Source organism: Arachis ipaensis, chromosome B3, assembly GCF_059453495.1.
Source record: "Arachis ipaensis isolate K30076 ecotype BB chromosome B3, ASM5945349v1, whole genome shotgun sequence".
In the NCBI taxonomy this organism is placed as follows: Eukaryota; Viridiplantae; Streptophyta; class Magnoliopsida; order Fabales; family Fabaceae; genus Arachis; species Arachis ipaensis.
In genome coordinates, this window is record NC_142438.1 from 131,665,676 (window position 1) to 131,717,852 (window position 52,177).

The 52,177-nt window shown below is 33.8% G+C and overlaps 4 protein-coding genes and 1 pseudogene across 4 annotated transcripts; all 5 read left to right on the plus strand.

Moving 5' to 3' along the window:
• Positions 1-8,360: 8,360 nt before the first annotated feature.
• On the plus strand, positions 8,361-9,073 carry LOC148572476 (uncharacterized). Its single transcript, XM_088507530.1, has 2 exons — positions 8,361-8,642; positions 8,747-9,073. Exons 1-2 carry the CDS (start codon positions 8,361-8,363, stop codon positions 9,071-9,073), a joined length of 609 nt encoding a protein of 202 aa, XP_088363656.1.
• A 683-nt stretch (positions 9,074-9,756) lies between these two features.
• On the plus strand, positions 9,757-10,785 carry LOC148572477 (uncharacterized). The gene is made up of 2 exons (XM_088507531.1): positions 9,757-10,242; positions 10,330-10,785. The coding sequence occupies exons 1-2, from the start codon at positions 9,757-9,759 to the stop codon at positions 10,783-10,785; spliced, it is 942 nt and encodes a 313-aa protein (XP_088363657.1).
• Positions 10,786-16,017: 5,232 nt separating this feature from the next.
• On the plus strand, positions 16,018-17,259 carry LOC110270339 (putative disease resistance RPP13-like protein 1 pseudogene; annotated as a pseudogene).
• Positions 17,260-22,780: 5,521 nt separating this feature from the next.
• LOC107631047 (putative disease resistance RPP13-like protein 1) lies at positions 22,781-26,113 on the plus strand. Its single transcript, XM_021119419.2, has 4 exons — positions 22,781-24,790; positions 25,067-25,130; positions 25,280-25,367; positions 25,512-26,113. Exon 1 carries the CDS (start codon positions 22,796-22,798, stop codon positions 24,770-24,772), a length of 1,977 nt encoding a protein of 658 aa, XP_020975078.1. The 5' UTR covers positions 22,781-22,795; the 3' UTR covers positions 24,773-24,790; positions 25,067-25,130; positions 25,280-25,367; positions 25,512-26,113.
• Positions 26,114-27,617: 1,504 nt separating this feature from the next.
• Positions 27,618-39,537, plus strand: LOC107633634 (putative pectinesterase/pectinesterase inhibitor 40). The gene is made up of 5 exons (XM_088509674.1): positions 27,618-28,508; positions 29,173-29,333; positions 29,756-29,813; positions 38,680-38,831; positions 38,945-39,537. The coding sequence occupies exons 1-5, from the start codon at positions 27,838-27,840 to the stop codon at positions 39,097-39,099; spliced, it is 1,197 nt and encodes a 398-aa protein (XP_088365800.1). The 5' UTR covers positions 27,618-27,837; the 3' UTR covers positions 39,100-39,537.
• The last annotated feature ends 12,640 nt before the right edge of the window (positions 39,538-52,177 follow it).

Genomic DNA, 52,177 nt, shown 5'->3' on the forward strand with positions numbered 1-52,177 from the left:
AATTAGAATACGATCTCATTAACAAATTTCAAGAAAAAAATTTTGAAAAAGAACCTATTAATCAACTTTTATAAAAATATTATAACAAATTTAAAATGTCTTTAAAAAAATAATTCTATTAATCAAAATACATAAAAAATAATCGATATAAAACAAAATTATAAAAATATTTAGCAAAATTAAGATAGAAAAAATAAAAATAAAGAAATTACAAACATTACACCCGAAATACAAAATAAAAAGGAAAAAGGGATAGAAAGCACATTCTAATTATATATAATTAAAATATATTGTTGAATTATTAAATTAAAAATATTGAATTGATGTCTAAAAATAATTACTAAAAACAATAAATTATGATGACTAAAAATAATAAATTAAACTAAAGAAAATTTAAAAATATTATCTGAGAATATAAAAATCATAGAATATATAATATAGAAGTATATATACATTAATAACAAAATAAAATCATAACATATAGAATTGGAATCCTTCAATATTTTTAAATAAATTAAATAAATTCAATTAAAAATAATAAATATTCATTCATTACAATGATTAATACCTGTTTTATTTACTGGACCGTGCTAATAAAAGAGCAATTAAAAAATATATGTAACTAGTTTAAATAATTTATTTAAGTATCTATTAATTAATACAAAGTATAAACTCGTTACCTTCTTAATAATTAATACTCATTTTATTTAAGTATCAATTAATTAATACTCGTTTTATTTTATATATATATATAAATAATAAGATAATAAATTAAAATAAATAAATTCATTTTTTCATTGCCTTATATATTATTTATTAAATCATTTAATATTTATGTGGTTTAATGAATCAAACAAAATTTTGGATAATTTAATATCTATTCTAATTAAATTAAATATTTGATTAGTTATGATTGATGTAATTTAATGAATCAAATAAAATATAATTAATTAGTTATAATTAATACAGTTGAATGAATCAAACACAATAAATTAAAAAATAAAATTTAGCTAATTTGTTTCTTAATGACACATTTTAAAAATATTTATTTTTCAATAATTTTTATAAAATATTTCTTTTTATAATGTTTTTAGTCTATGTTTTAAGGACACAGTTAGCAGAGCCTATAAAAAAAATACTTAATTAGTTAATACAAATAATTAATATACTTGATTTGGTTCAATAAATTAAAAGAAATAAATGTAAAAGGAAGAGATAAAGAAAAAGTGAACGAATAAAAATGTGTAGTTATCAAAAGATAATAAAAAAAAGTGTTTTTGTATTTATTTATTTATTAATTATTAATTTATTATAATTAATTTCACATTATTTATTATGTGTTATTCATCTTACAAATTAACACAATCAATTAGTTTAATTATAAATAATTAATTATAATTGATATAACTAATTTCACTATACTTTCTAAAAAAATAATTAAAAGACACGTTTTAATTTTTTGTTAAAGTAAAATAAAATAAAATACATAAATTGAATAGATATAAATCTGAAAAGTATAAAATTTTATTAACAATTCAAATAAATTAGTACCATAAAACTGAATTCAATATCTATTTAAAATAATTTCTGACCTTCTATTCTTCTAATTATTAATAATTTAAATAAAATAATACACTATAACTTATTTTTTTTATTTATTTTAAATAATTAATAACATTGTGTTTTTTTAATTATTTTCTTGTCTTATTTATCATTCATGCTTTCGATCAAATATATTAATAAACAAATAAATTAAATTAGCTACCTCAATTATACTTGGACTATTCAACAATTCAACATAATCTTTTCAATTTGGGATTAACTACTAACCATAGAAAATAGAAAATTTAGAATAATTTAGTATTATGAACATTAATTATGTATTGTGAAATAACCTAAAATCATAATGCATGTAATTTATTTTTAAAAAATTAATCAAGCATTATTGTTAATTATGAAATAACCTAAAATTATAATGCATTTTATTTTAAAGAAACAATCAACCATTAATATCAATAAATAAAAACTATCGTCAAAATGCTTTGATTAAAAATATGAGGGGTTAATTACTATTCATTATTAATAATATATCGATTATATCAAAAAGTAAAAATATAATTATCTAAATCTACATCATTAGAAGAATTAGCATCACAAGTAGAATTTTATCAAAAAAAAAGAGTAAAATTGCATATATATATATATAGTGAATTTAAAAAATAAAGATTCTTAAGTTATTAAGATTTTATTTGAAATAAATAGTAAAAAAAAATAAATGTTATAAACTATATTCTTTTATAAATAACCCTTTTAAGTTGTACGTTATGTTTGGCATGGTTTATTTGTATATCATTTAAATTGACATTGTTTTTATAATGATCATTTATTCTTAATAATTGTTAGAATTTTTGATACCTTACAATAATTATCTATAAAGAAGAAACATATATATTCTAAAAAAGTTATTAAATAAATTTATTCTTTTTACCCTATTTTCACATTAAATTTTTTTTTATTCTATCCTTTTTTAACTATTATCATGTTATTATAATTGTTAAATAATATTAAAAAAAATCTTTAAAAATAGAAATAGCGATGACACTTTGAATAATTAATTCAATAGAATTAAACTTAAACGAATAAGATGATTTAATTAATTATACAAATAATAGTATATTTATAGATATTAATAATAAAAATAGTCTCACTAACGTAAATGACCAATACAATAATTATATGAAAAAATAAATAATTACATAATTGCATAATTTTCAAGATCCTATATTATTGAATTTAATGGACAAATTCAAAAATATCTATACGATAATATCTTAATATTTTAACATACTGTAAATCATACTATAATTTTATATATCATATTATAACTTTAAGTTAACTCCTTAAACACATGAAATACACATGATAAAAGAGAATATTACAAAACAAAATTATAGTAAGATTATTTAAAAATACTGTAAAAAAGATATATCTCTTTTGTTAATTAAAAGCTAGAAAAAAAATATGCGCCTAATAATGAGCAACTAAAATAGACAAAAATATTTAAAAAATATAAATAAGTAGTGATAAAAGAAATAGAAATTAAATAAATTAGAAAAATTGTACCCTAAACACAAGAGAGAGAGAAAGAAAGAGAAAAAAGAGAAGGAATGAGTAAAAGACACATTATGAATTTATGATTTCGTATAAAGAGATGACATTGAAAAAAATAAACTAATTAAATTAATTCATGTATTTCGTTATCATATTTATTATTTACTAAAATAATTTGATATTTACTCCAATCAAATCATTAATATAATTAATTGTAAGATTTGAATGTCTAATCAAATTAATTAATTGATATAATTAATTAGTTATAATCGATTTACTTTACAGAATTAAAAAAAAAATCAAAAAATACTTTTAGAAGTATGCCACATCAACTTCATTATTAAATATAAAAATCTAATTTTTATATAATAGAATAGATTATAAATATATAATAATTAATTTAATAACTAATTTTTATAGTATATATAACATTTTTTTTTAATTGAAGAGACAGAACAAAGGAACAAACAATAATTATAAAAACATCAATCTCTGTTCTAAAAGCCTGAAGGGGGACACAATTTAATCTCGTTGTCATAATACCTTAACAACTATGAATTGCTATTGGCCATAGTTCTCGACGCTTGGTATCCTCTCCTATATCCTTGATAAAATACAAACCGTGCGGATATAACATAAGATTATAAATATTCAGAATTGAACCATTGTTTCATATAATTGCCTTAGCAGAAACTCCCGGGATTTTATATGTAGTTACATTTAAGCTTGCCGATGAAAATAACGCACAACGTAATGTAGTAGTTATTACCTAATTACGCCGCAGATAATTTTCACCAATAAAACTCTTCAATCAAACAATATAGTTAACCAAGTCCAATTAAATACAGTGTCTATATCGTTTTTTCTTCTTCTTACTGTTTCTTTTCCTTTTTTTCCTCATTGTTTTTTTCATCATTCTATTTGCTTATCGTTTTTGTCGTTACCACCACCACTTCTTTTTCTTTCTCTTCCTTTAATACTAAATTAAAAAGTATCGGTAATACTAAAAAAATTATATAATATATATTTTTTTAACATTATAAAATTGATAGTACTCTCTTTCATATTTTTTATTGTATTTATTTATTTATATAATAAATATTTTTTATATTATTTTTGTTAGGTTCTGTTTTTGTATATATATAAAAAAAAATAATTTAAATTAATATCTCTTTTAGTAATTTTTCATCTAAAAATAATTTTGAGTAGTATAATCTAAACAACATTTATTTTACTATAATCAATTTTAATATAAATATTGCCAAACATAAATCACGTTAACCCAAATTTACTTTTCATCAAAATCAATTTTGTAAAATCAATTTTATGTAAATGTGAAATCCAAACACACTCTTAGTAAGAGATTTTTAAATTAGGAAAGGAGAGCAGTTTAGTTTCTGCGACAGTTAATGTTTTTATTTTTATGATTAATTGATTATCTATTTTAAAATGTAGTGTCAAATCTTGAATTTATTGTTTTACTTTGCTTCTTTGTTATTATTTCTATCATATTTGTGGTTTTGATTTATGAATGTTGTGGATATTCCATTTAACTATCATATTTGTGGTTTTGATTTATGAATGTTGTGGATATTCCATTTAAGTTATAAGAGTGTTGCTCTTCGTTTTCTTTTTTGTGATGCTACTGTTTCTTATTATTTTTTTGTAATCTTTTTTACCCTAATGTTCCAATTTTGATCTATACATAATATAGACTTTAGGCCTTGTATCTTCTTTCTGTTTTTTTATACCAAAAAGTTGTGCCCTTTCAAATTACAAATAAATTAAAAGCGATTTTTGTATGTATTTGTTTATCTAGGTCAAGTCTCCTAACTAACTAATAAGTTTTGATATTAGAAAGGTATTTTCAAGGGAAAAAAAATTCCAAAATACTTCTTTAATGGAAAAACTTTCATGATGAATGACAAGTATTTTGATCTTTAATAGAAATTTTATACCAAAATTTATAAATTTATCTTTATCATACGAATTTCATGAAGTTTGGATATATGATTTGTCTTAGATTAGCTATTTAAATATATTTATCTCTTTAATTGGAAGGAATATGTTGCATTGTGTAATTATGTTGTAATTAGTTGAACTTCTATAATAATTGATAAGCAAGTTATCACAACAATATTTTTAGGTTTGAGAAAGATTATCATTGAAATGATTTTATTTTGTTGCTAGTGTATTCATCGTGTCCCCCTTTAACTACATGATTGTCACAACTCTCTTTCGTATAATCATTATTCTCGAAAGAATTTTCTTTTTCATTCTAATGTATATCGTTGTTTTTCTAAACTCTTTTAATAGCATTTCGTCTATAGTCTTGTTTTGCATAATATTTGTACACATTATTAAACTTACGGTTTCATAATTTGATTGTAATTATTTCGATTAAAGTTGTTATGGGAACGAGAGTCAGTAAATGTTAACCATATCATTTTAACACACTTATCTTGTAACTTTTGCACTCGGAATCATACTTCTTTCTGATGTTTGGTAAAAGGCTAAAACCATGTAATATTTTAGCATATTGTATCAATTTTCGAGAACAAAAATTTTTTTAAAGAGGGTAGAATGTAACTTCCCAAATTTTTTTAAAAATATTTTATATTTGATTTTTTTTATTACTATCGTATCCTCTAATTTTATCAAAATACCTAAACTACTCCTTACCCCTTGTTTAAACCCTAACCCTAATTTCACTAACACTTACCTCACCATTCACTCTCCCACACACTCTGAATAATGAATCAAAAAGGAAACACAGAAGAGAAAATGAATAAGAGGGAGAAAGCATAAGAAGGCGGAAGGAGAGGACGACGTCGGATATGAGAGCAGGGGAGAGAGAGAGAGAGAACGAAGACATGATAAATAGAGGAGAGGGAAGGAGGCGATGATGGAAGCCTTTGTCGCAGTCGAAGGAGATATCGCCGTTTTTGCATAGAGTCGTCGCTGCGAAGGAGAGAGAAGGAGCTCGTAGAGAGAGAAATGCGACAGAGGGGGAGCCTTCCTCTGCTATTGCTGCTTCCATCGCTGTTGAGACTGCCGCCATCTCTATTTGGGGTCGCCGTTATTGCTAAATAAAGAGGGAGAGATTGAGCTGGACAGAGAAGGGAGGAAGAGAGAGTCGCGATGGAGGAGCCATTCACCATCATCGTCGTCGCTGCTGATAAACAGTCTCAGTCACTGTTTTGCTCTTACTCAGCCCCACAATCCCTTCATTCTCGTCTCTAAGGGGTTCGGTCTCTTCGGTCACTTGGGACCAAGTTGTGGATAGGCTTTACATTTATAACCGTTAACTTTTTTGTTTATGTTATTATGAGTTTTTAATATATTTATAACACTGTTGTTGAAGAACTTTGATTTGATTAGAATAATTGATTTATTATAGCTGAATAAATATTTTTATGAAACTCATACCTTAGAAATTTTACTTGAGACTATATATATGTTTGATGAAGTTTTATATTATTTTAGAATATTTGATTTTACTCAAATATATACTTTTGAAGCATTCAAGTATTTGTTAGAACTCATTGACTTTGAAATTGCGAAATGTGTTTGAAATTACTCATGTTTGAAGAAGGTATGATTAGAAAAGATCTCTTATGAGAAAGTATTATTTGATTTGATTCGATACTGTATATATTTGAAATTATATGTTTTGAATTGGTTTGCGAGGCTCGTATTAGAAAACTATAGTTAACAGCAGTTATGACTTTAACTTAAATGCATCTAACTTATACTCCAGCTAGCAGGGGTGTTGCTAGCCTAACGTGTAGCCCACACGTTAGATCTGTTATTCTGTTAGGACACACAAGAAGAAAGGGCTACCAATAGAGGTGGATCCGCCCAAGTGTGAACTTTTGATTTGATTTCTGTATGAAAACTCCCTTTTTGATTCATTTATTATTATCAACTATTATTTTCTAATTAAAATTACTTTGATAATAATGTTTATATGGTCTCATGTCGATTATCGATGTATTGTCTAGTCACTGAGTTTGTTTTTCTAAAAATATTTTTCAAGAACAAGTACTTGACTATGTGAGGCTTTCTGTTCAAGAGTAACGATTTGCAATGAGTACCTATTCTTTGTTGAGTTTCTAGATGTATATGCTTCATATCTCACAGGTAGGATCCAACCATTCGTAATTATTTTATTTTTTGTTAAAAATGTATAACTATTTATTTTAGAACTTGTAAAATATTTGTAACTTTCTTCAACTTATATTTGAGTATGTTAGGCTTGCTATGGGATTATTTTCCTGAGCGCCAGTTATGACTCATTTTTTGCCGCGACACTAAGATTGCTCAGTAATTATCCTAAATCCAAACCCTTGAAAAAGTGCTTTGACTCCAAGTAATAATTTGAGCCTTTGATTTATAGCAGAGATAATCAACCACAATTTTCTTCATCTTTTTTAAAATGGTATTGTAGAGAGTAGAAGAAGTGAAGAAATCAACTTGCATGCAAATAGAAATTATTTATCTTTAATCTCTGTATTAGCTTAACATACTTTCGATTTGTTTGATTAGACTCTTGCTTTCTTGATGAACTTTCTCTTTTTTTTTTTTTCTCTAGTGTATGTGAATTTGAAGGTGAAGTACATTCTCTCTCTCTCTTTCTAGTGTTTACCCGCAATGTACAAAAGAAGCTTAGCTTGGTTTGATTCACCAAAGTTTGGTTGATAGTGGGCTTGGTTTGTGAATCAATTTCTATTCAGCATACTTGAGTGCATTAAGCTTCGTTGGTTTGGACTACTACACAATTATTTGTACCTGCATCAGTTAAATAAAATAATTAAACTCAATTGGATATTTAACCTAATAAATTAATGTTTGTCATTATCATTAAATTAATTATATTTTTAACTCAACTGTTTGTTTATATAATAAATAGTTAAATATAGAGCTCTCTGTACGTTTTACAAAATTAGAAAATTCAACATGCCTTCATGTTTGAACTTGGAACAAGCTAACATCCTTTATGCCTTGCTGTCAAAGAGTAAAATTAACTGAAATCATGGTACTGTAAATTATACTAAGGAGAGTTCTATGGTGTAGAAAGAAGAGTTACAATATTAGAAATACGTTGAATCCTCTCTTCTATCTCCTCTAGGAACCTCTCCTAGGGTTTGGGAAGAGTAGCATAAAAACATCCATTTTATTATGCTCCGGTCTCCACTAGCACTAATAGTGGATTGAGTTTCTTTTGGCGGTGTCCTGAAACAAACAAAATGGAAAATGAAACAGTGCACGAAGATCCTGCAGAATATGAAGCAGAGGATGAAGAATCTCTCATAGTGTATGGCGAAGAAGACATAAGCGAAGGAATCAAAGAATGTCAGATAAGCATTATTGGAAGACTAGTCACAAACAAAAACATCAACGTGGCCTGGATCCAAACAGCTATGTACAACATATGGAAGAAACCAGAAGGGTTCAGAGTCACTGAAGTCAAACCCAAAACTTACCAGTTCTTCTTCAAGAATGAGGCAGATCGAGACAGAGTTCTAAGAGTAACCCTTGGACCTTTAGAAATTCCTGACTTATAGTAAATAAATGGGATAGGAATGTAGAAAAACAGGAACAAGAGCTTGAACATGTGGACATAAAGATGCAGATCTGGGATCTTCTAGAACACTGCAAAACGCTGAAACTTGGCAGAAAGATCGCTGCTTGCATGGAAAAGGTCAAAGAGTGTGAGCTATTCGAAGTAGGGAGGGACCAAGAGAGGTTCATAAAGGCTACGGTAAAGATGAAAATAGACACACCTTTCATGAAAGGCACAAATGTAGGAAGCAAGAAGGACGGTCTCACCTGGGTCAACTTCAAGTTCGAAAAACCTCCAACCATGTGCTATTACTGTGGTAGAACTGGCCATGAGGAAAACACCTGTGGCAAGGCAGAAAAAGATAAAACTGAGGAAAAAAAAAATCCAAGAACTTAGGCCCCTGGTTAAAAGCTGAAATAGTAGGAAGAAAAGTGGAGCAGAAAGCTGAAGAAGAAGAAAAAATTGAACCAGACCAAGACAAAAGGGAAGAACATCAAAAAAAGAAACTCACTATTAAGCTAATGGAAAAATTGGCCACACTGTCAATGTCGGACTCAATAGAGACTGACGTTGGAGAAGGGACAAGCCAGGCCCCTGCGATAACTCTACCAGGAACCTTCTCTCAACGAAGGGACCTGGAAGAAGTTAACAAAAAGGGGATAGAAATCCAAAAATTTTCAGACAAGGAAACAACACAAAGTGAAGATGCAAGAAAAGAAACTGGGAAAAAGGAAGAGAGCAATAGCCCAAGAGAACAGATCTGCAATTTGGAAGGAAATATGGAAAAAAAACGAAAATTACCAAGAAAATCTGATAAGAGTAGGAGAATCAGTCCTCAAAGAAATCACTAACCAAATTTCAAACAAAGAAAATACAATAGGGAGGAAATGGAAAAGACAAGCAAGAGAAGCCCCTACCAGCCCCAAACCGAAGATAGAAAAGGAAAACAAAAGCCCAAAGAGGAAGGCAAACCAAACAGAGTACATGGACATAGATGGTGAAGCAGCACAATCCAAGAAGCAGACAAGGGACCCAACATCAGAAACGGCGGAGGCTGCTGGGCAGCCCTGCCGACAATAATGAAAATACTAAGCTGGAATTGTCGTGGGCTTGGGAACCCATGGGCAATTAGAGCTCTAAACAAGCTCATTAAACAAAAAGCTCCCAACCTTGTTTTTCTCATGGAGACAAGGAAGAAGTCAGAAGAAATTATGAGGCTAAGATATAAGGGTGAAATGCAGAATGTAGTTGGAGTGGACTATAATGGAGATGGAAGACAGAGAGGGGGTGGGCTAGCAGTGCTATGGAACAGAGAGATTGATGTCAACATAACCTCCATGTCAAAAAACCACATCGACATGGTGATACAAGCAAGGGGCAGCAACCACAAATGGAGAGCAACTGAATTTTATGGATGGCCAGAAAACCAAAATAAGCAAGCAAGCTGGGAACTATTGAGATCTCTTGGGCAAGCATCAGCAATGCCATGGGTGGTTTTCGGAGATTTTAACCAAGTGTTGAACCAGCATGAAAAATTAGGGGGGAATCCAATCACATATGCTCAGGTAAAGGGATTTCAAGAAGCTGTCCAAACAAGCGAACTTCTTGACCTCGGCTTCGTAGGACACTCTTTTACATGGTCAAATGGGTAGGCGGGAAGCAATAACATTCAAGAGCGTTTGGACCGAGCAATGGCAAATCTAGGCTGGAAAGAAACCTTTCCGGAAACGACGATCCAACACCTAACAAGGTACAAATCAGATCACTGCCCAATCCTTCTAGACTTGTATGGGGATTCCAAGAGAAGGAAAAAGAGCCAACACAGATTCAGATTCGAGGAGATGTGGCTGACAAACGAGGATTGCGATCGAATCGTGGAAGAAGCTTGGAATGAGAGAATAGGAACCGTAAAAGAAAAAATAAACCTTTGTGGTGAGAGACTGGACAGCTGGGGTCGAAGGACTTTTGGTGACATTCCAAAAAGAATTAAGAAGGCCGAAAAGGCTCTAGAACAGCTGAATAGCCTCCCTCAAAATGAAGAGACACTGAGGAGAACAAGAATGGAGGAAGAAGAGCTGGATGATCTCATAAGGATGGAAGAAATATGATGGAGCCAAAGGTCAAGAGCAAATTGGCTAAAATATGGGGACAAAAATACCAAATTTTACCACCAAAAAGCCTCACAACGAAAGAGAAGAAATTGGGTGCAAGCTATAGTAGATGACACGGGAATCAAATACGAAGATGAAGAACAAATAGAAGTGGTAATGAGGAGTTTTTTTGAAAAATTGTTCACAGCAAAGGAAACTTTTGAAGTGGAAGAAACTGTGGAAGTGGTTAGAGGCCGTATAACTGAAGAAAGGTTCAACATTCTCAACGCTGATTTTACTAAGGACGAAGTATACCAAGCGTTACAACAGATGCATCCAACCAAAGCACCGGGGCCAGACGGAATGCCGGCCTTGATCTACCAAAAAATGTGGAAATTTGTGGGAAATGAAGTAACCGAAACAATTCTTAAAATTTTAAATGAGAGAGATGACCCAAAGGAGATAAATCACACCTACATTTGCATGATTCCAAAAGTGGAAAAGCCAAGACACACGAGAAATTTCAGACCGGTTTCTTTATGCAATGTGATCCTCAAGCTGGCTACCAAAACAATGGCGAATAGGTTGAAAATTATCCTCCCTCAGATAATAGGGGAGAATCAAAGTGCGTTTGTCCCGGGCAGACTTATAACGGACAATGGATTAATAGCTTTTGAAATATTCCACTATATGAAGAAGAAGACTTTAGGGAATAAAGGCTATGTGGGAATGAAGTTAGACATGGAGAAAGCATACGATAGGGTGGAATGGGACTTCTTGAGGGCTGTCCTAACGGCTATGGGGTTCCTGGGAAGATGGATTCAGACCGTATGGAACTGTGTGAGCTCAACTTCCTTCTCCATCCTGCTCAATGGTACCCCCACCAAAACCTTTCAGCCTTCGAGAGGATTAAGACAGGGGGATCCCCTATCCCCCTACCTCTTCATTCTATGCGCTGAAGTTTTGTCCGGAATCCTTGTAAAAGCACAAAACAGCAGGTTGATACAAGGGAATAAGACAACATGGAATGGACCGGAGACCAACCACTTATTCTTTGCTGATGACAGCATCCTTTTCACAAGAACCTCAGATCGGGAGATACAAGCAGTAAAAGAAGCCCTGATTTCTTACCAACTCGCTTCAGGACAACGCATAAACTTGAACAAGTCGGAGATGTCTTTTAGCCGAAATGTGCCAACTAACAGACAGATTCTTATACAAGATTGAATGGGGATAAAGGCCGTGGAAGGACACTCGAAGTACCTAGGACTCCCAACCTTTGTTGGAAGATCCAAGAAACAGGTTTTTGAATTCGTCCAAGATAGAGTGTGGAAGAAATTGAAGGGTTGGAAGGAAAAACTTCTCTCAAGAGTGGGGAAAGAGGTGCTAATCAAGGCGGTGGTCCAATCAATACCCACTTACATAATGGGTTGTTTTCGATTACCAACAGGACTTTGCAACCATATTGCATCAATGATCAATAAGTTCTATTGGGGATCAAAAGATGGCGAAAGGAAAATGCATTGGATAAAATGGGATAAATTTTGCCAGTCAAAACAAAATGGGGGCTGGGTTTCCGAGATATGGAGGATTTCAATATGGCTCTGTTAGCAAAGCAAGGGTGGAGGTTAATGAAGAATCCTGAGTCGTTGGCAGCCAGGACCCTTAGGAGCAGATATTACAATAGGAAAGACTTTTTGAGCTCAGACGTGGGTTTCTCCCCAAGCTTCACATGGAGAAGCATATGGCAAGCAAAGGGGGTGCTGGAAAAAGGGGGATGCTGGAGAATTGGAAATGGTGAAACAATGAAGATTTGGGAAGACCCTTGGCTCCCTAAACAAAACGGATCAAAACCATGGTCGACCCCAACAACAGTAAATCCAGATGCAAGAGTAAAAGAATTAATGTTAGAAGAAGAAAAGGAGTGGAACACAGATCTAATCAACCAGATCTTTCTACCCTTTGAAGCTCAGCAAATCCTACACATTCCTATTCCTAAATCTGACCAAGTGGACTGTTTTTATTGGAAAAAAGCTAGAGATGGTGAATTCAGAGTTAAATTAGCCTACCATGAACTAAGAGCCAAAACCAGATCACAAACAGAGATTTCCAGAAGGGAACAAAGGGAAGAACAAACTTGGAAAGATGTTTGGAGAATAAGGGCACCACCCACAGCTGTAAATTTCCTCTGGAGACTTCTCCATAAGTCCCTCCCTACAAAAAAGAACCTGAACAGGAGGGGGATAAATTGCTCCCCTTTGTGCCCGAGATGCTGGGAAGATGCTGAATCGGAAGAATACATATTTAGAGAATGTTGGTTCGCTAGAAAATTTTGGTTTGCATCTCCATTCACCCTGAGATCAGAAACGGGAACGTTTTCAGATGTAAAAGAATGGGTCAAAGAAATGATGGGAAATATTCAGAGTGAAAAAAGGGGTCTGTTTTGTACCTTGTTGCAGCAGCTGTGGAGAGCGAGAAATTTCCTAGTCTTTGAGGAAAAATCAGCACCGATTGAGAAAGAAGTTCAACAAGCTTGCATGTGCTTTGATGAATTTTGGAAAGCTCAGATGATAGAAAAAATGAAAATGCCCAATAGAAAAGCCCCAATTCTCAGTGAACCAAAAGTGGATATGCCCACCAACCAACACAATGAAGGTTAATGTAGATGCAGCAGTCCCACATGATATTAATGGAGGAGTTGGTGTTGTAATTAGGAATGAGGTGGGAATCATAATGGCATCAGCAACCCACGTAATACCTTATCCCCTTGAAGCACATGAAGCAGAAGCATATGCAGCATTTTGGGGGTTGAATTTTGCAAAAGACTGCTGTTTCTCAAAGGTGATTCTTGAAAGTGACAATATAGAAGTAATGGGTGCCCTCAAACAGAGAAGGTGTTTTAATTCTTGTTTTGGTACTTTTATTATTGATGCCATTTCACTTATTAGAAACTTTAGATTTGTGGAATTTAGTCATGTTAAGAGGAAAGGAAACAAAGTAGCTCATGAATTAGCAACCTTAGCTCTTACCACTCCAAATTGCATGTGGATGGAAGATGCTCCAAGCCATGTCCAGAACTTGGCTATGTTAGATGTCTTTCCTTTTTCCTAAATGAAATTTCCTCTGTTTCAAAAAAAGAAAGAAGAGTTTTTCTACACCTGTATGTGTTTGTTGTCAACACTATTATAAGACAAGTGTTCACAGAGAGAATATAATTGAAGACGTTTTATGCCATTTGAACTTCCTATACAGATTATATTAAGGTCCACAACACACGTCATGATTAGATATTTTGACTAATTAATTTTGTTCATTATGACTAATTTATAGAGATGATACTGGACTAATTGAAATTTTTTTGTAATGGCCCAATAGCTCATTTACAAATTAAACTCTACATATTGTACATCATAACTAAAATAATAACCTTTTCACATTTCATATTTCAAATCATCCTTCAACTATAATAATAATAATAATAATAATAATAATAATAATAATAATAATAATAATAATAATAATAATGTGCATAAAAAAAAGAAGATCAAATATTTATTAAAATGAATATTACCACTTTTATATATTAACCAATTAATAAAGATCAACTAGACTATTATTGATATTTATTATTAGATACATTGTGATATCATTTATTTATATAATTATTTAACTCATTTTTCTTGCCACTTTGGTTACAATTTTTTTATTTTTGTATTTTTTATTTTTTAATTTTAATTCATTCATAAAATTATAAAATAATAAGTATTTTAATAAAAACTGATGCTTTCAAATATAAACTTTATAAAAAGTTCTAATAAATTATTATTTACTTCATATTCTTAATATTTGAATAAAAACTAACATATTAAAATTGGAATATAAGCCTTTTAAATTTTATTTTATTTTATTTATTTTAAATTCATGAATAAAATAATTTAGTATTTAGAGTTTAGTGTTATTTGGTTTAGGATTTGGTACAGGATGTTTTAGGGTTTAAGGTTTAAAATTAGATTGATTAGAGTTAGAATTGGATGGTTTAGGATTTATAATTAGGAAATTAGGATTTGTGAGTTTTTGTTTAGAGTTTAGAGTTGGATGGTTTAAGATTTTGATTTTGATTTTGATTTTTTGTGATTTTGATGAAATGTTATTTTTCATCATAATATATGTTTTACATGATAATATTAATTTAGTTATTAATTCATTTAATAAATATTAATGAAGTAATTTGTTAATGGAATTTTTCATAATTTTTTCGGTTAATTGTTAATTTATATACATAAATTCAATTATGATATAGTTAGTTATGCTAATGTAATTTACGAATTTATGTGTAGATTAATTGTTAATGTGAAGGAAAATATTTAATTAATTATTATTTAATTTATTATTATTTAGTTTGCTAGTAAATAGTATTGAAATAAAGATGGCAAGATGCAGTGAGTAGTTGAAATCTCAAAAATTATTTTTTTTAAAATAGAATTATTATTTAAATATTTTTCAAATCAATTTATAACAGAAAACTATATTTAATTCTTACCACACATGTTAGATTTATGGGATAATTTTTTTAGCACATTATTATTATTATTATTATTATTATTATTATTATTATTAAAAATATAAAATGTGAAAAGGTTATTTTGATCGTGATGTATAATAATAGGATTTAATTTGTAGATGAGCTATTGGGCCATTACTATAACATTTTAACGAGCCCAATATTATTTCTATAAATTAGTCATAATGAACAAAATTAATTAGTTAAAATACCTAGCTATCACGTGTTGTGGGCTTGAACATAACCTGCATAAAAGCTTCAAATAGCAGAAAATATCTTCACTCATACTCTCTCTCTAGACACTTGTTTCACAGTAATATTGACAACAAAAAATATACAGGTGTAGAAAGACTTCACCTGATACTAAACTTTGTTTTGGTAAATAAATGGACATAAAAAGAGGCCGTTACTATTCTTGAAAAATATCTGCTTAGTCATTGCAGCAACCACCAACCTATTGGCAATCGGATGCAATAGTGGACCATAGACTTTAATACTTGATCACTGCTTTCGAGGAAGAGAGCAAGAAGCATCATGTGAACTTGTCTGGAAGACCAATAAGCATTTCAAGTCAACTTACTTTTGCTAAACATAATATCAGCTCCACACTTCCTTACCCTTTTGTGTTTGTGAGAGATCTCAGTTTGACTGCACTTCCTTACCTTTCATACTTTCTTGATCTCGTGAACATGGCTGCTGAACTTGTTGGAGGACCTTTCCTCTCTTCTTTTCTCAATGTTCTTTTCGACAGGCTCTCCGATCCTGAGATTATCAACTTGATCCGAGGGAAGAAGCTTAGCCAGAAGATGATCCAGAGGTTCAAGGCAATCCTGAATGGGGCTGAGGCCTTGCTCAATGATGCTGAACGCAGACAAATCAGAGAGGGGCCAGTGAAGGTCTGGCTGGACGATCTCAAAGATGCTATCTATGAGGCGGACGACTTCTTGGATGAAATCACCACCAAAGCTGCAACTAAGAAGGATCAAGGTAACCGCCTAACTCGCTTTCTGAATTTGAAAGATAGAAAGAAGGTTACTAGGATGGAAGATGTCATTGCTAGGCTAGAGTCCATAGTGAATCAAAAAGATACTCTTGGCCTGAAAGAGATACCAATGGAGAACATGTCATGGAGAACTCCATCCACGTCTCTAGTTAAGGTGTCTGATGTATATGGCAGGGATCAAGATCGGAAAGCCTTAGTCAAATTGTTGTTAGATGATGGTGACGTGTCCGTGATCCCCATCGTTGGCATGGGTGGGATAGGAAAAACAACTTTGGCTCAATTGGTTTACAATGATGACGAAGTGCAGCAAAAGTTTAATGTTAAAGCATGGGTTTGTGTTGGAGAAGTATTTGATGTTCTTCGGTTGACAAAGATTGTAATAGAGGAAGTAACTTCTGAGTCTTGTGAACTAAATGGCTTAAATTCTGTTCAACAACGTTTGAGGAATGTGGTAACAGGGAAGAGTTTTTTGGTTGTTCTGGATGGCATGTGGACCACTCATTATGATGATTGGAAAACTTTTCTAAGTCCCTTCTAATATAGAAGTCAGGGAGGTAAGATTCTTGTAACAACCCGCAGTGATAGAGTTGCTTCTATGGTGAAAACAATTCGAGCTCACAATTTGAGTTTGTTGGATGATGAACAATGTTGGTCGGTGTTTGCAAATCATGCATTTTTTCCTACTGAATCCCAAGATCGTTCGGCTTTGAAAGAAGTTGGTAGAAAAATTGTTGAGAAGTGCAAAGGACTGCCTTTGGCTGCTCAATCACTTGGGGGCTTGTTGAGAACCAAGGTTGATATAAGCGACTGGGAAGATGTTTTGATGAGTGAGATTTGGGAGTTTTCTGAAGATGAGTGTAGGATTCTGATAGGGTGGAGCTCAGAAATAATAATAAGAAGAAGGAATGAGTTATGTATTTATATGTAATTGAAGGAATTTACAAGTAATTGGTATGTGAAGAACATATGTAAGTGTTGTAAGAAGAAATAGGAAAATAAAAGTGAATAGTGCAGCAGAATAATGCAGAAGGGTATAGTAATTCTTCAATTTCTCCAAGCATAACGGTACCTGAAGAATTAGAAAGAAAATAGTTGAGTAAGGGATAGAAGAGAAAAGAATAAGGAAACAGGGGAGAAGAGAAGAGAGCACACAAGGGAAAGACAATTGTACCAGCAATCACTACTCCACATAACCACCCAGCCTCTTGCTTTTAGTTCTCTCTCTAGTGCTCCTTCTTGGACCCTCATCATGCTTATTGAGTGCCAGCTGTCCTTTTGTTGTAACAATATTTCCTTCTGAAGTTGTAAGCTTTTTATTTATGTGCTCTTCCTCATTCCTACGCCTAACATTACTCTCCTCATCAAGAGCAACCTTGTCCTCAAGGTTGAAGGCAGGAAAAAGCTTGAGGAATTGATCAACATCCTCCCAACTCGTTTCTGTGACAGCCCCTTGTCCCCACTGAATTTTCCATTGTAAAATTTCCTTGTCACCGCGCAAAATGGAGCGTTGTGATAAAATCCGACAAGGCTCCAGGATTGGTCCGAGTTCCGTTGTAGTTAAAGGCAGTGGTAGATACTGTGATTCTTGGTCGCCACGAAACTTCTTGAGTGCTGATATGTGAAAAACATTATGGATACGGGCTTCTGGCGGCAATTCCAACTGATAGGCTACCTCATTGAGTTTTCTCCCAATTTTAAAAGGGCCAAAATAACGCAATCCCAGCTTCTGATGCTTCCGCAGTGCCACCGAGTGTTGGCGATATGGCTGCAATTTGACTAGCACTAAATCACCTTCTTGAAATTCTAAGTGGCGTCGATGTCTATCCGCAAAATGCTTCATGAATTGTTGGGATCTACCAAGATTGAGTTTAAGCTGATCAAGTAATTTATCTCTAGCTACTAATAGTTCCTGCAAGGATGGCTCATCCTCATGAGAGAGTTCATATCTAACAAGGGAAGGGGGTCTCGACCATAGAGTGCTTTGAATGGAGTCATTTTGATGCTGCTATGCCAAGAGGAATTATACCATAATTCAGCCCAGGAAAGTAACTCTAGCCACTTCTTAGGATTGTCAAAACAGAAACACCTCAAGTACATCTCCAAGGTTCGATTACATACTTCACTCTGGCCATCCGTCTGCGGATGGTAAGCTGAACTCATGGCTAAGCGAGTGCCTTGTAACTTGAAGAGATGTTGCCAGAATTTGCTAACAAAGACTCTGTCCCTGTCGGAGACAATTGATTTTGGAAATCCATGCAACTTCACCACATTAAGAATAAAGGATTCATCCACTGATTTACTAGTAAAATCCGATTTTAGTGGGCTAAAATGAGCATATTTAGTTAATCGATCAACTACAACCATGATCACAGAAAAACCACATGAAGCAGGCAAGGAGACAATAAAATCCATGGAGATATCCTCCCACACCTGCGAAGGAATAGGCAATGGTTTGAGCAGCCCTGCTGGCGCTTTAGCCTCATGTTTAGCTTGTTGGCAAGTGCAGCAAGTGAGAACATAATGTCTAATGTCCTTTTGCATGTTAGGCCAATAAAATTGAGCACAAATTCGTTCGACTGTTTTTGCAATCCCCGCATGGCCTCCCACCACACTATCATGATATTCATGAAGAATGAGTTTGATCAAGTGGCTATTTAGCGGAATAACCAAACGGTTCTTCCACAATAGTAACCCATTGTGACAAGTATAATTGGGATCCTTGGTAGAATTAGAAGCACATTTCTGCATCAACTCATAAAGAGTAGCATCCTTCTCAATTGCAACTCGAAGGTGCTGCAAGAAGTCCACATGAGGTGTAGACCAAGTACCAGAAAAGCTTCTTGATAAGGCATCTGCAGCCACGTTCTCGGTACCAGCTTTGTACTGAATCTCAAAGTCGTAACCCAGGAGTTTGTGAAGCCATTTATGTTGTTCAGGTGTGTGCAAATCCTGCTCCAAAAGAGATTTCAAACTCTTGTGATCAGTTCGAATAATAAATTTCTTGCCCAAGAGATAGTGTCGAAACTTAGCAATTGCTTCAGTTATTGCATAAAACTCTCTAATATAGGCGGATTGCTTTTGCAAGGTAGGAGGAAGTTTCTTTGAAAAATAAGCTATAGGATGTCGCTGTTGAATTAGAACAGCGCCAATACCCGTACCTGACGCATCGGTCTCTACCTCAAATGGAAGGTTAAAATTTGGTAGTGCTAGCACTGGTTTAGTGGAGATCGCTTGCTGTAATTGATGGAATGCCAACATGGCTTGATCAGACCAAACAAAAGCGTCCTTTTTCAACAAATCAGTAAGAGGAGCAGCTAAGGTTGCATAACCTTTAATAAAACGGCGATAATATCCCGTGAGGCCCAAAAAAGCACGAAGCTGCTTAACACTACTAGGTGGAGGCCAATCTTGAATTGCTTGCACTTTAGTCGATTCCATGAGAACACCACTACCTGTAATCGTGTGGCCTAAGTAATCCACCTCATTAGTTCCAAAAAGGCATTTAGAGAGCTTGGCGAAGAGAGTTTCCTGTCTTAGCAGCTTCAATACCAATTCCAAATGCTCAAGATGACTATCAAAAGAACTGCTATATACCAATATATCATCAAAGAACACCAGCACAAACTTACGTAAGTATGGTTTGAAGACATCATTCATAAGGCTCTGGAAAGTAGCAGGGGCGTTAGTGAGGCCAAAAGGCATTACCAACCATTCGTATAAGCCATGATGAGTACGAAAAGCCGTTTTAAAACGGTCCTCAGGTTTAACCAAAATCTGATGGTAGCCGGATCGTAAATCCAACTTAGAAAAGACAGTGGCCCCAAACAATTCATCCAATAACTCATCAACAGTTGGGATAGGGAAACTGTCTTTAATAGTGACACTGTTCAATGCTCTATAATCAGTACAAAATCGCCATGTGCCATCCTTTTTTTTACCAAGAGGACTGGTGATGAGAAGGGGCTCTTGCTGGGTTGGATTATCCCCCTTGTAACATATCTTGTACCATTGATTCAATTTGCGATTTCAAGCTATGGGGATACCGATAAGGACGAGCTTTCACAGGTTCAGCCCCAGCCACTAATGGAATGCTATGGTCCTGAGAGCGTTGCGGAGGGAGACGTGATGGCGTGGCAAAAATAGCGACGTACTTACGCAACAAGGAAGCCAAAGCAGGGTCTAAGGAAGCAGGAAGTGGTAAGCTGGCCTGTGAGGTATCAGCCGGTGTTTGGAGTTCCAAAGTGAAGGCTTCGGCAATTGCATGTGTAGAGACCAGCCTTTGAATGTGATGGAATTGAATCTGAGAAGCCATAGAATTCTTCTCACCCCAAAACGTTACAAACTTTCCTTGGTGCACAAAGCGCAAGAATGAGGCATTATAGTCCACAATATGTACTTTTAAGGTCATCAACCAAGTAGTTCCTATGACCAAATCACCACCTGCCACATGAAGGACATATACCTCAGGTATTGAGATGGTACACCCTGCCACATTGATGTCTAGATTAGCAATTTTTCCTTCTACTGTTAGAATATTGAAATCTCCAACAATCACCTTAATTCCTGGAGCAGGTTCGATAGGAAGATTCAAAAACTTAGCGATGCGTGGCTGGATAAAGCTATCAGAGCTACCACCGTCAATTAAGGCCTGCACCTCTAAGCCATTGATGGAAACTTTGACACGAATGGTAGATGGTCCTGGAGTACCGTGCATTGCATTACAGGACAAATGGTGGTCCAGCACCTGACCTTCCAAGGATTCCAGTGTGTTATCCGCAAACACCGGTTCTGCAAGGTCATCAACAGGAGCCATATTCTCGTCCAATTCTAATTGTAGCCACATGAATTGACGATTTGTGCAGCGGTGGTTGGCGGAAAATCGTTCGTCGCACCAATAACAAAGACCCTTCTCCCGTTTACTCTGAATCTCAGCAGGGGTCAACCTCCGAACTGGGTTTTTGAGTGGTGGAGTGGGAGAGCGTTGTGATGGTGTCGGAAGTAATGCGGGAAGAGTGTTGCGGTTGGGCGGCCGTGGAGATGGAGAAGAATTGGGAGTTGTGAATTGTGGTTTGTGAGCAGCAGGGCCATATGTGGTTTTTGGCGAAGAAGTCAATTTCTCTTCATAGAGTCTAGCTAAGGACACCGCCCTCATCAAAGATGGGGGACATTGAGCTTTAACCTCCCGCCGTACCTCAGGTGTCAGTCCACTAACAAAACAGTCTCGGAGCGCCTCAGGAGGATCAATGGGAGTACGATTTGCCAAAGCAACAAATTCTGAATAATACTCGCTTACCGTGCCACCTTGCTGCAGCTTGAATAACAATTCTCGTGGTGACTCGAACAGTGACGGGCCAAATTCGAGCTCAATCACCCGCTTCACTTGGTTCCATGAGCGAAACTGAGCAAAACGTTGGGACATTTGAAACCAAGGGATGGCAGCACCAGTCATGTGAATCGCAGCAATTCCGATTTGTTCTTCTTCGGGAACTTGAAAAAAATCAAAATACTGGTCCATTGAAAAAATCCACCCCAAAGCGTCAGTACCATCGAATTTCGGCAAATCGAAATTCACTCGACGAGAATGCAGAGATGAACGATGCTGTAGAAGAACGCCTGAGTTCGAACCATGGGAGAGCTCAGGTATCTCAGATCGATGCCTGTGCTGGGTCTGAAGAAGCTGCGTAAGAGAATCCTGGATGGCGTCAATTTTGAGATTAGTGGCTTCGGAAGCACGAGCGCGTTCAGATCTGTTCTCCTCCGTGATGGATTCGAACATCTGGAATAGCTTTTTAATGTCGGCCTCCATGCCTTTCATCCGCGTGTTGTCAGCTACGGCCATGGTGATGAAAGCACCAATTGATAGGGTGGAGCTCAGAAATAATAATAAGAAGAAGGAATGAGTTATGTATTTATATGTAATTGAAGGAATTTACAAGTAATTGGTATGTGAAGAACATATGTAAGTGTTGTAAGAAGAAATAGGAAAATAAAAGTGAATAGTGCAGCAGAATAATGCAGAAGGATATAGTAATTCTTCAATTTCTCCAAGCATAACGGTACCTGAAGAATTAGAAAGAAAATAGTTGAGTAAGGGATAGAAGAGAAAAGAATAAGGAATCAGAGGAGAAGAGAAGAGAGCACACAAGGGAAAGACAATTGTACCAGCAATCACTACTCCACATAACCACCCAGCCTCTTGCTTTTAGTTCTCTCTCTAGTGCTCCTTCTTGGACCCTCATCATGCTTATTGAGTGCCAGCTGTCCTTTTGTTGTAACAATATTTCCTTCTGAAGTTGTAAGCTTTTTATTTATGTGCTCTTCCTCATTCCTACGCCAAACAGATTCTTCCTGCAGTAAGGATCAGCTATCACTACCTCCCCTCATATTTAAAACGTTGCTTTGTTTATTGTTCTTTATTTCCAAAGGACTACGAATTTGACAAAGATGAATTAGTGTTATTATGGATGGCAGAAGATCTTTTGCAACAACCAAAAAGTGGAAGCATTTTAGAAGAAGTTGGATATAAATACTTCAATGATTTAGCTTCACGATCATTCTTTCAACCTTCAAAGAATGGTTATGTGATGCACGATCTCATGCATGATCTAGCGACATTCTATGGTGAAAAGTTCTTTGTTAGAATCTCTGAACACAAGAATGTAGCCAAACACGAAACTAAAACTCGTCATTTGTCATATGATGTCAACGACAATAATTCAGTCCCGAAGATGTTGGAAGCATGTGAGAGTTTAAGTCATGTAAGGACCCTGTTTCCAATCAAGGCAGATTTATTCGGTCGACACAAAGAGGGAATTGATCCTTGTCGCTTACTAGCACAGTTGAAGCGCTTACGTGCTTTGTCATTTCCATCATTTATAATTGATATATTGCCTGATTCAATTGGTGAATTGATCCACTTGCGTTATTTGAATCTCTCTAACACACTTGTCGTGACATTGCCCGAGTCCATGAGTAACTTGTATAATTTACAAACATTGAAGTTGAGCTGGTGTAGAAGACTGAAAAAGCTTCCAAGCAAGATGCAAGATCTTGTAAATCTGTGCCATCTCAATGTTACAGGCACTGATTTAAAAGAGATGCCAAAAGGGATGAGCAAATTGAAAGAGTTGCAGATGTTAAGTGAGTATATTGTTGGGAAGCATGAAGAGAATGGGATTGGGGAATTGGGAGAACTTGTAAATCTTCGAGGGTCATTTCGTATTGAGAAATTAGAGAATGTGGTTGATAGCAGTGAAGCTTGGAAGGCAAGGATGGTTGATAAGAAATACATCAGTAATCTATATTTGATGTGGTCATCAGGTGATATTGTTGATTCCCAAATCGAAAAAGATGTACTTGCCAAATTAGAACCTCACAAAGACTTGAAGATGCTATTCATCTGGGTTTACAGAGGTACCATGTTTCCGGATTGGGTAGGGCAGTCTTCGTACCACAACATGACTCAGTTGGAGCTGAGGGGATGCAGGAATTGTTGGGTGCTTCCTTCACTTGGACAGTTACCCTCTCTGGAGAGGCTATTCATTGCAGAGTTCGACAAGGTGAAGAAGATTGGTGGGTCATTCTATAAGGGTGATGGAACTCATCAGCATCATGAGACACCCTTCCGATCCCTTAAAATTCTCATTATTGAAAGAATGCCTTGCTGGGAGGAATGGGAGTCATATGATGCACCATTTCCTCAACTTGAGAGGCTTATTATAGAGAACTGCCATAAGTTAAGAGGAGATTTGCCCACTTTCCTTCCGTCTTTGAAATCACTCGACATTAGAAGATGCGAGGAGATTGGTTGTTATCTGCCAAGAGCTCCCATCCTACGCGAACTAAGAATAGATGGCAAACAGGAAGCAAGAATGCGGGACCAACCACTTTCCATGTTGGAGAAAGTAGAAATTAATGGAGAGCAGCTTGTGGATTCTCTGTTTGAGGCCATGACCCACACCCAACCAACCTCTCTCATAGAGCTACAGATCTCAGAGTGCTCATCACCCATATCATTTGCAGGGGATTCTTTGCCTCCTTCATTGCAACAGTTGCGGATCAATAACTGCAAGAATGTAGAATTCCCAATGCAACACCAACAACATGAGTCACTAAGGAGTCTTACAATAGACAACAGCTGCGATTCGCTTACATCCTTTGCATTGCCAGCGTTCCCAAATCTCAAGGATCTCAGAATCGCAAGACGTGAAAATTTGACATCTCTGGAGCTGTCACACTCACAGTCCCTCCGAGAATTATGGATTGAAGAATGCCCTAAGCTGGAGATGATAATAAGGCTGCCTGCCTCTTTAGAGACACTCAAAATCATAGCATGTCCGTTGTTGGGTGAAGGCATAGAGAGGAAGGACCCCCACATTTGGCCATCCATTTCCCACATTCCCGTAATATTTGTTGATAGGAAACTGATTCACTATCTATGACCCAACATCTTAAAACAGGTAACTCTTTTGCTATCTCAATCTCAAACCCACTTCATCTTCTCCAACATTATATTCATTTTCCAACGTAATCTTACTTTTATTTCCAAATTTCTATACCTCATTCAAATTGTGTGTCTCCTACTCTTTGGCGGAAAAAACAAAACTGAATCCTCTCTTTTCACACTGTTAATCACCACTCTAGTCAATGCCGACTTTTGGGAACATATATATACAATGTCAATTTTGGTCTTTTTTTTTTTTTCTAATTTCTTCTTCCTTGTTCTTCATGTATAGGGATATTTAATGATTCTTCTGGGACTTTCAATTTAATGCAGTTCGGTTGTGCACCTCCATTCTTGTAAGGATGCTTCTCTGTCTATTGAAGGTTGTTTTGTTAATTCAAGGATCATACCTTGAGAATGATGAAATCTTTCCCTTCCATTTTTTACCTTTTCTATTAATGCTTTTTCTTCTTTTTTCTTTTTTTTTTTTTCTTATTTCAATCAGCTACTTGTCTTACACCCAAATGGAAGGCCTTTCATTACCTTTCTTGGTGTTGCTCCTGCTTGCTTCCCCGTGCCCTTTGTTGGATTTGGTATAAATTTATTATCTTATTGTTAATTTCTGTTGAATTCATAAACTAATAAACTTTGTTATGCCAAACATTTATGGTTGAGTTAATGTGTGCTAAGCAAAAATTGCATGAGTTTTTATAATGTGTTTGTTTCGGTGCACCAAGAAACAAATTGAAGTGAAGTTGGAGTAAGCTCAATTTGGAGAGCAAGGGAACCTGGTCAAGAATGATTTCACGAGGTGTGGTCTCTGCATCAATACGAAAGCTGAATTCATGGAAGACATCATCCTCATAGAAAATCAAAAGAAGAAATAGATGATGTAGAACAGAATTTCGCTAAGACCGATAGATCAATCAAAATGCAACAAGAGCACCTTCAATGATAAGCATACAGTTGGAGTAGCCTGTCAAGAATAGGCAGAAAGTGTACAAACTTTGCAATGTTCAAAGAAAAAAGGAAGGAAAAACTTAGTTATATATTTTGACTGATATTGTGCAATTATCATTTTTCTCGTAAGAGTTTTCATGTCTTCATCATTTCATTCTATTTTAGGATAGCTGATATGAGTTATTCTATTTATAAAAAAGAGAGAGCTTAGCAAGTAAGTATCAATTTCTCTCATGAGAAAGGCAAGAGAGCTAGGATGTGAGAACATCAAGAAAAAGCCATGAGTGGCATTTTAGAAATTTGTTTTTGTATTTGGCTTGAATTGGTATTTGTAACTTGAATTTGTTTATAGTGAAAAGTTCTACCATTTGTTGTGGTGGAGACTGGATGTAGATCCTATTTTGGGATTGAACCAAGATATATCGTAATGTTCATCTTCTCTGTTACAGCTTTCATTCACAACATCATTATAACTGTCATTTGCATATTTTTCTGCAAAATCATGCGATAATTATATCTCTATCTAATAAAATAAAATTTTAAGCACCAGCAGCCTTTTTCTTTTTGAGCAAATGAAGATGCATTGAGAAAGTTATTATGTTATAAATATGAAGTGCATAGGGCAAAGATTGTGGTAGCAGCAATTTTTGTATGTTAGTACTAAGCAAAGATTAGGCTGACTTTGGTAGTTCTGTTATGGCTGTTATAGGTTAGTTGTGGTTTATAGATCCTTTTCTATTTTCTGTGTAACAGTATAGTACTATAGGTTGATATATAAACATTAGTGTTATTAATTTTTATTGACATAGAATTGTAATCACTCTTATCAGTAAATTTGTTTTTGTATTTGGCTTGAATTGATAATTGTAACTTGAATTTGTTTATAGTGGAAAAATCTACCATTTTTTGTAACAGAATTACAGCTTTCATTCAAAATATCATTAAAAATGCCTTCTGCATATCTTTCTGCAAATCATGTAAAATTGTAAACACTAGCAATTTTTTTTTAACAAATGAAGATGCATTCAGAATGTTGCTATGTTACAAATATGAAGTGCTTAGGGCAAAGACTGTGGTAGTAGGTATGCTAGTAATAAGCAAGGATTAGACTGAGTTAGGTAATTCTGTTACAGCCATTATAGGTTAGTTATTATAGCATTCCTCTTCTATTTTGTGTGTGACAGCATAGTACTATAGGTTGATATATAGCGTTCCTCTTCTACTTTCAATCCCTTCAACTCTGCTTTCTTTCTCCATTTTTTGATGTTTTTTTCTTACTTTCAGTCTCTTAACTATAATTTTGGCACCTCATTTTGACACAAGTTTTAGTTGTGTAGGATTGTTGCACTACAAAAGTAAAATAATAAAATTTACAATAGAGAGCAACAAAGTTGAAAATCGAATCATATGTTTTGGGCTCAAATTTCATTCCAATCCATAGCTGCAACACTTAAACCAGGAGCCAAAATGATTAAAAGGTGTCACACAATCACACATTCCATCCTTTTAAGAGCCATTAATTTAGACAGCATTTAAAATCCATGCCACATTATGATCCTATTTGACAAAACTAATATAAATTCAAAAAGGGTCAAATTTCATGTCATCTCTGTGACATAATCTACAGAGAAATTCAGACTCAAACAACACATTTCTTTTTTTCTTTTTTAACATCAAATGCTATGCTCAACTTTACACACAAAAGCATGATATTCTTTTCTCTTTATATTTTGAGTGTGTATAAGTAAAATGAGTTCAAATACTATTTTTCTTTTTTCATTTTTCCAATAACCCAAAACCACCCTATTTATTCCCCATATTCCCATATATATAGCACCCTACACAACCACACATTCACACCCTTAACCAAAGCTTCTGCTACACCACTTTTATTTTTCCTCTTAAGCTCTTTACAATGAACAACCTCAAAAAATCACCATGTTTTCCCTTAATACCAATCCTATCCATGATTTTTGCACTGATCCTTTTAGCAACACATCTCAATTATTTAATTGAAGCCCCAAATTTCAAATCAACAACACAAGAAGAAGGGAAAAAACATCTCCATTTCCAAAACCATATCCAATTAGTAGCACATTCAAAATGCAAAGGACACTCTACCCTGATCTCTGTGTCTCAACCTTATCCACATTCCCAAACCTTGAAACAAAAGCAATGCCACAAATAATCTCCAAAGTAGTCAACCACACAGTCCATGAAGTCAAATCTTCATCCAACAACTGCACCACCACAATCAAGAATCTCCAAAACACTCTCAACACAAATGAGAAAAGAGCCTTAGATGATTGTCTCAAACTCTTTGATGACACCATAGTAGAACTCAACACCACCATTCTTGATCTCTCAAAAAATCCATCATCATCATCATCTTCCAACCAAGATTTGGAAACTCTACTAAGTGGGGCAATGACAAATTTGTACACTTGTCTTGATGGTTTCTCACAAAGCAAAAATGGGAATGCTGTGAGAGGGTTGATAGAGGAGAAAGTGATTGAGATATCACATCATGTTAGTAACTCATTGGCAATGTTGAAGAAAGTGAAGACAAGTTTGAAGAAAGAACAAGTGTTTGCTGAATATGGAAAAATGAAGAAAGGGTTCCCTTCATGGGTTTCTGCTAAGGATAGGAAGCTTCTAGAAGGTGGAAATGTGAATGAAACTAAGATTGATGTTGTTGTGGCTAAAGATGGTTCTGGAAATTTTACTACTATTGGTGAAGCTGTAGCTATGGCTCCTAATTCTAGCACAACCAGGTATATATTATATTATTAAAATCATTTTATACTAAATTTAAAGAAAACCATTCATACCTTTCACTCATTGCATTACATTTTCAGCAAAATCTCATATGAGTGATCATTTATAAGAGCTTGGAAGCTGTATTAGCTAAGAAAAATGCTAATTGTATTTATTTTATTTAATATATTGAATTAGCACATTTTTTTTAGTTTTGAATAATGAAATGGTATGAAACAAAATTAATACAAACAACACATTGCATCAGTTAGATTGACCTTAAAAATTAACAGTCCTTCTTTTATAAGAATTTGTTGGACTCTACTTAATATGTAAGAATAATGCACTTACTTTTCTTACAGTAGTAAAATTTACTAATATTCGTTTTAAAGAATTAAAGTAATAAAAAATTTAACCACCTTTTTTTTTCCCCAAATAACAGAATATATTTTTTTGTCAGAATAACAGAAGTTTATTTAGTATATAGCATAAGATGAATCTAGCCTAATATATTTTTATCTCAAAGTGCAAAAAGAACAGTACTCGTTATATATTAGTAGCTGATAAAGTTGTTCATTTAATTTGTCCTCACACTTATTATGATAAGTGTGATAATAATGCCTTGTTAGCATGTTATGAATTAGTTAAGTTGTTAATTACTATGTATGATTAAATATATAGGTTTGTGATATACATAAAAAGTGGAGCATACTTCGAGAATGTGGAAGTAATTAGAAAGAAGACTAGTTTGATGTTTATTGGAGATGGCATTGGAAGGACCATTATCAAGGCAAGTAGGAATGTTGTCGATGGCTGGACCACTTTTCAATCAGCTACTGTTGGTAACCATTTTTCTCCTTTGATTTCTTCTACTTATTAATTATTTCAGTTTTTTATTATTTTTTTGTAGAGTGAAGTATTAAAAATATTTACTAAAGATTAATAATTTGCGTGATGGTAAAATATTTCTAGCTTTTCTTTAAAAAATGTTAGTTACAAAAATAAATTAATTATTCTATTAATTTCTATAATTTTACTTTTCATAAAGATCCGCAATAGGAGCAGGATAAGAGCTAAGCACTCTCCTTTATTGATCATCTCCATTCGGATTTGCCACATTGGCATTAACAGTATTATTATTATCCATAGTGGACTCTGCAGTCTTATAAAGTCTTGCTTGTTGTAAACGTCGTCTACAAGTCCTTTCAGGTTCAGGATCAAAGTCTAACAGAGGTTTCTTGTCCCTGTTCCTACTCATAAACAGACAAAAGACAAGAAAAGATGGAATTCTCTACGTCAGAGTGCAGAGAACTCCCAGTGAGGTAACCTATGTAAAATAATAAAATAAAAATAATAAATAAATAAAATAAAAAAATAAAAAATATTAAAGAAAAAGAAAAAAAATTTAAATAAAATGAAAACTAAAATGTCTAATCTAAGCAATCAAACAACTGATAGTTGTTAATCACTACCAATCCCCAGCAACGGCGCCAAAAACTTGATGCAGTGTTTATAACCCATAAACTAACCGACAAGTGCATCGGGTCGTACCAAGTAATACCTCACGTGAAAAAAATATGCTAATTAATTAATTAATTGCCTTCTCAACAAATAGAACTTCCTCCATCCACATGTTAGACAAACAATTTAAAAACTAATGGTTATTCATAATTCGGATGACTTCTCAAGTAAAAATATTTTTATATAGAATAAAAATCGTTAAATAATTTAATATATAACTAAATAATTCAATATCATAAGTATTAACATCTTAACTATTATATTATATAGCCAATGAGTAATAGCTCAAATGGCATAGTCTTCCCATACTCAATTAAGAGGTTGTGGGTTCGAGTCTCATATCTTTGGTAAAAAAAATAAATTATTATATTATATAAAATTATTTTATGTGGGGTTTTGATCAATTTGTTGAGCCGAGTTTCAAGGCTGACGGTTGCTACTTACTACGACAATGTATTTTAATGGGACCAGCAACTCAATTGATCACTAATTACCACTTCATATTTTGAAAGCTCTTTTTTTTTTTTTTGGTACTTTAACGGGGCTAGCCGCCCAAAACACAAAAAAACAATTACACAACTATTCTGCGGAGAAGTGAAACTCCTCTAGCATCATCATATAAGATTTGAGCTAATTCTCTAACTGGTTGATCAATAAATCTGTATCCCAAGCCAATCTTCAAACTCTGTTTAGACATCCAGTCAGCAGCTCTATTTCCTTCTCTATATGTGTGGGTACATCTTAACTACCAATCTCTTCTCATTAACTCCTCAATACTTCTGATTAAAGGATTAGGATGATCTTTCCTCCCTTCTCCTTTGTGAAGTACCTCCAAGGCTGATTGGGAATCCATTTCTAAAATCACTTTTCTAAACCCCAAATCCCAGGCAGTTCGAAGTCCTTGGAGAGCTCCCCACAGTTCAGCTTGGAATGCTGAGCATCTTCCGATATTCATTTGAAACCCTGCCATCCATCGGCCCAATTCATCTCTGCACACTCCTCCACAACCAGCTTCTCCTTCACCTTCCATTGCTGCCCCATCTGTATTGACTTTAATCCAGCCAGTCGGAGGTGGGATCAGGCGATGTGTTGCTCCCTCTTGTTTCGGGTAAGAGTCCTCCCTCTCCTGTCCTGAAATGCTTCTTTCATCTTTTTCACATATTCTCTTATGAAGTTTGCTGGGTCTAGAGGCCTTTTTCTTGGAGGGTTAAAATTTTTTGATTTCTCCATTTCCACAGCCACCAACAGGTTGTGATGAAGATGGATTGCCAGCATTCTTGTTCTTGGACGTCCAGATTAGATGAAAGATTCCACCTTATCCAGAGATCGAAGGGAGCTCTGAAGAAATTTTGGAGATGCGACGGATGAATTAGTTTAACCCAGACTCTTGAAGCTACTCCACAATCGCGAAGCACATGAGCAAGGGTTTCCTGTGTGCCATTACATCTATGACAATCAGGTACAGTGCCAAGAAACTTACTCCTTCTGCTAGCTGTTAAGAGCTTTTTATGAACTGTTTGTCAAAGAAATGTCTTCAACTTTTGGGGTCCTTGCCATGTCCATATAATACTCCACACTTGATCCTGGACATTGTTTTGATTAATTAGACTTTTATATGCACTTTTGATCGAAAAGTTCCCATTCTGAGTTAGATTCCAAATTATTCTATCCGCACCCAAAGAAACGTGAGGAGGAGGGATTGCATTGATTTTCCTGAGGATTTCTTGTGGGAGAAATTGTTGTATGAGCTCCAGATTCCAATTACCATCCTGAGAAATTTATTCTTTTACTCTCCGGTTCAGCTGATTCTCATCCACCTGAGTCGTAGCTTTCAAAACCAGAGACTGTTCCCCTTTAACCCATGCGTCTCTCCAGAAACAAATGTGCTCCCCATTACCTATAGAGTAGCTTAGATTTTTCTTGACATCTTCTGCCACTGTACACATATTTTTCCAGAACTGTGAATCCGACGATTTGCTATCCATCTCATATAGAATACTCTGATCCCGCCCATATCTTGAATATAAGACTTCAGCCCAAAGAGATTCAGGTTCTGTGATCAATCTCCAAGCGTTTTTCATTTGAAAAGCTCTATTCATTAATTCCAAATTTTTGAAACCTAAGCCCCCTTGGTCCTTAGGCTTACATATGACCTCCCAACTTACCGCATGTATTTTTCTTTGATTATCTCCTTCTCCCTAAATGAAACGTCTTTGAACCTTTTCAACTTCCTTGCAAATTCCTTTAGGGACCCACGAGTGCATCATGTCAAAATTTAAGGTTGGGCTAATAACTGCTTGTGCCAGTGTAACTCTTCTTGCAAAGGTCAAGCAATCTGCTTTCCACCCACTGAGTTTTCTTTTCACTCTCTCTATAGTACTTTTGAAGTTCTCCTTTTTCTTCTTTCCGTTGGTGATTAAAGCCCCTAAGTATCTCCCCAGACAAACTGTTTCATGAACCCATTGAACTGCATTATGCTTAGTTTAGTGTTCTGGTCAACATTTTTGGAAAAAGTAATAGAGGTCTTCGCTGGATTTATTTTTAGCCCCGATGCCTCGCAAAACTTGTTCAGTATGCTTTGGATCATCTTCATCTGCTCAATAGAGGCTTCTGCAAACAGAAGCAAGTCGTCCGCGAACAAAAAATGGGCTATGTACGGCCCATTTCTCCCTGCTGTCATTTGTTTCCAATCCTTAACAGTCACAGCATCTTCTATGATTTGAGATAGCTTGTTCATAGCAATCACAAAGAGATAGGGGAAATGGGATCCCCCTGTCGTAGTCCCCTCTTGGGAACAAATTCATCTGTTTTACATCCATTCCACAAAATCTGGTAGGAAATCGTAGATACACAATTCATGATAACATTTTGAACGCGCCCTGTAACTCCAAATTCCTCCAAGCTCTCCCTAATGAAGCTCCAATCCAACCTGTCATAAGCCTTTTCAAAATCTATTTTGATAGCCATATATTTCCTTTTTCCTTTCATCTTCTTCATTTTGTGCATCATTTCCTTTGCAATTATTATATTATCATGTATCATCCTTCCCGGGACAAAGCTCGATTGATACGGAGCAATTCTTTGAGCTAGGATCGGCTTCAGTTTAGCAACCAGCATCTTAGAAATGCCTTTATAGATTACATTGCATAATGCAATGGGTCTAAATTGCGTTATAAATTCAGGCTGATCCTTCTTGGGGATTAACACTATTAAAGTTCGGTTCATGTCCTTGATTCCTTGAGGATTTCTCCAAAGGGTTTCAATATAGGAACAAACCGAATCACCAACTATCCTCCAATTTTCTTTGAAAAAAATGGCTGGAAATTCGTCTTCCCCCGGGGCCTTTAAGTCACCAATGCCAAAAATTGCTCTCTTAATATCAGAGTGGTTTGGGGCAGCTTGTAATTTTCTATGTTCTTGAAAGTTGAGGCTTGGGTAAGTCGTATTTGTGAGTATGAAGGGGCCAGTGATGTCCTTTTCATAGAGCTCTTTGAAAAAATTAGTGGTCATATTCCTGACTTCTTCCATATTCTTCCTGGCAAATCAGATTATAAACAAAGGTAAAAGCGTCTCGTGTAGTCTCTGCAATACCGTCAGCAATATCAGCTTGGCCACCACCAGCATGAGGGGTGGTTTTGTGAGGGGAGGAGCGTCTCGTCCACACTCACCGAGAGAAACGATCGGAGGTGATGGGGAGTCATCTACAAGGAATACAAAGAAAAGTAAGAGACTGGAAGAAGGTGGGGAGTTTACTGGAAGTACAGCTATAGTCCCCAGAGTGGAAGAATGGATGGAAGAGGAAGTTGGTAACGGAGGAGGGGAACCTCTTATTCAGGAGGCTGCTAGCACAGATCTAAATGCGCAAGAGAATACAAAGAAAGTTTCTTTTGCTACTGTGGTTAGAAGTGGAGGAAAAGGGAGGTCAGAAGAGGATGGAAATAAAGCTAATAGCAAGGATAAAAATGCTACCCCTGAAGAGAAGGAGGAAGAAGAAGATATCTCTATTCAGAAACTGCCAAACGGCCTCTATAACGTAGTGATCCCTGAAGGAGTGAAGAGCGAGCTCAGGAAGGACTGGTGGGAAACCCTCATTGTTAAACTCCTTGGAAGGAAGATCTCTCTATCTGCCTTACAGAGAAAACTGCAAGCGATGTGGGGAAGAATGGGATCTATAGAAGTGATAAACATAGGAAATGAGTTCTTCCTTGTTAAATTTTTTAACTCGGAAGATCTTGACTTTGCGATAATGGAGGGACCATGGAAGATTTTGGATCACTACCTCACCATTCGGCTATGGAAGCCGGATTTTAATCCGGCTGAGGCCACCATAGATAACATAGCAGTTTGGATAAGGCTTCCTGATCTTGCTATAGAATATTATCATAGGGCAATCCTTGAGAAGATAGGAGGCATTGCGGGTCGCACGATTAAAGTGGACTCTAATACTGCTCAGATAAGCCGAGGGAAGTTTGCGCGTATTTGTGTAGAGGTTGAGCTGGACAAGCCCTTGGTTTCTCAATATCTAATCAATGGAGGACCGCATAAGATAGAGTATGAAGGATTGCACCAGGTCTGCTTTGGTTGTGGGCGTATAGGGCATGAAAAGAACCAATGTCCAGTAGCTCAAAGTGGGAATGGAGCTGCACAGAACCAGCAGAATTCAAAACCAAACCAGAATCCAATTCAGAATTCAGCGTTGGAGGTAGAAGGTGAGGGCAGAATGGTCAACAAAGACAATGGAAAGGGTAAAAATGTCATTGAGCAGACATAGGAGAATTATGGGCCTTGGATGCTAGTTCAGAAAAGTGTACGTGGCAGGAGGAGCGTGAAATCAGGGGAAGGAATGCAAAATGGCGAGGGAAGAAAAGAAAAAGGGAAAGAGGATAGTACAGTACAATCATCCCGTTTTGCAATTCTGCAAGCAAATAACGAGGAAAGCCACGATCCTACCAATCATGAGCAGTCAGGTAATGACGCTAATAAAGACAAAACAACTGAAAGCTTTCAGGGAGGCAAAAAGACACACAAACCTAATGTTAATGCCAAAAACATACCTTTAGCTATACACACAGCCCAAAAAAGCCATAACTCTGGCCCAAACCCACAAGCTCCACCTGCCCAAGACTGCCAACAACCTGCAACAATTAAAAAAGGAACCAACCCTAGCCCAAATCAACAAATGAACATAGACCAAAATTACATGTCTACACAAAATAATAACATCAAAGCCCCAATAGACCAAAACCACCGTATGGATATAGAAAACACAAGGCCTAATCCAGAAAATTGGAAGGAGCCAGACCCCATAAGTCCAACCCTCTCCCTGGAAGTTCCTAATACCTTCCAGGATATGGAAGGAGTGGAAGAACCCCCAGACCCAGAGCCAAAGCCCCCTGATTTCAGTCCTATGAATTCAAAAGAATTAAGCAGAGCAGTGGAAGCATATGAGCAACCCATTATGGTGGTACAAGATGGAAATGGAGAAAGCTTTCCCCTTCAGGGGGATGAAATGCAATGTTCATAGAAGGGCTTAGGCCCAGTGATTACCCTGATGGGTGAACTTGATACGTAGTGAGTACAAAATAACTCTTAATGATGAATATTTTGGCGTGGAACATAAGAGGAGTTGCGAATGATGCTACCATTCAAACTCTAAAGGAACTTAGAAGGCAACATAAACCAGACATAACTCTTCTCTTTGAAACCAGATGCAGTGGGGCTAGAGCTTTGGAGGTAATATCTACTCTTGGTTTTAAATTTTATTTTATTGAAGAAGCTAATGGTTTCTCGGGTGGCATATGGGCCTTGTGGGAGAATAGTAATTTGAAGATGCAAGTTATAGAGAAATTTAATCAGTGCATTCACCTTAAAATTGAATATTCAGGGGAAAAGGTTTGGACTTTATCAGCTGTTTACGCAAGTCCGCAGGAGAATTTAAGAAAAATATTTTTTGAAAATTTAAAAGACTTCTCCAAGAGAAATAAGGACCCTTGGATGCTTATAGGTGATTTTAATGAAATTAAAAATGAGGGAGAAAAAAAAGGGGGTAGACAAGTTGATATGCATGCCTGCAGGAGGTTTAGGGATTGGATGGATGACTGCAAGCTCTTGGACCTTGGATTTGTTGGTACAAGATTTACTTGGAAAGGCGGACAAAGGGTGGGATTAGATAGAGTTTTCAAGAGGCTGGATAGAGCTATATCAACCTCTAGTTGGAGGACTCTCTTTGGTGATGCAAGAATTGAAGTTCTTCCGAGGGTCAATTCGGACCATCACCCCCTCTTGGCCGTCCTCAGACCAGAACAATTTGATGGTGGGGAAAAGCCTTTCCGTTTTGAGGCGATGTGGAGTATCCACCCTGATTTCTTTCAGTTCATTAGTGGAAGTTGGGACAGAAAGCGTTGGCTACCGGGAGCTTTGAAGGAGTTAGCGGTGAACTTAAAAAGGTGGAACAGGAATGTTTTTGGTAATGTTTTCAGAAAGAAAAGGGGGATCTTGAACAGACTGAGAGGAATTCAAAGAGCAACAGATTATGGGAGGAATCCTTTTCTTGAGGAATTAGAGAAGCGGCTGGTAGCAGAGCTCACCGAAATCCTGAATCACGAAGAGATTTTATGGATGCAAAAATCCCGCCAGCAATAGTTTGTCGAAGGAGACAGAAACACGAGATATTTTGAAAGCTCTATGGCAAAAGATAAGAGATTTGGGGCCGTCGGGGTATGCAAAAGATAGAGAGTTCTGGACCCAAACAAGCAAAAAATAATTAAAAACGTGCACTAAGAAAACAACAACTGTTCCAACAACTAATGGCTTCCCATTTAATACCCAACACATTAATATCATAGGCCCATTGTGTTTAACGCTAACCACACTCGGATGGAAAATGGAGGTGAAAACAAGGGAGATCTTTGTATTATAATTATTATTTCTTTTTTCCTTTCTAAATTAGTAAATTTTCATCCTTAACGAGCAAAATAAGAGGACACATTTGAGATTTGAAAATAGATTGATGGGCCATCTGGATCATCTAGAATTTAATGAGGTGGCCCATAAGCGTTGCTGCGTTGGTGAGCAATTTAAGAGTTTTTGGAACACTCGTTTGTTTGGTAATGTGGGCCGTATTTATAAGGGCCAAATGTGAATTAAAAGCTATGCACAAGCCAGGTGTCAATGATTCATTGGCACAAGTAGAGGACCAAGACAACATTATAGAGTGTAGCTTATCATTTGGCAACTGAGTATCTGTCGCGACCCCTACAATATAGCAACTTAAAAGATCCATTTTACTGTGCATGGTATGGTGGAGAGTTCAAATCAGAAAATGAAGAATTCTTTTCTATAATAACAATTCAAATTTCTTAATCTTTGTAAATCTATTATTTTGTTAGTTGATTATTTGTAAAATAAAAATAATTTAATTTTCTAAAAACACTGTTACTTTTTTTTATATATCTCAATTGAACAAGTGATATTTAGGTTTATTTATTAAAAATTCGATTGACCAATTTTGTAATGATCGTTAATAAAAAAATCTTGCGGTTTGGATTGTCCGTCTTTTTTTTTTTTTTTGGTCGAAGGGAGGCCAAAAGCCACAATAGAAAAAGCACAAATTTAGTGCAACTCTTTTTTTAGAGAGTAATATTATATATCCAAATCTTTTTATGAATTAAGTCTAATCAAATTAAATAATAAAATTTAAAATAATATTAGTTATAACTAATTTTTATTATGTTAGACTAACTTAATTGAAATTGATTAATAAAAAAATTTATTTGTATAATTTTTTATTTTTTTTTTAGATTGACCTTTTTTTTTGTTGATATATTAGACAGCTCCCAATTCTAGGCATTACCCACTCACATACACTACACTCACACACACAATTCAAGTTCTATCACACCTAACTACAGCTGGGAATCGAACCTGAGATGTGGCTATATGAGGCTAACAAATAGACCATCGGTACAAAGTCTCGCCACGATTGACCCGTTTAAGCCGGTGAATTGTAGAATTCTAGAATGACGATCTAACCCAATTAAGAATTATGAGTGAGCTTGAATGGGTTAGAATTGTAGTGGTGAAATTGCTTGCCTAACCACAAGTGCTGCTTGTTGGGCTTGGAGTGTTTGTGTGATGAAAAACTTGGACCGGAAAAGAAGGGGCAAAGAAATTATTGTTTACAAGGCCAACCCAAAATAAGAAGTCCATCAACTGAATTAAGAGATTTTACACCACTTTCTATGATTTCATTATAACTGCAAAAGAATAAAAGAAACATCTTGTTCTTTCTTCAACAAATATCAAGGCCATGTAAACTCGCCATATGTCGTGTACCTAAAGGTGTGGTCACCATTATTTATCTATATTGAGCTCTTATGATTTTTGCAAACATGTAGATATGAATAAAAACCTTTAAAAGATAATTAAAGATATCTTTGGTACTAAGACAAAGATACTAGTAGTCTTGAATTTTTCTTGTGTGATGCTTCTGTTAAAATGCTGCAAGGGATATTGCCATTTTGACAAGTACTAATAACGTTGTTTTGTTCTATTGTGTTTTTGGGTGTTGTTTTGTCCCTTCATTTGAATCAAAGGCTTCGGTTTCTATATGTGATGAGGTTCTAAAAATACCATCTCTTTATATTCTGACTCAACGTTATGATTTAGGTTCAAACACATCAAAAGGCCCAATCTAAAGATTGGCCTTCACCGCTTATCGACTTCTTTAGAAAAGGTCGGATTCAACACAGACTCCACTCCAAAGAAGTTGGGCTCGAAGGATAGCTGGCAGATAAAGGGACGGTTATCCATCTTAAAAGGTGAAACTACTCTAACGGTGGTTATTGGTTCATCACTATAAATACACTGACACCCTCAGATATCTCTAAGTTCCAATATTCTCTAAACCTACTAAAACCCGTTGCTGACTTAGGCATCGGAGTGTCTTTGCAGGTACCACCCTCCGTTCTCTCACAAATACTAGTCGGACGGCAGCTTTCGGACACTAGGCAAGACAGAGACCACCTCCTCTTGACGTTTGGGCCAATTTCTCAAACCCAATCCACCTATCTCAGGTTACCCTCGTAACACCATCAACACCTTTTTTATTTTGGTTAAATTTATAATTTATAATTTTTTTTATTTTCTTTTGTAAATTACTTACTACTATACTTACCATAAGCTACAATTTGTACCACTGATTTTTGAGATATGTGTCTGCAAATGAATATAGTAAACTACTCAGTAAATACAACGAAAATGAGTTTGATATTCTTACATATTTTTCTTAACAAAAAATTACAATTTTAGGTAGAACCGTAGAAGTCTAATTCTAAAAGTTATATACTTGCTTAACTCAAAATCGTTGACCCATCTCTCTAGGTGGATAGACTTTTTATTTGGGGGGAATGAAGCGTACGCAGTGATCATTAATTCATTGTATGCTTCTTTAACAGGCACACTTAATTTAAGTAATTAACAATGATTGTGGCCCACTCATCATAGTCTATTGTTTATGTATTCTTGATGTCTGATTTATAATATTTACAAAGTATTATTGTTAAAACACAATTCAGTCACTAAAATTGACAAACGTTGTGAAAAAAAAAAAAAAAAAACTTGCTTTGTTGACTAGTATAGCAAGCCAATCTTTTTTTTTTTGGTATTAAAAATATAAATCTTAACGGAAAACATTTTCTATACAATGGCGGTCGAATTTTTTTCCCCTCTTCGGTTTGAGAGACTATTATATATAATTATATGGAGGGGTGTTAAGAAGTCAGTAATTTTTGTGATTTGTAGCTATCAAATAGTCATCAATGATAATTTTAATAGTATAAAATTTGTGTAAAATTTTATCTAATAATTCACTTTTTTTAACTAGTTACATACTAGTCAAAATTTAATAAAATTGTTGTCCTAAACTTTTCCAATTATATATATTAGCAAAGTTGGGGGCTTCATTAGTTCATTGGAAGTATGAAGAGTGACAAAATGATGAGCTTTGAAAAAATGAGTTGCGTGATTATTGCATTGTCCATCTTATCCATCAATTCACGTGCTTACATGCATGATGCATGAATCTCTCATAAGAACATAAGATATTATATAAATTATCAATTTAGAATTTAGTAAGAACCTAAGATAAAATTATTAATAATAAAAAATTATTTTAATAAATATAAAATAAATTTATTAAAAACTTAAATTTTATATTTTTTATAATTTTTTTAATTAATAACTTAATTACGTGTTTTTAAAATATATATTAACTGAATTTTACAATTAAAAAATATTATATATATATATTGTGTATTTATTTTTATATCTTTTATTTTTTTTTAAAAATAATTAATAGAAATAAAAAATTAAAAAAATATTTTTTATATCATAAAAAAGTATTCATAAAAAAAGTTTTAAATACTTTTTTTTTATATTAAAATACTCCTAGCAGTTATATATCTTATGTATGCGTGCTAAAGGTCAGAAAGTGTCATTGTAAGAGTTAAGTTTTAAAGTGGTCTATGAAATTAGTGATATGTATTAAAATTGTCTACTATGGTAGTTCTTGATCCATTTTTTGTTAACGGCGTGCTAACGTGGCTTGATGATGTAAATCATTAGCAACACGTGTCACTTCATAGTTTAGTCAAATATGATGACGGGTTGGTCAATAATACATGGCATGTTGACGTAGACGAGTGTGCCATGTGTCACAATACTATTTGGTCATGTGTCAGCTTGTGTTATGTATCGCAATATTATTTGTCCACATGTCATGTACTATATCATCATTATATATAGATGCACCAAATTGGTCCCTAACTTTGCATTGTGCGACTCATTTTCGTCTCTGAAATTGAATATCGTGCACCAAATTAGTCCATTCACTGATTTTTTTTTAAATTCAAAATTCTCAATATTTTTTAATGCATTCATTTTAATTCTATTTTTTTTCACATGTCATTAAATGCAAGTGCTTTTATAAAATATTTTTAAGATTTTAGTTTTTTTTTTTTTGTGACTATTAAGATTTTAGTTTTAATTATACTATTTTTTCTATAATAACTTAACATTGATAAATTTTATATATATAATTATGTTATTTTAAAAAAGATATGATTGATTAAACACATTTTTTATTTTCATAAAAAATACGCAAATTTTTAACTATAAATCAAGAATCAAAATACACAATTTTTTACAATTTCTATAAAATATATGTTTTTTGGGCTTTAAAAAAATATTTTAAAATCAATCATATAATTCTTTTATTAAATAACATAATAATTGTTACGAGACGTCCCTCAAACGGGTTGTGTGTAAATAGGCTAGATGAAAGAGGTCAAAGATGATGGTAAGATTGTTTAAAGTGCTTTCACGTCAACTCCAAGACGGCAATTGAAGATAGGTAAGAGACTTTAATACCTAAGTCAGCAAGAGTTTAAGTTGATTTATGTGAGAATTTAATTAGTTGAATAATACCTGAGTTTGTTGGGATATTTATAGAAAAGGGTAATAACTTAGGAACTCTGCTAGGGAGACAATGAGGAATCTTGACAATGCGTGCAATGGGTTTTAAATTTGGTCCAATACACGAAAAAAATCCAAACAGTTATTTCAAAAAATTAACCATCTCAACCCTAATTTATCAATAGAATTTACCCAAACACCCTTTCCCCCAACTATCTGCTACCCCATCCTCATCAATCATCCCACCTCTTCGGCGTTAAAAGTTCCTCACCGACTATCAAACAACCATCCACGTAGTTATTAAAATAATCATTCGGTTACCTAGTGAAATGACCATCTAGCATTTGTTAATTATATATACTTAAACTGAATCGAACAAAATAACCATTCAATTAAGAATTAAAATAACCATCTATATACCTAGTGAATTGAACATCCAATGATAATATAAGACGAAAAAATAATTAATTAGGATCAGTGTCGAAGGCAGCAATCATGGCGATGCAATCATCATATGAACTTTCAAGACCAAGCCGCTGCAACATCCGTTGCAAATCCTTCGGGGTGATACCTGACCATGACGATGAAGCCTTTGTGTTCTCCTTCTCCCACACGAACATCTCAAAAGCTTTCCTGAGATCATCATCGTTGTTGATGGTCATGAGCGCGTCAACATGGTCTCCGGGATCTGGGAACAGCGGCGAGTCTTGGGATGGAACGGAGGTTGAGAGATTATAGTTAAATTAGAAGTAACCGTATATTTAAATGCTAATTTTAAGTTTTTAAATTTTAAATTTTAAAATTAAATAATTAATTAAGAATCTGATATTTAATTTTTTTTTTAAATTTATTTTACATATTATACACTAATATTATTGTCTCTCCATACTTTCTCATAACTTAATTATCTTAATTGATGATATTTTTTGAAGTGAGTGTGTAATTTCTTTCCTTGTTGCATGAGAAGTTAATTATCTCAGGTCGCCTAGTTTTTAGCATTAAACTATTATGGAAAAGAATTGCATGATTAAAACTAAAATCCTATTTATCAAAAGTATTTGTATTTATATATAATTAAAATTAGTATATTTAAAGGAATTTTTATTTTAATAAATAAAATAATTATAATAATTACTGAAATAAATAATTTAAAAAATATTTACCAAAATAAATGTCCCTCTCTATCTCGTTTACATTGTAAATGAGATAATTTTGCATGTATTTCGTTTACAGTGTAAACGAGATATATGTAGTTTTTTAATTTTCGTAAACGAGATATATCTATTTATAAATAATTAAATATAATTTTTGAAAATAATAAAAAAATATTAATAATTTAAATTGGACAAAACTCTTAAAAATGAAACGTTTCAAATAATAAAGAAGATTGACGATTTTAAATAATAGGAAAGATAAACCGTCCATTTTAAATGATAGGAAAGATGGACTGTCTATTGAAAATAAACACGTCAACACATTTACGTGAAAGCACATAAGTGCACCATTAAACTGCCTATTATTAATACGATTACCTTTTTTCTTAACTACCACTATTAATACTATTGTTTCTAACTGACAAAATTTTTAAATTTTTATGTACTCTCTTGAGTATTAATTTTTAAATTTAAATTATATATATTTTAAATTTTGTTTATTGCATAGGAGTACATAAAAATTTGAAATATAATTTAAATATAATTATATTTCAAATTTTGTTTGTTGTATAGGAGTATATAAAAAATTTAAATATATTTAAATTTTGTCTGTTGCATGGGAATATATTTAAAAGATGAGAAGCATGAAGTTGATGCACGATAAATAAAATAGAAAAAATGAGAAGAGAATTGAAACGATTATCTCCCACTCTTTCTCTGTTTTATTTATTCTCATCAACCTCTTTCGTGACAATTGGCAAACCTCTCCTAACGATTGGTAAACCGTTATCTCATATTCTTCTTCTATTTTATTTATCCCCATCAACATCTCCTAACAATTGGCAAACAGTTATTTCTCACTCTTTCTCTGTTTTATTTATCTCCCTAACACACAATTAAAACGATAATCTCCAAATTATTTTTCTATTTTATTTATCTATCATCACGCTTCTCATTTTTCACTTTTTTGGGATGGGTACAATTACCGTATTTATTCTCATCATGGAACTTGAACATCGTATGAGTTTTTTATTTTTAAAACTTAAATCAATCCAATTCGATCTATAATTTAATCTAAAATTTTTTATATACTATTTTGAGGACTAATTGATCAAATATATCCATTTTAATATTTTTACCAACCTTTTTAAGTATTAATTGTATGCCAAAATTTTGAATTATTGATATTATTAATATTTTTTATTATTTTCAAAAAATATATTTTTATATTTACAAATACATATATCTCGTTTACAGTGTACATGTATCTCGTTTGTAAACGAGATATACGAAAATTGAAAAACAACATATATCTCATTTACACTGTAAACGAAATACATACAAAATTATCTCATTCACAAACGAGATAAGAGATGGACATTTATTTTAGTAAATATTTTTTAAATTATTTATTTCAGTAATTATTATAATTATTTTATTTATTAAAATAAAAAATCCGTATTTAAGGATATTGAGAATTTTTAATTCATTAAAAAAAATTTAGTGAATGAACTAATTAATTTGATGCACGACATTTAATTTCAAAGATTAAAATGAGTCATTTAATGTAAAGTTAATGATCAATTTAGTACATCTATAATAATGACATAATATATGACATGTGGACGAATAATGTTCCACATCAGCATGTCATGTGTTACTGATAGATCCGTTAGCATATCATTACACGTAGTCAACGAAAAATAGGTTAGAGATGAACATGATGTATTTTTGTCAATCTAAAAAATGTAATTGATATAATTGATGCAATTAGAATTTTATGGATGATTTTAGTGGACAATATCAATCTCAAAGAACACTTTAAAACTTAACTCATCGTTATAAACTGATAATCTAAAATTTAGTCAGGTATTTTGGCCAAGCCTGATTTAATTAGATTTAGATTTAATTTTAATATTTTATAATATTTATTTTAAATATTCAAATTTAATTATAAATCAATCCAAATAAATTAGGTTAATTCGATGTATAATTAATGTATATAATTTTATAAAATAAATAAAATTTAAATTTTAAAGATTAAACTTTATAAATTATATAATATTTATATACTAAAGTAACTTATTTTAAAGAAAAGATGATACTATGTAATATAAAAATATTTAATAAATTATATAATAGATGTGGCGTTAATGAATTGTTCAAATTAAGTCGAACACATACATTTAACATTTAGTTTAAAGCAATTGAGATTTGACTTAATTCATCACAGTTCAATTCGAATTATAATTAATTGGAAGGGTATTAAAAGAATCCATAGGATAAATTAAATAACTCATATAATTATTAGTCGTAGATAATATATAATTCAGCATCTTAAGCATTTCTTGACATATCTTAACAATTATATTAAGTATATACTAAAAAGTTATTATTAAATCAGATATTTATATAACATATATTAAATATAAAATATATATTAAAAATAAATTAAATAATATATATTTATATATAAATACATAAGAGTTAATTTAGTAATAATTTTTTTATAAAACAATTTATATTTTAATCTACTCACATAGAACGTCATAAGAAAAATAATAATAACAACCACTGCTGCGTCACGTATCTCTTTTAAACATACATTAATTATGACTATTATATATTATATTATGAGTAATGCTAGGAGGCCAGCAACTTTTGTGATTGGTAGCCATCAAATAGCCATCAATGATGATCTAATGGTGTGAGATTGATGTGAGTTTTCATCCAATGACTCACCTTTCTCTGCTGGCTACATGCTGGCCAAAATTCAACAAAACTGTTGGCCCCTAAACTTTTCCGTTATATTATTTAACAAATATTATTCTGTGTCAGAATATGTGTGGCTTGAATTATCAGGTATCCGCTAACGCGAAAATTTTAAATTTAAATAAATTAAAGGGAGTGAATATATCTACATGTGTCCGTCGACTATATGAGTATGCTATAAACGTGGTGAGTTTCTCACAGAAACAGCTAAGAAAACAATGTTGTTTTGCAAAGATATGTTTCATGCATAGACGTGGTCGATATTGGTTTTCAATATACCTCTCTTCTGTGACAAAATAACATATGCTATCTCGCACAATCTTAGCGTTTATATCTATCTTTTTATATCATAGTAGATATAATTCTTCGAAAACTTCATAAATATTATTTTATTAGTTCATCTTCGATGACTATGGATGTAAATGTCCATATGCACCTCTAGAATTGAACTTTCCCAACAAGCTAGCTAGCTATACATTTTGTCTTGTCATTTTCGATTTCGATGCATGTCTGTAACGTAACCATCGATCGTTCCCAAATCCCATGTTCTACCATGAAATAATACGTTTTGTCTCACTCAATACATAATTACATATATAATGAAGATGTGAAGATTATTGACTTACAGTGACATCTTTTCCTAAATGAATTTTAGTTCAAAATAATGAAGCCTTTAAAAAATATTGGATGTGATGATTGCGTGTGATAAAATAATGGGCTTTTGTTTGTTTTGGAAATAAATCAAGGTTGATCCCTTAGCCTAAAAGAGAGTCCAGGACCAGGACAGCAGGTTGATTCATCCTCTACTGTTGCAACTATCATAGGGTATTTTTCGTTTTCATCAAAACTACTCTATTTTTCTTGTACAATAATTTTTTTTAAAATAGTTTTATTGTTATAATATTTATTATATTAATATTCATTTTTTAATAAGTACTTAAATGTATGGTATAATAAATATAAATTAATTATAAAATTATTTAAATTTAAAAATATTATTTATTACGAAAATAAATAAAGAATTTAATTTTAATGCACTGTTAATGTAAAATAGTTTTATACGTAAATTTAATTCGTAAGACTATATCAGTAAAAATAGAAAAAGTATAGGTAGATAATGGTTTCTGTGAACAATGAACTCAATAAAGTAAAAATACATTACACTCTTAGGTAGCGTTTGGTGGAGAGACAGAGACGGAAAGACTGAGACTGAGAGACAGAGACTAAGAGACAGGGATTGAAATAAATCTCAATATTCTGTTTGGTGCAAAATAGGAGACAGAAATTGAAACAAGAATGAAACTCTAATTTAATTTGCACAAAGGGTAAAATTGGAATTAATTAATTGAAATGAAAGTATTTTAGGTATAAAATGTTATTAAAGTTTCAGTCTCCATCTCTAAAAATTTTAGTTCCCTGTGTCCCTACTTTTTAGAGGTACTGAAATACTGAAATTTTAGAGACAGAGACAGAAATTTTAGTACAAGTCTCTGAACTAACAAACACGATACTGAGTCTCATTCTCTCAGTCTCTGTCTCAGTACCTCAAAACAAACGCTACCTTAAATTACACCTAGTGAACATTGTTTGTTTACACGATCGAACTATTAACCTTTCAGATCTAAAATTCTAATACTATGTCATGAAACTACTCACCCCAAAAATTTAAGCTGGTAGAAAAAGGTAACACTAATAGTTATATCTCTAATACTGAATCTAACATCTCTAAACTTCTATTATACACATTGTACAAATATTTTATTGACTTTCTATATTTCTTCATCGTATAAATAATCATCTAAAACAAGTAAAGAACGAATATGATTGTACTATGCCTGTATCAAAATTAACTCATAAATAAATAGCTGTAAGTATAATTTTTAAATATATAAATAAAAAATCATAATTGATTTATATACTTATACGAATAGAATACATAGAGCGGTACCAACCATTGATGATGATTTCCATGATCCCTCCCGCAAATAATGCCGATTATTTCGTTATGGAGGCGTTCATAATGTCTACATGTCCAAATTATGTTCACTCAAATTTATTAATAATAATAATAATAATAATAATAATAATAATAATAATAATAAGTTTCTAGCACATGTTTTTAATTATTTTTTTATTTTACTTAAAATTTTTTATTTTTTAATAAATTTAAAAATAATATATATTTAAAATTTGTTTCTTTTAATATAAATATTAAAAGAATAATAATTAAAAAGATGAATTAAGACTTTAATCATTATTCTAATGTAAATGCCTTTTTTTATAATCCCTTCTCTCTTGTTATCAAAAATTTTAGAGGTGCTTTACATAATAAAATCTCAATCTAGTTTTTGATAAATTTGAAAGTGTAAATATAATTGACCACACAAAACAATAATAACTTTAATTTTACACAAAATAAAATACAAGATTGCTAATCATATACAAGCTATTATTATTATTATTATCATTATCATTAATTCTGTTATGTCTACACTCTTTATAATAAATACTATTTTAACATTAATATTTTTTAATAACCAAACATGTATTTTTTTTTTGTTTTATTAATTAAAATTAATTTAAATATACAATTAATTAGTAATAATTATATTTTTATAGGATATTAAGAATGTCTGGTATATAAATAGTATTTTTCTAGAGCGATGGTTTTATTGTTTAGTCAAATTTTGTTTGCATTTGGTAAATAAAATTAAGTTTGATCCAATATTAAAATTGAAATTTTGAAAGTAAAATTTAGTTTAATCATTTCCTGTATAATAGGTAAAATTAAATTTGATCAAATACTAAAATTTTTTAACGTGTCATATTTTTATTACTTAATTATATTTCTTCATTAAAAATTATTTTTGCTTCGCTTCATTAAAAGAATCATTTGTAAAATATATTCTTCTTTTATTTTCTCCGTATGTTTTCCCCCTATTTTTTCCCTGCTATTTGACTAATTCTTCTTTTGTACAATATATGAACCATCAAGATTGAATATTGTTGTATGTATTTAGAGATTTATGTGTTAGGATGGAGGTGATAATTTAAGAATGAAAAATATTAGAGGATTAATATTTTAACTAATATTTTATTGATATATTATTAGAATTTAAAATTTAATATAAAATTATAATCTCCAGTACTTCAGGACAATAATGAAACAATGCATCGTTTGCTTATCCCAATCACTCTTTGTTACCATAAAAACGAGTGAGATTGAAGGGTGCGAGCAGAACTTAGCATTAGAACAATGAATCCCTTTTTCACTATGAGAAATTCCTGTGGATCCAATCTATGTCATTTTCTGATGAGCAGGATCCTCTTTGAGAGGCAAGCTCAGAGCATACTTTTATGGCACTGGATTGAGGAAGAAGGAAATAACACTAGCTAAGCTTTCTGAGAGAAAAGTAGTATTTAGAACATTTTGTAAGATAGGAAAAGTGGATATATTACAATGTTCATTCCAATCTGATTACAACTGGGGTGAGCACCTCCTTTTATAGAGGTCTCTGGATAGAAATGCTATCTTACGAAATCTAGACAAACCTATCATACAATGCCAACTGGAGGATAAGGATAAGCCTTATCTCTTTCTATCTTTTCTGAAACATGTGACAGAGGTCACTTTATTCTAACACACTTAATTATACATAGTGGAGCTACTGTTTTAGTAAAGGGATGGTTTGAAATAGTCTTCTGGAAGGGTCCCATCACCATCTGAGAAGGATGATTCAGAAGCCAAATTGACAGCTCTTAGATCTGTTTCCGGGTCTTGTAGGTAGAGAAACGGGTCTTCAGTGTCTCCTTCATTTGGATCTTGGGCATCTTGCAGATATGGGTCATATGGTTCTAATTTTGGGCCTTCAGCATCATTGGATATTCCTGCATCAACTCTAGTTGGGCTTGGTGGTAGGGCATACACTCTTCCACCTAGATCTTCAGAATTCAGATCTTCTTCAGTATTTCTGTTTGGAGTATGTGTAGACGTGCTGGGCTGGTCTCTTGGATCATAAATTGGGGCATAAAAAGAGTATTGTCCAAATTGATTGACTATTCCAGAAGTTATGAATCTGGACTGGAACTCTTGGAGGGCCAAGGCATTCAGGACCGTCTTCTCATCCGTGGGCCACATGGTAGAGTATCCAACAATATCGACTCTATTCATGGTGTGAGGATTTCTTCCAGTGAAATAACTCCTCTGTAAGGTGACAAAACAACAGAATTTCTGTTTTGCTTTAGAGAGTTTATTCCATAGTTAGTGCCTCTCGAGCATATTATACAACATTCCTCTCCATGCCTCAAGTGGTGCATACATAGAGAATAACCTGACTAGATGAGACTGGGCTTGAGAGCGGTTACACAGGATGTGATATACAGGAAAAAGGGGCAATATGATAGCACATGTATATATGGAAGAAAGAGCCCAGATATACCACATCATTTCTTCTGGGATAGGTCCTTGGATTATTGGCACAGTGCAAAAGGGAGTGTCCATGTCAAAGTACCTTGGGTTTGGATGGATTTGGGTTATGATAAGGAGCTGGTGTAGCCAGTAAAACAAGGTTTGTCTGGCTAGACTATCTATTTGGAACTCTGTCTGGGGTGTTGCTTGGAGTGGAAAAGGGCCAATTTTTCTTCTGTATGGACTTTTGTGAAGAGGGCAGTCAGGGAATGGAATGGTGTATGAGGGTTTGTAAGAACTCATGGTGCAGATGTAGTGGATTGGTTTTGGGATTGGTTCTATTGGTTTGGGAGGTGGTTCTTTGGTTGGCCTAGATAGGAAATCAGCAAGTGTGTTTTGGTGGCCTTTTATGTGTTTCACCTCGAATTTATAGCGGGAGAACCAGTATTTCCATCGCAAGAGTTGAGAATCTGGCAAGATCTTTTTCTTAATCTCCAGCATTGATGGGAAAGAGGTGTTATCTATTTCCACAGTGAAATGATAAGAACTGAGGTGGAAATTGAATTTTTCTATTCCTCTTTTGACAGCAAGAATCTCTTTGTAAGTAGCATGGTAATGTTTTTCAGATTCTTTGAACTTCCCGCTAGCATGCGCACAGTAGTGTCTTGCCCCATCAATCTCTTCAAGCAGTACAGCTCCCCAGAATTCATCACTAGCATCTGTCTGCAATATTCTCTTTCCTGTGCTGGAAATCTTTAAAGGAAGGGGGTCCTGTGTTATCCTCTTCAGGGTTTTGATAGCTGTGATTTGTTCTGGTCCCATGGTGGGGGTTTCTTTTTCAAGAGTTTTGACAGCTGGCTAGTGTGTTTGGTCACATCTGGGATAAAGTCTCTGATGTAGTTGACGATTCCCAAGAATTGTTGGACTTGTTTGACTGTCATGTTATCATCTGGGAAGTTGAGTAGCTCTTTGGCAATATGTTCTCCTGGTTGGAAAAATCCATCTTCGAAAACCATCCCAAGGAATTCGATTCTTGTCTTGGCAATAGAGCTCTTTTTTGCTGATAACATGATTCCTTGATTTTTGATGATTTGGGTGAATTGGGCCAGCAGTGCCTTGTGGGCTTCATTGTCTTTTGAGAACAGTAATATATCATCAATATAAATAAGAGTGGAGTGTAAGATGGGCTCAAAGATTTTGGTCATGGCCTTTTGAAAAAGGGATGGGGCTACTTTGAGTCCAAATGGCATTACTGTCCATTGTTATTGGGCTTCAGGGATACAGAATGCTGTTTTGTATCGATCCTCAGGGTGGAGCCCAATTTGCCAAAAACCAGCCTTTAGATCAAACTTGCTGAATATTTTTGCTCCACTTAACCTCTGTGTAGTAACTGAGATTTTTGGTAAAGGAAACTTGCCATCTTGTAAGAAGACATTAAGTGGCTTATAATCAATAACAAGCCTCTTCTTTCCTCTGTTTTGTTCAACCCTTTTTTCAACATAGAATGCTTGACATGCCTAGTTAGAATTGGTCGGTTCAATGAGTCCTTGAACAAGAAGGGCTGCACATTCAGCTCTTGCCAACTTTAGATCTTCAGGGTTCATTCCTGAATGCGTGGCCTTTGTTGGGTTGATGTCTTCATTCTTTTTGAAAGGGAGACGAACATAGAATTCTGGATTCTTCCACAAAGGTGCAGGATGATTGAACAGGTCATGACTGTCACAACAAGCACTAAGTAGTAGTTGTTGGATCTCTCTATATTCTTCTGGAGCTTCTTGGATTTCAAAAATGCTTTGCATCCCCGCAAAAGGCAAAAACTGTCCTTTGTAAGTTAGGCTAGTGGGTTTGATATGCAATCCATGAGTTCGGAAGAATGCATCAAAGCCAAATAGAACATCTTTATCTGGGAGATAGTTTCCCAGCACCCTGAGCCAAGTGGTTTGGCCTGCAAAAATTTCCAAACCAATGGGTTTTTTGGAAATAAGATTGATGGTGAAGATTTCACTGTTAGCTGCTGTGAACCTTTTAGAAAAAGGTGCCCACATATCTTTTGGCAAAACATGTGGTCTTAGGACAGTGGCACAAGATACAGTATCCATCAATGCAACAGCCTTTGTTGGTTGGTCATAGACGGATGTCTTTACTTTTAAATCAAAATGAGGACGAGGAGTACCATCAATCTGTTTCATTCCTAGGGATCCAAGGTATCCGAGTTCTTCTTCTAGGAAATTTGATCCTTTAGGAATTTTTGTAGTAATGGAGGCTATGGGTAGTGCAAAGGAGGATATAGAAAAGATTGATCTTTTTTATGGGAGATCTTCTTCTGAATCAGAATCTTAGAAAACATATTCAGTTTCTC

Excerpts from the sequence above, each read along its gene's own strand:
- LOC107631047 (XM_021119419.2), top strand. The coding sequence starts at position 22,796 with ATGGCAGAAGATCTTTTGCAACAACCAAAAAGTGGAAGCATTTTAGAA.
- LOC148572476 (XM_088507530.1), top strand. The coding sequence starts at position 8,361 with ATGGAAAATGAAACAGTGCACGAAGATCCTGCAGAATATGAAGCAGAG. Across the intron at positions 8,643-8,746 it reads ATCGAGACAGAGTTCTAAGA|ATCTGGGATCTTCTAGAACA; the intron begins GTAACCCTTGGA and ends ATAAAGATGCAG.
- LOC148572477 (XM_088507531.1), top strand. The coding sequence starts at position 9,757 with ATGAAAATACTAAGCTGGAATTGTCGTGGGCTTGGGAACCCATGGGCA. Across the intron at positions 10,243-10,329 it reads ATCCAATCACATATGCTCAG|GCGGGAAGCAATAACATTCA; the intron begins GTAAAGGGATTT and ends TCAAATGGGTAG.
- LOC107633634 (XM_088509674.1), top strand. The coding sequence starts at position 27,838 with ATGCAAAGGACACTCTACCCTGATCTCTGTGTCTCAACCTTATCCACA. Across the intron at positions 28,509-29,172 it reads CCTAATTCTAGCACAACCAG|GTTTGTGATATACATAAAAA; the intron begins GTATATATTATA and ends TTAAATATATAG. Across the intron at positions 38,832-38,944 it reads ACGGTTATCCATCTTAAAAG|GCATCGGAGTGTCTTTGCAG; the intron begins GTGAAACTACTC and ends TTGCTGACTTAG.